Here is a 72,089-nt window from a genome sequence, read left to right on the forward strand (position 1 = left end):
TGACAGTTGATTTTCATTATTTACAGAGCAGGAAATGCCAAAGTGCTTAACATAAATCTCAAATAGATTGAGTTTTGGTTAGGTAAGACTTTATACAACTATCAAAAAGGTTGGAATTCTAAGGTTGGAAGCAAGTTGGCTCTCAAAACTGAACTTCAATCTCTGGCCTGGCAGGCCAAGGCTGCAAATGAATTGATGAAAAATGTAGTGTCTGCCCTTTAAATGGTTCAAAGATTGTTGTGCCTTCAGTACTTGTGCCAGCTAATTGCCACCTTATAAATAACAAATGGCTGCACTGACATTCTGTCTGTAATTTTATTCACTGTACATATTTTTATATTTTACAGCAAATGAAGTTGTTTTTATGTCAACTGGGATGGGGACAATTCTGCATTGCGTATAGTAAGAAGTATATTTGTTACCAAAAAGGCAGAGAGGAGCCTTGTGATAATTCTTTCTTGACCCTGAGGATCAGACTTTAGATAATCTCCATTATGAGATTTACAGAACACATAGAAACTAGGAGCAGGAGTAGGCCATTCAGCCCTTCGAGCCCAATCCGCCATTCAATATGACCATGGCTGATCCTCTATCTTAACGCCATATTCCGGCTTTCTCTCCATACCCCTTGATGCCCTTAATATCCAAAAGTTTATCAATTTCTTTCTTGAATATACTCAGAGAACCGGCCTCCACAGCCTTCTGTGGTAGAGAATTCCACAGGTTGACCACACTCTGAGTGAAGAAAAGTTTCCTCATCTCAGTCCTAAATGGCCTACCCTGTATCCTGAGACTGTGGCCCCTGGTTCTAGACTCCCCAACCCGGGGAAACATCCTCCCTGCATCTAGTCTGTCTAACCCTGTTAGAATTTTATACATTTCAATCAAATCCCCTCTCATTCTTCTAAACTCTAGTGAGTACAGACCCAGTCAAACCAATCTCTCCTCATACGACAGTCCTGCCAACCCCAGTATCAGCCTAGTGAACCTTCACTGCACTCCCTCTATGGCAAGTATATTGTTTCTTAGGAAGGGAGACCAAAATTGCATGCAATACTCCAGGTGTGGTCTTACCAAGGTCCTGTATAACTGCAGTAAGACATCCCTACTTCTGAACTCAAATCCTCTTGCAATGAAGGCCAACATAAAATTTGTCTTCCTAATTGCTTGCTGCACCTGCCTGTTTATTTCCATTGACAAAGACACCCAGATCCCCTTGTACATCCACATTTCCCAATATATCACCACTTAAATAATACTCTGCCTTTCTGTTTTTCACACCAAAGCATATAACATCGCATTTATCCGCATTATACTGCATCTACCATATGTTTGCTCACACACACAACTTGTCTAAATCGCCCTGAAGCCTCCTTACATCTTCCTCACAACCCCACCCAGTTTTGTGTCATCAGCAAATTTGGAAATATTGCATTTGGTTCCTTCATCCAAGTCATTTATATATATCGCGAATAGCTGATCTCTGCGGTACACCACTATTCACAGCCTGCCACCCGGAAAAAGACCCATTTATTCTCACACTGTTTCCAGTCTGTCAACCAATTCTCAGTCCATGCCAGTATATTACCCCCAATCCCATGTGCTTTAATTTTGCCCACTAGCCTCATGTGGGACCTTATCAAAAGCCTTCTTTAATTCCAAATACACCACATCCACTGGTTCTCCCTTATCTATGCTACTAGTTACATCCTCAAAAAACTCCAGTAGTTAAGCATGATTTCCCTTTCTAATCCCGTTAATGCTTTCCAAGTATTCGGTTAACCATGTATTTTATAATACTCTAGCATTTTCCTCACTACTGATGTTAGGCTAACTGGTCCGTTTTTCTCTCCCTCATTTTATAAATAGTGGGTTTACATTTGCCACTCTCGAAGCTGTAGGAACTGCTCCAGAGTCCATAGAATTTTGGAAGATGACCATCAATATTTTCACGGCCAATCCCTTTGGTACTCTGGGATGTAGATTATCAGGCCCTAGGGATTTTTCAGCCTTTAACCTCCATTAATTTCTCTAGCACCATTTTTTTTTTACTAATGCTGATTTTCTTCAACTCCTCCCTCTCAATAGACCATTGGTTCCCTAATATTTCTGGGAAATTATTTGTGTCCTCTTTTGTGAAGACAGAACCAAAATGTGTGTTCAATTCTTCTGCCATTTCTTTGTTCCTCATTATAATTTCCCCTGTTTCTGACTAAAAGGGGCCTACATTTGTCTCTGCTAATCTTTTTCTCTTCACATATTTATAGAAACTTTTACAGTCAGTTTTTATGTTTGTTGCAAGTTTACTCTCATACTCCATTTTCCCCTTCTTGATCAATCTTTTTGCTGAATTCTAAACTTCTCCCAATCCGGGGGCTTGCTGCTTTTTCTGGCAATTTTATATGTCTCCTCTTTGGATCTAATACTATCTCTAATTTCTTTTGTAAGCCACGGTTGAGCCACCTTTCCTGTTTTATTTTTGCGCCAGACAGGAATGAATAATTGTTGTAATTCATGCATTCATTCCTTAAATATTAGCCATTGCCTATCCACTGTCAACCTTTTTAGCAAGGTTCCCCAATCCATCATTGCCAACTCGTGCCTCATACCCTCATAGCTCCTTCGTTTAGATTCAGGACCCTAGTTTCGGATTCAGCCTCTTCACTCTCCATCCTAATGAGCAATTCCATCATTTTATGGTTGCTCTTCCCAAGGGACCCTGCACAACAAGATTTAAGTGACCCATGATTACAGTTGTACCCTTATTGCATGCATCTCTAATTTCCTGCTTAATGCCTTCCCTTACTGTTTGGGGGCCTATAAATAACCCCCACCAATGTTTTCTGCCCATTGGTGTTTCTTATCTGCACCCAAACAGGTACACATCATGATTTTCCAAGCCAATATCCTTCCTCACTATTGAATTGATTTCCTCCTTTACTAACAATGCTACCCCATCTCCTTTTCCTTTTTGTCTAAATATTGAATACCCCTGATGTTCAGTTCTCATTCTTGGTCACCCTGCAGCCACATCTCTGTAATTGCAACTATATCATAACCGTTTACATCTATTTGTGCTGTTAATTCATCTACCTTATTGTGAATGCTCTGCGCATTAAGATACAATGCCTTTAGACTTGTCTTTTTAACCTTGTTAGTCATCTTAGTTTTATTTTGCACTATGACCCCATTTGTTTTACGCCCTTGTTTTTTTCTGCCTTCCACTTCTGCTTCTTACTTTTCTGTCTTTCATTTCTATCATTGTTTCCCCCTCCTCTGTCTCCCTGCCCAGGTTCCTAACCCCCTGCCATTCTAGTTTAAATCCTCTCTAACCGCACTAGCAAGTATCACCCCCTCCCCCACCTCGAGGACATTGGTCCTGGTCCTGCCAGATGCAACCCGTCCTGTCTGTACTGTCCCAGCTTCCCCAGAACTGATCCCAATGTCCCAGGAATCTGAATTCCTCACCCTTACACCATTTCTTCAGCCACATATTCATCTGATATATCCTGTTATTTCTACTCTTGCTGGCATGTGGCACTGGTGGTAATCCTGAGATTACTACCTTTGAGGTCCTACTTTTTAAATTTACATCCTAACTTCCTATATTCAGCTTGTAGGAGCTCATCCCTTTTTTTTTAAACCAATGTCGTTGGTACCACTACGTACCACGACCACTTCAACCTCCCCTTTCAAAGGGGAGCCCTGCAGCCTCTCAAAATCATCCTCGACCCTGGCACCAGGGAGGTAACATACCATCCTGGAGTCTCTTCTGCGGCCGCAGAATCACCTGTCTGTTGCCCTTACTATTGAATCCCCTATCACTTTAGCCCTTCCATTCTTCTTCCTCCTGTCTTGTGCAGCAAAGCCACTCGTGGTGCCATGGACATGGCTCCTGCTGCTTTCCCCTGAGAAGTCAGTTCCCCGCAACAGTATCCAAAATTGAACGGCCACAGGGGACTCCTGTACTACCTGCATTCCTTTACTCTGCCTGGTGGTCACCCATCCCCTTTCTGCCTGATCTGTCTTTACTTGCAGTGTGACCACCTCACTGAATGTGCTGTCCACAATAATCTCAGCATCATGGATGCTTCACAGTGAATCCACCTGTGGCTCCAGCTTGGAAATGCAGTTAGCCAGTAGTTGCGGCTGGACACACTTGCTGCACACACATGGTCACCAGGGACACTGGAAGTGTCCATGACTTTCCGTATAGTGCAGGAGGAGCACAGGTGCGAGCTCTGCTGCCATGACTTCCCTTTAGATTAAGCTCATTAGGAACTCCCTTTAAAGAATACTAATTATGCTAGGGGCCTGATTCCACTCCAAACACTCGCACTACAGTCCAAAGTACTCACCTTTTTTGTTAAAGCTAATGGACTGCAGCAGGTTAATTAGTAGAAAAAGTAGAAGTACTCACCTGACCCTACTTACCAAACAACTGCGTCCCCTGCAACGTGTCACTTTGAATCATGACGTCATTTTGAATTTCACCGCCTGAAGGTCCTGAGGATACATCTCTCCTCTTTGGTCTCGACCACCGTTTATCATGCCCTTTTATACAACTCTCACTGGCCTCTCCTCTCCAGTCAGCTGAGTCTCCCCAGGACTCACACTGCTTACAGCCCCGAGTCTCCCCAGAACTTTCGCTTTGTCCTCGCGCCACTTTCAGCTCAGAGTCCAGCTCCCACTCTTTTTAAATCTCCACCATCAGTTCCTGTTCTCTTTAGATCTGTTTCCGCACACATGGTCACAAGGGACACTGGAAGTGTCCATGACTTCCCACATAGCGCCGGAGGAGTATATCACGGGTGCAAGCTCTGCTGCCATGACTTCCCTTTAGGTTAGGCTCGTTAGTTACCCCTTTTAAAGAATACTAATTACGCTAGGGGCCTTATTCCATTCCAAACACTCCCACTACAGTCCAAAGTATCACCTTATTTTGTTTAAGCTAATGGACTGCAGCAATTTAATTAGTAGAAAAAATGGTAGAAGTACTCACCTGTCCCTACTTACCAATCAGCTGCCTCCCCTACATTGTGTCACTTTTTGAATCATGACATCACTTCAAACTCCACCGCCTGAAGGTCCTGATGACAATCTTTCATATAAATAATAGTAATATTGCCCGTACTACAATTCTTTATTTATTCCATGTGCACATTTAAGTGGTTGGAGGTTAGGAGGAGTAGGAAGAAAGAGAAATTGATTAATTCTTATATGCCCTTTATGGTACAGTACTGCCACCAACAGCAGCATAATTCAAACTAATTGGCACCAATGCTTCCAAGTAGTGGAACTCCAAAGTCCTTTGCATTAATATTGATACAGTTCCAGTTAAGTAAACTTTAGCATTGCACTTGGTTATAAGGAAATACACATGGAAGTTGTTATGCACAGTACCTTTAACTGAATTAAAGCCAGACATCCATCACTTGGCTTTAGATGAAAACTACTGGATGGTGTCAATGTATTCACAAATTTTATGACGTGATCTTAGCAAAGCATTAAGATCACTTACATTGAGAATCGTGAGAGAGAGAGCTAGGACCAAAGGGAATTAATCTGCTCTTTCTTTCATTGCACTTGCCTCAAGGCATTATTGCTCCTTTTTTCTCCTGTTTGTCTTGTCTCTTTCTTCAGTTTAAATAGGAATATACCAGATATGGCCACCTGAAATCTCAGAGGAAAGGAGAACATCTTCAATGTGAGGTGTGCATCAAATACATCTTCAGGGTAACTGGGGAAAAATTGTAGAAATTTACTGAATGGCTCTGGATGGGTAGGGTGTCTGTATTGTGTCGCATTGAGCATCACAACTGTATAGGACAGGCTAATTGAACCAATGTGGGTCTTTTCCTATTGTTTGTGTGTTCTCTGGATGTATGGCATGTCCTCGCAGGTAGATGGTGTGCATTCCTTACTAGCAACAAGTTTTCAGTAGTTTGGCTTGGAGACTTTTAAGCATGGTGATGGACTCTATAGGCAACAGACACCGGCTGACAAAAGTAAGAAAAAAAGCAAAATACTGCAACTACCAGAAATCTGAAATAAGATGTTCTGATGAAAGGTCATCAACCAGAAATGTTAACTCTCTTTCTCTGCCCATTGAAGCTGCCTGACTTACGGAGTATTTCCAACATTTTCTGTTTTTAATTACAAAAATAAATGTTGGGTTTTCCCCTTGCTCCTGTGATATAACTAACAGACTTGCACAGCTGCAACAGACTGAAGCACGTTTTGCCCATGAGCTGGAATGGTTCTTAGCAATTTTCACTTTGATGCACTGAAGAGGCTTACTAATCAAGGGGAAGATTCACAGCCAGAAAATAGGTCACAATTTTGACTTTGAACATGAAACATGTGATAGCTTGACCTTGAGCTAGATCAATCATCTTTTTTCAATGCAATTAATTAGGATTTTTAAAAACTTAATTGTAGAGAATGAACACATTGCTGAGTAATGAAATTATTCATGCCCATTAATATAATGATCCCAAAATTTCATGCAGTGAGTTGCACTCCATTGCCACTAATGCAGAATAAGTTGTGCCTGCAGAGAATCTTCAGGACTATTTAAGAATGTAGAACATAAGAAAGAAAAGAATGTAGGTCATCAGGTCCTGGGATGTGTCAGCTTTTAGTCCTTCAAGTTTCTAGAATACATTTTTTTTTTTTGCTGATATTAATTACTTAAAGTTTCTCATTCTTGTAGCCCCTTGGTTAACTTCTATTTCTGGTTATATAATTTGTGTCTTCTACTCAGAAGATAGTCAAAATATTTTTCAATCTCTCTGCAGTTTCCTCATTCCCCCTGTCTCTGCCACTAAGAGCCCAAGTTTACTTTACCTAGTCTTCTTATACGTGTATAAAACCTGTTGCAATTGTTTTTATATCCCTGGTTAGTTTACTCTTGTATTTTATGTTTTTCATGCTTTATCAACTTTTTGATTATCCTTTGCTGGTTCCTAAAATGCTCCCAGTCCTCAGAATTACTATTTTTTGCAACATTATAAGCCTTTACAGTACTATTAATCTAATGCTATACATGACTTCCCTAGTAAGCCATGGGTGGATTTTTCTCACCAAGTTTTTGTTTTCTAATGGAATATATTTTTGTCGAACCGTTTCTTTACATTTCCCACTGTTTATTTACCACCATACCTTTTAGTCTATTTACTCAATCAATCTTAGCCAGATCTCCCTTCATATCTATGTAATTGGCTTTGTTCATGTTTAAGATTCTTGTTTTGGGCTCAAATATGTCACTTTCAAACTTAATAATGAATTTAATTGTATTATGATCACATTTTCTTAGCTGATCTTTTACTATGATATTACTATTTAACCCTGTCTCATTACACAATGCTCGAACTAAAGTAGTTCTGTGCCTCAGACCATGAACTGTCTCCTCCATCCTCACCCCTTTTTTATCCCTTTTCAATATTCATTTTTATTTTTTCCCCACTTGGTTTTATTTAATTATTTTTAAAACTTATTTTTATTCATTGTTTTATCCCCACCTTTTAGTCTATTTTCGATCTTTTTTCCCACCATCGTCCCCTCCCCCTGCCTACCCCCACTAGAGCCATTTGTCACTTGCTCATGTCATTCTTTCCAGAGCGCTTACCCTTGTCCAGCTATTATCACTTTCTGCTTTAATGTCACCATTAGCACCTCCTTTAACCAGTACCACCACCATCAACACCCCTTTGACCTTTTCTTTATGACATCTTTGGCAATCTCTCCTTTGCCATCACCTATCGCTGGCCTTCTATCCACCTTCACCTGCTCCACCCCGCTTAAACAATATAATTTTCACCACACTTTTACTTCTCTTAGCTCTGAAGTAGTCATACAGACTCAAAACGTTAACTCTGTCTTTCTCTCCACAGATGCTGTCAGACCTGCTGAGTTTTTCCAGCATTTTTTGTTTTTGTTTCAGATTTCCAGCATCTGCAGTATTTTGCCTTTATCTTAGTTCTGTGCCTAGTTGGTGCCACAATGTCTGGTGTTAGAAAGCTGTCGTGAAAGCATTCTACAAACTTACCTTCCAGACTACCTTTGCAAATTTGATTTGTCCAGTTTATATGAGATTAAAATCCCCTACGATTATTATATGGCCTTCGCTACAAGCTCCAATTATTTCCTGCTAAATGCTCTGTCCAATAGTAATAACTACTCTTTTGGTTTTAGGGGGGTGGGGGGGGGGGGTATAAACTGCATCCACCAGTTCTTTCTGACCTTTGTTTATTCCTAATCTCCACCCATACTGATTCTACTTCTTCAACTACTGAGCCAAGACCCTTTATTTCTCTTGGCCTTAAGTCATGCTTTATTACCAGGGCTGCTGCTACTCCTTTTCCAATCTGCCTTTTCAAAATTGTGTACACCCTGGAATATTTATTTCTCAACTTTGGTCACCTTGTAACCATGTCTCTGTGATGCTGATATCAAACCCACTTGCATCAGAATTTCATGGGTCAGCTCTTTTCCATATCTATTGCAGGAGTAATTGGCACTAGTCCCTTGTAAAATGGTAGCAATGTGCTGGTGTACTTGCTAATTAAAAAGTCAGCTCAGGCTGAAAATTGCAGAGTGGCTAGGGGAGCTCCAGGTAAGTAACAAAATACTTGGTTCAATTAATTAACTGAAAATAAGCTTGACTGGGTAGCCTAGAAAGTTCAGGGTCCCTGATGCAACAGACCATGGCAGTTTGTTTTTGTAAAAATTCACAAATACAAAGGAACACAGTAAGTCATTCACCAACTCAAGCCAGTTCTGCTATTCCATTACATCCCAGTTGATCTGTCCATGAATTCATTTTTACTTCATTCCTTTTACTCCACACCCCCTTGATACCTCTGTACATTATTTCCTTTCCTCATGGCAGTGACTCAGAGGATATGGTATTGCTACATTGGGCACTGCCCTCAACCAATTGATTCTAGACATGGCCAACAGGATATTCAGCAGTGGGAGCATCATAACCAGGCACAATCTAATTATTATTTGAATTTTACAAGAGGATTTTTAAGCAGGAGCTGATTGATAACAATCAGGACCAGAAATCATAATTCACTTTTCCTTCCCAGTCCAAAAGCACTTCCGCCAATTCTTGTTATCCTTGCTATCAAGCCTGAGATCAATTGACTCCACTCTGATCAATGACTGAACCAGAGATTGATTTAGGTAACTCAGTACCATGTTGAACAATATATTTACCCTTTAAAGTAATCAAAATTATTGATCTTGCTTTTAAATAATTAATTAGGAGTTGTAATGTTCTAATTGTGCTATTACTTTCTATCTAAAAAAAGCTGTTTAGTTGTTTGCAGTGAGAATAGGTTCATTCAAACAACTGTCAAAATTGATATTCATTTTAAAGGATCTAAGCTGAAAGTTAAATTCTACCGCTAGAGTTTTAAGTAAAGGGGATTTTGGCGGGGAGAAAAGAAGGCAACAAAAATAGGAAATTAAGTTCCAGTTGCACTGAGAAAACACTATGCTGACATGTACAAAAGAATTTACTAAGAAGCAATCACTAAGCAATGAAAAACTAAATTGAAATATGCAATCCACTATTCAAAAATCACACAAAAGATTTATAATGAGGGTTATTCATAGACTAAGTCTCATGTGGTGTCAATAACAAAAGTGGGAGCCAGAAGCAATATGTTATATCAGAGGTCATGACTTATCACAGCAAGTAATAGTGAGAGGGAGCATAATAAGATGTTTACTCAAATGAAAATGAATTCCAGAGTGCAACAATATTCTTTTCCGTGATCTTTGTATTACACTTAAGCTCCATCAAATTTACTACATTTGGTTTCTTGTCTAGTTCCACTCAATACAACACAGATAAGATGGGAACTAAGTGGCGTGGGGACAGCAGTCTGCATCGCTCCACTTTGGTTCTATGTGCTAGTATTCCAATGCTCAACATCTCTGAACATAGCGAATTTTTAAAATTCTATTATGGTTTTAATGAATTGCTGTTTCATTGTTCAATTTGTGGAAAAACACATCAATGCAAAATGTTTCATTCATCATTCAAGCAATATCAGCAACATGAGAAATATCGGAATGTCCAGGTAACATTTCTTTAAGTCCAAATGACAACTTTACACTTGCGAAAAGGGTAAATTTCATGCTGTTTCTACGACATTACAACTTCATACAATTTGGATGCAATGACAGAACATGTATTTATATAATATGCAATGGAATAAAAATTCAGCATCAAAAGGAATTTGAAAATACTTTTAACATTCAGTTTAGATAGAATTGGTATCATCTGACTTGTTTATACAAGTTAAGATTGCCAAAAAATATGAAACAGAAGAGAGTGTGGATACCTAGACTTTTATGGGTGAAAAGAGGCTGTAAATCAAGGACAAGAATCCCTCATGATCGGACATGAAAACAGAGTTCTGTGTCTAAAATGGCAACTTTGATTAGAGGAGTATGCCATAGCCAGAGCAATGATCATCAAAGTCCCTATAATATCCAGATAAGCAGTTAGATTGCCAGTATCTGACAGGTCCACAGGGCAGAAAGGAGAGGAACAAAAAGGCTCGTGGTGGTGGGTGCCTTAAGGTCAAAACTTACGGAGCTAGTAGTGATACACATATATGGAAAATGCCCAAGATTCACATTGTTGCTTTGATCGGAGTTGCTACACTCTATTGCCCCAGGATGATGCCCTCAATTTCAAATAAGGAATTAAAACACTAAGAATTATGCATAAAGGTTTTGTTTTTAATTTGTTTGCATATTTCTTCCAACCTCAGCAAATCTTCTCTCAAGTGACAGAAACTTTTATCTTTGTCATTGAGGAGACAGACTTACAGGATAATGGCCAAAAGGGTTATGGCACCTAATTTATGACAACTTTCATTCAAAATGTATAAAAAGTTTCCATTTAATATTAACATTTAATGTTAAATAACATTAATATTTAATGTTAATAAAATATTAACATTTTTAATAATGTTAAAAATAGAATGATGTAATATGTGTATTTTTAAAGTGTGAATTAACAAGTTAAATAACATTTATTGAAATATTCAAATTGTGAATGATAATCAGAAACACTTGATAAGAGCTACAAGACATTATGTTCTTATGCAATTAAACCCTCCAGATAAAGACACTCAGTGGGGTCACTACTAGCCCCCTAAGCTTTGACCTTAAGGTATCCACCACCACAAGCCTTTTTGTTTCTCTCCTTTCTGCCCTGTGGACCTGTCAGATATTGGCAATCTAACTGCTTATCTGGATATTATAGGGACTTTGGTGATCATTGGTCTGACTGTGGCATACTCCTCTAATCAAAGCTGCCATTTTAGACACAAAACTGTTTTCGTGACCGATCAGGAGACCATAGGCTTCTGACCTTTTCAGAGAAATGGGAAAGTTCTCCCAGGTGAAGGTAGTCTAAATAACTTATTAAATGACTATCTGAAATCAGAAACAATCTAACAGTCTCAGTTTGCATTTGTGTCTGAAATTGCTGTGTATAGCAGTTCTTTCATGTGGAACCTAAACTGTCTCTTAAGATTTTGACATAAAATTCAGCAACATATGTGTATACAATAAGCAGAGTAAATGGATATTTTGTAAATGGTTTCTATTTTATCTGACATACTGATATATATTTGGAGCTATCTTTTCACAGGATTCTTTTGAATAGTAAAGGTTAAGTGCATCTTTATTTTACATTCCAAAATCTAAGTGCCTTAGAGCATGAATACAGGTCCACAGTCCATCAATTGTTTTATTTCAGATTGCAATGCAGACAATAACCTCTCACATTGCTATAGCAAACCATATTTCAGTTAGCTTGATTATTAGAAATGTACTTCCGTAATCTTGTCTATTGCAAACCCATTTCGGCACCAAAAACTGAGTAACATATTGGAGTTAAGGTAGTTCAAACTACCCCACATTCATAATACACATTTACAGGGAACTAATGCCTAATCGTCAGAAATAGTTAGCATGGATGACTTATTAGTACAAGGCATTAGAGCACAAATGCTCAATCCTAAGGAGGAGGAAAATACAGGTTCAATTACTCATTCTGTACCATTCCAAATACGAGTCAAACTGAATGAATTACTTAAGAGGACAAAGTTAATGAATTCATAAAAATTGCATTACTAGCCTTATCCATAGGTTTAACTAGTATAAATACTGTTAATCAAATTTCTTTTTAGATGACGTAACAGAGGATTCATGAGGATAGTATGCTTGATGTGTAATACGAACTTGCAAAGGCTTTTGACAAAGTACCACATAATGGCCTTGTTACCAAAATTAATACACATGGGATTAAAGGGACAGTGGCAGCCTGGATACAAAATTGGTTAAGGAACAGGAAGCTGATTTGTGGTGAACAGCTAATTTTCAGACTGGAGGTCTTTGCAGGCGTTGCCATGAGGACTGCCACTCTTTTCTATGTAAGTTACTGGCCTGGATTTAGGTGTATAGGACAAAGATAGAGTTGCACTTATTTTAACTTTTCATGACCACTGGATGTCTCAAAATGCTTTATAGCCAATGAAGTACTTTTTGAAGTGTAGTCACTGTTGTAATGTAACTCCTACCACTGATGAACAGGAAATGGAAATCAGAAAGTCAGCTCCCACTTTGACCTTCGGCACATGTGCGGTTTCTCCAAGTACTTATGTCATCATTATGTGTCCTAAATGCTGCCAGCTCCCTCCTGCTTCCTTTGTGTCCCCTCACTGCTCCATTACTAATGGCTCATTTCGCCGGTTCCCTCCCACTACCCTCCTGCTCCCCTTACCGTTCCCTTCACCCCTCTCTTTTACTCCCTGTCATGCATTTTAGGGGCTACGGAAGGGAGCCAGGGGTGCAGAAGTGGCAAAGGGAGCGCAGGAGGGTGGTAGGTAATATGACGAGAGGCGAGGTGCTGCGGGTGAAGCAAGGATGTAGCAAGGAACAGCGAGGGGGTGCGAACTGGAGCAACAAGAGGCCCCGGGCGGGGTGGGGACTGCTGGGAGGCAGAACATCATCGTGGTTTCTTTGGTCTTTGTTTGCTTTAATGCAGGCAGCTGCCTGGGACTTCACTTTCAGTAACGTCACAGGCTGTGACATTACATCTGCAAATGTGCAGGGAAGTGCTCCCCCTGGTGTTATGGCACAAATAAATACAGCCAGAAAGAGGATATTTAATGCAGAGAAGCAGGAAATAATACATTTAAATAGGAAAAATGAGAGGTAACATGAATAAAAGGGGCGCAGGAGTACAGACATCTCAGGGTGTATGTCCACAAATCTTTGAAGATAGGACAAGTTGAGAAGGCTGTTATATGGGATTCTGACTTTGTTAATAGAGAAAGAGAGGAAAAAAAAGCAAGGAAGCTATTGTAAACCTTCATGAAACACCTAGTTAGGACTCATCTGGAGTATTGTATGCAATTCTAGGCACCACACTTTAGGAAGGATGTCAAGGCCTTAGAGAGGGAGCAGAAAAGATTGGTATTGGGGTGATGTAGAGACTGGAGATGCTCAAGTTGCACACCTTCAAACAATGAAAATTAAAAAAGATATTTGATAGAGGTGCACAAAATCATGAGTGGCTTTGATAGAATAAATGAGGAGAAACTGTTTCCAATGACAGAAAGGTTGGTAACCAGAGGACACGGATTTATAGAGATTAGCAAATAACCAGAGTCAATATAGAGAAACATTTGTTTACACAGCAAATTGTTGCGATCTAGAACACACTGCCTGAAAGGGAGTGGGAAGCAGATTCAATAGCATCATTCAAAAGAGAATTGAAGGAAAAAGGATCTGGAATTAATTGGATAACTCTATCAAAGAGCCGGTGCAGACACGATATGATGGTCTCCTTCCGTGCTGTGTCATTCTATGACTCCATTAAAATGTTTCTGTTGGATATTGAGTGATTATTAATAAAACTGAATGATTAAGAGATAGCAATAAGTAGACAAACCAAATACATGCAAATGAAAACTTCAACTTAACCGATGCAGCTCGTGTACAAAGAAGAAAATCAAAACCAGTAATATTTTCAAATAAAAAGTACATATTGAAAACATTTTCTTCCCGCTAACATTTAGACTTTTTTTTAAGGAACGAAAGTAACTCCAGAAACCAACAAATATGATTAAAATCAAATAGGTTAAATACAGGTGCAATTAAAAACAACTGAAGATTTGTCTCCAGTTAGCAATTTTTTAAAAAGTATTTGATTTGTCTTTGTGCAAGACATGATTTTTGCGTGAGTGTTGAATCGTGGTCTAATCACAGTTTATAAACTTAATCTACGTAAAGATGATCTTGTCACAGAATATGAAAAGAACACCTTTATACAAGTACCAAAATTAAGAAACTTCTATTGTGCTCCTTTATAGCCTCTTTTTAAAATTGATCTGCGAATAATCAGGCTAAGCAAGTGCATGTTGGAGTAGTTATTAATTAGCACACTCGTACAAGCAACGGAGAAATATGGAAGAAAGGAGCAGGAGGGAAGAAGCAAGATTTCAAAGTGCACAATAACATCGTCACATCACAGTTATATGGTTGTAATATCCCTACAATAAAATAAAACGAAGGAATCTGGCATCTTGCTAAATAAAATCTTATAATCACTGTCCCCTCTTTTTCACTGCCTCATCCAGCAAGAAAGAAAAATATTGCAACTCACTTACATACAAAAAACAGATCATTCAGCCTAACTGATCAATACAGGTGTTTTATACTCTGCACAAGTCTCCTCCTGTCCTATCAGTATATCTTTCTATTTCATTCTCCCTCATGCTCTTAACTATTCATCTACTACTGAAATCCTCATCCATGCCTTTGTAACCTCGATACTTGATTATTTCAACACATCGCAGTCAGCTTCCTACTTTTCTGCTCTCCATAAACTCAAGGTCATATGAAACTCTGGCCCCCATTTCCTAACTTGCACTGAGACCTGTACACCCATCACTCCTGTGTTCACTGTCCTACATTGGCTCCCATATAAGCAACACCTTGATTTTAAAATTCCCACCCTTGTTTCCAAATCCCTCCATGGCCTCATCCCTATCTTTGTAATTTCTTCCAGCTCCACAACCTTCCAAGATTTCCACCCTCCTTCAAATTCTGGCCTCTAGAATTTCCTTGATTTTAATCACTCCGTCATTGGCTGTGCCTTCAGCTGCAAATGTCCTAAGCTCTGGAATTCCCTCCCGAAACTGCTCTCCTCTCTTTCCTCTTTAGATGCACTTAAACCAAGCTATCTGCTGTCCTAATATCTGCTATGTAGCCTGGTGTCAAATTTTGTTTGACAATGCTCCTATGAAGCATTTTGGGATGGTTTACAATGTTAAAGGGCACTATATAAATACAAGTTGGTCATGATTTTGCTGGTGCCCTTAAATGCATGTTTGCTATTTGCATGTGGTAGCATTCTGACTGTAGTCTGGAGTATCTTCTGAATTCCTTACTGGACTTATTAATGACAAATATTTATGTTCTCTAGTTTTGGATTCCTCCGCTAGGGGAATCATCATCTTTATGTCTATCCTATTAAATCCCTTCACAATTTTAATGACTTCTATTAAATCATCTCCAGCCTGTTCAACTGTATTTTTTTTAAATGGTGTTGAATTGCAACAGGCTTCAATGTTTCAAAGAATTTGTTATCATTAACGTCAAACAGGCAGGGAAATTATTGGAGGACAAATGGATATATTTGCGTACAGACCAAATGGCGGCATTTCATTGTATTCTAAAAGGCTGCATATTCATATAAAAACAACCAACACTATCATCTAGCCTTCACCTCAATAAAGGCATTTGTTCCATTGGCCTACATATCTCTGATGGTGTTAAAATGATAAAGTGACCAACATGAATATAATGTCAACTGTTATTTGTAAGGGGACTTTTCAACCTCAAAACTGAAACTCATTTTGGCAAGCCATGAAGACAGCTTTGGTCAAAGTTAATGCTTCTTCCCTACCACCAACCTCCATTCATCTGTAACACAATTTAAGGAAACGAACCCAAAAGAAAATGTATTAAAAGCATTTACACAACTTCATGCTCCAACAAAATACAATATAAGAAGCCATATTAATGCTGCACTCAAGTTCCTAATGAATCAGCCTATCAAAGAAACAATTAAAAAAGATATTTCCAATGTTGCAACATTTACAAAGTGTATCACTAAGAGCCATAACAGCAGATTAATTTCTAAATACACTCAATGAGTTTATCAACTACAAGCCTCTTGAAAACTGAATGTAACTGAAATATAGCACATGTGTTACAACTAATGGAATCTGATAGGAATTTCAGTAACATTCGCCATTTCCACCCGAAGCTAGCTGAACTGAACAGGGTTCACAAAATTTCAAACAGTAGTCCTTAGAATTCCAGACCTTAATAGGATGATACTGTATTTCAAGGATATTTACAAAGATTTTATTCAAACATTTAATTTATTTTCTTTTAGATTATACATCTTGTATACAATAGTTGCTGTTAAGCAGGTTATCAATGTACTCCTCTGAGTTAGTGATGTTGGTGGCTTTTCTCCACTAAGAAATTAAAATAATGAGAAACTTTTGATACATTCATTATTAAGTAATTCAGTTATACTGAAAATGTTGTGTTAAACAATTCTGTAAAACATAAATCATACTTTATTTATTAAAGAGAACTGAACTGTTTTCTTTAGCCATGTGGATTTTGTAATTTAGATTAATTCCTTCAAGAACCTGAGCCAAAGTCCTTGGTTTGTCTAACATCAGCAACATCATTCGGTACTTCCACAGTCATCCCATCCATCCACTTCTTAAGGCAGATCTGGCAGCCCAAACGAGACCTGAAAATCAAATTCAATTATATTTTAAAGCAACACTGAAGAATCTTTAGGTAAGCACTCACATCAGCAATTGATGTAATAAAATATCTTTCTGGCTTATTGCAAAGTGTTATTTTGGGAAATATTCCAAGTAGCTGATTTTTCAAGTGGTGTACTATCATACTAACACTAATGAAATATGCAATGCCTGCCCTTATTGAAAAAAATTCATAATTTCAGCAAACATAAAAATTCACACTTAATCTTTAAACTATTACCAAATGTGTCTTAAAATATGCTAAATGTGTATTTGGACAAATAACTTTGATGTTCAGAACATTCACCAAATTTTCCTTTAAAGTTATTAGATTTTCCAAAAACAGGTCAGTCCCAACCAGCAATAATAAATGCTGCCACAACACAGGCTGACTGGACACGAGTAACAAAACCATCAATGAATAATGTTCAAGTTGAAAGGTTTTATGTCTTGTTTCAGTTATGACTGGGATTTCTTCAAGTATGTTAAGAAAACAGAACTTGCCACAACCTACCCTGATGGATAAGAATGGTCATTCATGAAGCAATCATAATTCATTTAAATTAAACAGTTAATTTCACATACAGACACTTGTCATATGGAATTGTTGGCCTAAACGAATCTCCAATATTTTTCATCTAGGAATAAGCCTTCAATCTTTTAGTGAAAAAGTATTTGAAACTATATAGAAAAAATCTATGAAAACTGATGGAAGGATGGAAGTAGGATGAAAATAATTAAATAGAAATATAAAGCAAAAATGGCAACTGATTAATTAGTTTAGTTCAATATTCAAATATCTTACATAATAATAAAATATACCTCAAAATAAAATTTAGTTTCACTTTTGAGGTTTACGACTGAAATGAGCTCCTGACATATTTTATTCAATTGCTTCAGATTACATACAACATCCCACACGTCAGCTTTCCTCCCAGGGGCTTAATTTTCTGCACTCCCTGCCTTCTAGAGACATGCACCTATCTTCATTAAACTGCTGCTCTGAAATGTCAGCTAAACAGCCAGGAGCAACCTTCTCTCTCGTCTTTTCTCCTCCAACCTCTGGGAAGGCATTAACATCTCCCTGCAACAAAGCAGCTAAGATTGGGAAATCAATCTTTGCCTGAACAAAGCTGCGTTCCATTACACCGTGGCACAGCATCCCAGTGCTCCAAATTGATGGCCAAAATGAAACACCCTACAATTATTTTTTTTTAATCAACTGGAGGGAGTAATCTATGTTTTAGATAGCCTTTGTAAAACCAGCTCTATTACACTTGATTTATGCAATGTTAGTTTTTTTGGTTCTGATTTTAGTTTCTTTGGATCTAATTTGTGGAATAAGGAAGGTGGCATGATAATATCTCATAATTCGCATAAACCCTAGGTCTAATGCTTAATCAGTTTGATTTTTTTGTTAAAATTTTAAAAGATGTAAAAATAAAGGACACTGCAACGATCCAGCAATGGGCATCCTTAGAATGAAGTATGAAAATTGTGAAGCTATTACACATTGCAACAGACATGCTAAACATCAAAGCAGCTGATAAAGCCAAGAGTTAAGTGGTCCCACAATCAAAACACCAGTGCCAAGTTCTCTAGCCTCATAAGATTCAGTTACGAATGGTGCTGGATGACCAGCTAACTGCAGGAGACGGCCCCTTGAATGTCCCATTCTCAACCGTGGTGACGCCCAATGTGTGAGTGGGAGACAAGGTTGAAGTGTTTTCAAACAAAAGTGACAAGAAAAGTATCCCAGTTGGTTTCCTCAATCTTCCCCCTCATAGATGTTATTTTCAGCTATTTTGATTCATCTCATGTGACATTAAGCAGATGATTTCACTGGGCACAGTAAAGGCTATGGGTATTGACAACATCCTAGTGAAGAAGAACTGAGCACCAGGTTGGCCACTCATCCAACTAAGTTGTTCCAGTATAGCTATGTCACGGTCATTTACCTGACAATGTGGAAGATTGCCTAGATAAATCCTATCTCTAAAAGGATACATCTAACCCAGCCAATCAGTGCCCTGTCAGCCCCTTCCCACTCATCAGTAAAATGGGTGAAAAAAGGCATCAGTACTGCCATCAAGGAACACCTACTCAGCTTAAGTTCCACCAGAACTACTGAGCTCCAGATCTTATCACAGTCTGGCTCTAGACACAAATGCTAGAGCACATTGCCAAAAGAGAGCATTCAGCTGACTACGGCATTAAGGTGCCCCAGGAAAACCGAGGTCATTAAGCATTAAAATAAAAAAAAAAATTTCAATGGCTAGAGTTATATCCAAGTCAAAGGAAGATGGTTGTCAAGGTCAGTCATCACAATCCCAGTTGCAGGAGTTCCTCAAGGAAGTGTCCTTAGCCGAAACATCTTCAGTTGCTTCATTAATGACCTTTCCTCTTCCATATATTTACGAGTGTTCAGTTCCAATCAGAATTCCTCTGATAATGAAGCAGTTATTCAACAGGGTCCAGATAACATCTAGGGCTGACATGTGGTAGGTAACATTCATGCCACACAAGTGCTATGTAATGACCGTTTTGAACAGGAGAAATCCCATCCACTTCCCAATGACCTTCGATGGCTCTACCATCACAAAAATCCTCATCAACAACATTTTCGGAGCCAGTACCTACCGAGTCTAAACTGGATCAGCCCCATCAAAACTACAAGAGCAAGGTTTGGTACTGACTCATCTCCAAAGCCCTCAAAGCTCCTCTGCTATTTACAAGGCTAAGTTCCAGAGGGTAATAAAATGCTCACTCAGCTGGATGGATGCAGACACAACATTCAAAGTAGTTCAACACTAGGACAGAACTGTACACTTAATTCATGGGATTGGAATCAATATACATCCCGCTCACCACTGGCGCAATGTGGCTGCGATATGTACATTCTACTGTAAGCCCTTGCCTTAAATTCCCCCACTTAATGCTATTTCATTTTTAAAGTTGTTTATTCTTCAGGGCCTTTTTCCCTAAATTTTCTTCACCGTTTTTGTTTTTATGTCGTTTGCACGCGTCGTTGGCAGAGTTGCACTGTCATCACCATCAGCAGAGCAATGAAACAGTGTTGTCGGAAGGCTTTCTGCAACCTCAGCGGATGGCTTGGCAGATTGATTCCCAGATCAGCCCTGCTCCCGCCCTTCTCCAAAGGACCAAAAGTACTACCGATTCATTATCCAGGTAAAAAAGACTGGGGCAGAAATCTGCTGGGGAGATCAGGGAGGAAGAGATCTGCCAGGGGATCAGGATGGGGAAAGACCCACCATGGGATCGGGGGGTGGGGAGAGACCCACTGGGGGATCGGAGGTGGGGAGGGTGGGAGACCCTCTAGGAGATTGGGTGGTGAGACCTGCTGGGGATCAAGGGAAAAACTCACTGTGTAACTTAATTCTTATGGGAAAATCTGATTTGTTTAACATTATATTGCTTAAAAGTTGCACTTTTAAGGAATACAACTAGGAAATTAAGTGAGGAATTACTGTATAGGATGCAATGCAGCTCACCAAATTCCCTACCTAACCCCATTGTGGGAGTACCATCAGCACAAGGACTGCAGCAATTAATGAAGAAGGACCACCCCATCTTCTCAGGGAAACTGGGAATGGACAATAAATACGTCCCTGCCCCTATGTCCTGCATCCCAAGAAAAGATTTTCAAAAATCAAACGTTAACAAAACGGTTCCATACCTTCTCCACACAAGAAAAAATGAAACTGTCTGAAGGTGTAGTTAACAGGAATCCCTGGGTAGCAGAATGAATCCCACTGCAAGTATATAGTACAACCAACCCTTTCTCAGTATTGGGTGCTCTAATACTTCTGAAGGTCATTCCTAATGAACCAGCAGAATGCAAAAACCTATACAAACAATTTTTTTTACACACACAACTTGTGTTCTGTAATAGACCGAGAAATAACTCAGATATTGAAAAGTTAAATTCATTTTGATATTTATAAACCTAACATAAAACTTTGCAGCAGCAAGTTCAGTCTAAGTCTTCATATTATTCCAGATGTTGAACCCGAGTCTTCTCTTTAATTCATTGTTGACTAATTCTAATTCAGGTAGCAAAAGAGGTGTCCTATTCAACCCTAAGCTGTGCTTTAAACCCTATTTCCTATCACAGAGACTGCTTACTTCCATTTCTGAAACAGTGTCTATCTTTGCCATTGAAACCCTTATACATGCTTTTGTTAACTTCAATCTTAATTATGCCATTTCCCTCTATTCTGGTCTCCCATCTTTCACTGTCCATAAACTCCAGTGTAACCAAAACTCTGCTGCATGTATCTTCTGGCACAATATTAGTCACCCATCCCCGATCTGTCTCACCTACATAGGCTACATTGCCCAAAGAATTAAATTTAAGCTCTTTGTCCCTGTCTATAAATCCCTCCATGTATCAAACCACAGTCTTCTCCAGACCTATAACCCCTCTTTGAGGTTGAAATCTTCTGACTTTTCTTTTCTGTGCATATCCTCCAAACTGTCTCAGTACTACTCTCTGCAACTTCCTCTTCAAGCCTCTCTACCTCTCCCTCTCATTACTTTTAAAGTACTGTTTCAAGACTGATCCCTTTCAACATTACCCAGTCACATTTCCAACTTCCCTGCCTCCTGGCTCAAAATCTATTTTCTTTATGCCAATTTGAAAAACACCTTGGAACTTATCTTGGAGGCAATACATAAATGAAAATTGCTGTTTTTGTAATTTGATTTAAATATATTAATAATATTGGGACTTGTCATGAACGTAAAATAAACAGAATATCTTACCTCTCAGTGAGACCATAGGCCAGGTCCAACATATCCATTTCTTCATCAGTGATGGAATCCAATTTCTTGAAAATGGATTCTTCAAAGATTAGATGACATGTGGAACATGCCAAGGTTCCTTCACATGCACCTATCAGTGAGGCAAATACACTGTCAGCTGTATTTGCTAGCAGTTGCAACTACACTACTGCAGCTACTTTTGGAAAATACTAAATGTTGCTAAACTACAGACAGAAACTGATTTTCTTAACGACAGGTTTAAAAATTGTACCATAACACATTCATTTCAGAAGGATAAGAAAACTTACCAGTACCATAATAGTCCATTACTGAAGGGCAACTAGTGATACTACACTCATATCGACAAGCATTACAGTTCTACATCGTGACTTGTATTTCCTGAAGCTGGACTCCATTGCAGATGTGCAGCAATTTGAGCACTGTTACACTTGTGTATTGGCCCTGCTACTGAACCCAACAGATTTTCCTCACCACTGAACCTAGAAAATTTCCCAGATCAGTTCATTTACATAACAGACTGACTGGCTCCCATTAGAGACCAGCAGGAACTGGACAAGCACCTACTGGGATGGAAACTCTGGTGCTACCACTAAGCTTATGATAGCTTATAGGGAAGAAGTAGTAGCAGGAGCACAGAAGAAATTCAAGAACCATTGATAGCCAGTAGACTATCTGGAAAGAGATTTACTGATACAGAGATGGGGGTAACTTGGGCAGTACTTTTAGGCACATGCGAAAAACCTATCCTGGGCCAGTGAATTTGCAGTGTAAGGAGCTAAATAAAGGAGATGGTGCAACCTCAAATTAGAAACTTGGTGCTGGAAAAAATGTAATATTTGAAGGAAGAAAAACAGGAGCAACAGAGGGCTGGCATGGAAAATCAGTTTGTAACATAAGCAGACTATACCCACCTACTGCCATTCTTCCAAAACCATTTACAGCCCAAGATACAACTAAGCACTAATGATACAAAACAAAAATTCCCTGGCTTCTTCACTGTGAACTGTCATTATAAACCCTCTCAACATCACCCACATTAAAAGCAAGTGCAAACAACTCACGAAACTCTGTCACCAAGATCGAGGCAATCTGATCAGCTGCCTTGGCCATGGCCCTCCCCTTCATTAGCCCAAACTTGCTTCAATGCTCCCCCGTGTCCTAGCCCTGAACTCTCATCTTTTTCTAGTTTCTCATGCCCTCTCTGAACTTTTCTTGTCCGAGACCCATTCCTTCTCCCTCAGTCTTATTCCCACTAAACTGGTCACTATCCAGCTTTCCCATTCATCCTATGTTAGCTGATATTGCTAACAGTTCTTTCTCTTCAGGGGTTGTCCCTCTCTCCTTAAAATCTGTTGTCATCACTCCTCCTCAAAAAATCAAGTCTTGACACCACCATCCTTGCAAAGTAGTGTCCCATTTCCAACCTCCCTTTCCTCTCCAAAGTCCTCGAATGTATTGCCACCTCCCAAATCCGAGTCCCTTTTTCTCAGAACCTTATGTGTGAATCCCTCCAAACATGTTTCTAACCCTGCCATAGTACTGAAACAGCTCTTACACAAGACACGAATGACATCCTGTGACTGTGCCAAAGGCAAACTTTCCCTCTTTTTAAAAAAATCCTTTCTCTCCAAGCCCCTCGCTCCACAGAAACAAGTGACAGAAGACCCTATGTTGTGCTTTCACAGAGCGATGATCCTAGTTCAGCTATTAACACATTCTGCTATCTTACCTAATGCCACTATCAGCACCTGCTTTACTCTTTAACGCTACCATTAACACTCCCTTTGTCCATGACATCTTTGTCAACCTCTCCTTAGCTCCCACCTATCCCTGACCTATTTTGTTCCACCTGCTCCACTCACTCTTAAGCACTATCATATCCATCACATTTCTACTTCTCTTTAGCTCTGAAGAGTCATATCGACTTGAAATATTAACTGTTTCTCTCTCCATAAATGCTGCCAGACCTGAGTTTTTCTATCATATTCTGTTTTTATTTTAAACTTTCCCTCTTCTCAACTTGTCTATAGTCTCTGACATGGTTGACCACACCATTCTCCTCCAACACCTCTCCACTGTCGTTCAGCTGGGTGCGATTACTCTCACACGGTTCCATCCTGATCTTTCTAATCATAGCCAGAGATTCACTTGTCATGGTTTCTCTTCCGGCTCCTGTACTGTTACATCTGCTTCCCCCAAGGATCTATCCTGGGCCACCTGCTATTGTGCATCTACATGCTACCCTTCAGTGACATCAACCGAAAGAACAGCGTTAGCTTTCATACGTACACTGAGGACACCCAGCTCTCTCTCTCTCTCTCTCTCCCCCCCACCTCTCTCAACTCCTCTACTTTTGCTAAATTATCAGATTGCTTAGCTGGCATCCAGTACTGGCTGAGCAGAAATTTCTTCCAATTAATCACTTGACAAGACTGAAAACATTGTTTTCTGTCGCTGTGGCAAGCTCCATTCCCTAAAAAATGATTCTATCCCTCTCCCTGGCAACAGTCTAAGATTAAGCCAGTCTGTTCACAACCTAGGTGTCACATTTAACCCACAGATGAACTTCTAACCTCATATTTGCACCATTGTCAAGACTGCCTATTTTCACTTCCATAACATGGCCCAACTTTGCCCGTCTCAGCTCATCTGCTGAAATCCTCATTCATACCTTTGTTACATCTTGGTTTGATCAATTTAATACACTTTGGTCTCCCACATTCTATCCTCCAAAGACTCAAGGTCATCCAAAACTCTGTTGCTTGTGTCTTAACTTGCCATAAGTTCCATTCCCCTATCACCCCTGTGCTCGCTGACCTACACTGGCTCCCTGTCAAGCTATGACTTGATTTCAAAATTCTCATCCTTGTTTGCAAATTCCTCCATGGTCTCACCCCTCCCTAGCTCTGTAACGTCCCTCTACACCACCGCAAGATATCTGTACTCTAATTCTGGTCTATTGAGCATCCTCGATTTTAATCGCTCCACCACAGGCGGCTGCGCCTTCAGCAGGCTACATCGTAAGTTCTAGAATACCCTTATAGACTCATAGTCATCTATAGCACAGGAGAAGGCCATTTGGCCCATCATGTCCACGCTGGTCAACAAAAATCTGACTACACTAATCCCATTTTCCAGTGCTTGGCCCATAGCCCTGGAGGCAATCGCAACACAAGTGAATATCTAAACGCATGTTAAATGTTATGAGTGTTTCTGACTCAACCACCCTTCCAGGCAGTGAATTCCAGACTCCCACCACCTTCTAGGTGAAAAAAAATTCTCCTCAACTCCCCTCTTAGCCTTTTACCTCTTACCTTAAATCTATGCTCACTGCGTATTGACCCCTCTACTAATGGAAAAGGTGCCTTCCTATCCACCCTATCTATGACCCTCTTAAACCTTATACACCTCTATCAGGTCGCCTCTCAACCTTCAAGGAAAACAACCACAGCCTATCCAATCTTTCCTCATAACTCAGACCCTCCAGCCCAGGCAGCATCCTGGTAAATCTCCTCTGCAGCCACCTCTCCAGTGTAATCACATTCTTCCTATAATGTGGTGGCCAGAACTACACCCAGTACTCCAGCATTTTATACAGTTCCAGCATAACCTCTCTGCTCTTGTATTCTATGCCTCAGCTAATAAAGGCAAGTATCCCATATGCCTTCTTAACCACCTTATCGACCTGCTCTGCTTCCTTCAGGGATCTATGGATATGCACACCAAGGTCCCTCTGATCTTCAGTACTTTCCAGGGTCCTACCATTCATAGTGTAATCCCTTGCCTTGTTAGCCCTCCCCAAGTGCATTACCTCACACTTTCCCGGGTTGAATTCCATTCGCCACTGCTCTGCCCACCTGACCAGTGCATTGATATCCTCCTGCAGTTTATGGCTATCCTCCCTCCCTATTTAACACCCCACCGATTTTCATGTCATCCGCAAACTTCTTGAACATACCCCCTACAGTTAAGTCCAAATCATTTATGTACATCACAAACAGCAAGGGCCCCAGCACTTAGCCCTGCAGAACCCCACTGGAAACAGATTTCTAGTCACAGAAACATTCCTCTACTTCCTGCCTCTCAGCCAATTTTGGGTCCAACATGCCACTTTGCCTTGGATCCCATGGGCTTTTACTTTCTTGATCAGTCTGCCACCTTCTGACACCTTGTCATCTCTCTCAATCTCACTTTCCTCCTTTCAGACACTCCTTATAACCTCTGGCCAAGCTATTGGTCATCTGACCTAATATTTCCTTACGTGGCTCGATGTGATAATTTGTATTATAATACTCCTGTGAAGTGTCTCGGGACACTTTATTATGTTAAAGGTGCAATATAAATATAAGTTACTGCTCAATATCAAAAAAGACAATAGATTCATCTATTCTAACTTCATTCTGCCACTGAAATTATTACCAATGTTTTGAGATACATGCTCAATTTGACTTTGAAGAAATCAAACTATAAGCCTTTAAATTAGTGATTTGAACCCCATACAATTGCAGTGTGCATATTTCCACAAACTTCCACAAAAAGCATATGATTAATTTTAAGGGAAAATAGCTCTATAACAACGGGCAGCATGAGGACAGAATTGCACGAAACGTACATAAAGGTAACTAATTAAAGTTATTACCTGAGATTCAATGATTTTTATTCCATCAACCACCTGAGTTCTGGATATGTGCAAGAGCCAACCAGCATGCAATGCTGTGGCAACTTGCATCTTCAAAACCTGTCAATATTCCTCTCTTTACCCAAATATTTATTTAATGTTATATAAGTGATCATTCTTAGCCATTCACTTTATTTTAAATGCCCTCACACTCCATTTCACCATTTTTGTTTTGGAATTTGATCAGAAGATTCTGCAGCCTAAATAGGGTGATTTGTGTTCATGGGATCAGATATGAGCTGTTGAAACGCATATCTGATTAAGGTAGGTTACTCTGGCCAATTGCCAGCATTTAAGGCTATAGTTTGCTTCCTGCTTGTGTCCAAAAGGTTGCTGTGATACAGCTAGTGTGGCTAAAGAGAATTAGCATGCTTCCCATTTTTTGTGTGCTAGTTTGCTTCTAATTTTCAGATACGGCTGGCTAGCAGCAATGAGAAAGCGAGAGCTAAATACGTAAATCTCTTCCTGTCAGTACACAGCATTTCCATTGGCAAGTCCTCTGCTGTACCTCCTTGTGATGACTCACGGATTGGATTTCTGCAATGGATGGAAAAGCCACCTTGACCTGTGTTAATATTTCAAATTGCTCAACTTTAAAGGGAGGAGAGGAGCTCATACCATTAAGCACACACCATTTTGTTGCAGTGCTACAGCTTTCACTATTGAAATGCAACATTGCATTTCGAAAGCTTATAAACGTCACCACTATATTAGTTCAGTAGTCATGAGTTATCGAAGTACCACTGTCTACATGTCAGAAATCTATGTATAAGAATACATTGCATTATATTTTTCAATGGTGAATTATTCGTTTAAAAATAGAATCAACAAAATAGTCTTATTTATATATGTTGCAATCATATACTTCTCAGTAAAGCTGCTTATTTTGAGGCTGGCCCACATAATTTGCTCAGATATTTAAGCAAGCAAACAATACGAGTCAGTACATATTCAAAACAAATAATCACACAAAATTACACACATATTGCGTGTGTATAACCTTCCTGTATGTTTCATTCTGCTTTACTCTTAGTTAAGAACTTACACCAAGTTTCTTTTGAACCTAGCCCTCAATAGGAAGTTACAAGTAATTCCAAACACTTGTGTGCAATATGAATAAAATTCAGAAGTAAAATTGAAACTGTTAAGAGTACTATTTTAGTTTATGACTTACTTTTGGGCACATAATAGCTAAAAGCTTTTGCACCAAAACCTTGAAATAAATCAGTAGGCAAGAGAAATGTCAGAGAGCTAACACAATACTAAAGTCATGGTATCATTATGGCACAGAAAGTCATTCGCCCCATCGAGTCCATGCCAGCTCTCTGTGGAGCAATCCAATCAGCCTTTTCTCTGCTCTATCCCTGTGGCCCTGCACATTTATTTCCTTCAATCTCCTTTTGAAATCATTGATAGTCTCTGCTGCCCCTACACGCGTAGGCTGCAAGTTCCAGGTCAATGCCACTCCCTGCATAAAATAGTTCTTCCTCACATCCCCCCACTGCATCTCTTGCCCAAAACCTTAACCTGAGCCCCCAATCCTTGTACCATCAGCTAATGGGAACAGCTTTACTTGGTCCACCTCATCTAAACCTGTCATAATCTTGTACACCTCTATCAACTCTCTCCTCAATCTCCTTTGCTCCAAGTAGAATAACCCCAGCTTCTCCAACCTAATCTTGTAACTAAGATCGCTCATCCCTGAAAGCATTCCGTTTAATCCCCTCTGCACCCTCTTAAGGACCCTAACAACCTTCCCAAAGTGCAGTGACCAGGACTGGACATAGGCCAGAGTTTTATAAAGGTTCAGCATAACTTCCCTGCTTTTGCACTCAATTTATGAAGTTCAAGATTCCATATGCTTTGCTAATTACTCTCTCCATACATCCTTCAAATGAGCTTCTAGTTTCTTCTGTTCCTGCGTACTCTTTAAAACTGTGCCATTAATTCTATATTTCCTCGCCCTATTTCTTCTGCCAAAATGCATTACCTCATACCTCTGAATTAAATTCCATGTGTCACTTGTCTGCCCAATATGCTAGACTGCATTTTCTTGCAGTCAATTAGTATCATCCTTGCTGTTTGCCACACCTCCAAATTTGGTATCATTGGCAAATATTGGGGAACACCACTGTCTACCATCCTCCAGTCTACAAAGAAGCCATCTACCATGATTCACCGTTTTTGGCCCTTAAGCCAGTTTTTTAATCCCAGCTGACACTGGCCCTCCTAGGCCATAAGCCTCGATTTTGTTAACTAGCCTTTTATGTGGTACTTTGTCAAACACATTTTTAAAATCCATTTGGGCAACATCCATTGGATTTCCTGCATGAACTTTCTCTGTTACTTCATGAAAAAAATCAATTTGATTAGTCAAACATGACATGACTTTTATAAATCTGTGCTGGATCTTCTCAAGTAACTCAGACCTCTCCCAAGTGCCTGTTGACTTTTTTCTGCTTATTGTTTCTAAAACTGTCTGGCTTCTAGTTGGAATGATCTTCTATCTTTTCTTGAATAAAGGTGTCAAATATGCCAATTTCCAAACCTCTGACACCTCCAGGAAAATTGGAAGATTATGGCAAGCTATCTCCACCCCCCCACTTCCTTTGACAATCTGGGATGCAAGTCATACTGACCAGGCAATTTATCCACTCTAAGCATAGCCATCATGTCCAGTATCTCCTGCCTATCAACTTGTATCCCAACTATTACTACCTCTATCATCTCCATTTATCCATCTATCAACCATTTGTCAGCATCCTCTTCTTTACTAAACACCAATATAAAATACGCAATAAGTACTCTAGCCTTACTCGACACCTCTAAACTTATATTATCCTCTTTGTGCCTAATAGGACCCACTCTGCTTCTTAATACCTGCTTACTATTTACATGTTGGTAGAAGATTTCTGGGTTCCCTTTTATGTTAAATGTCATACTATTCTCATATTCTCTCTTTGCCAGTCTGATTTTCATCTTCACTAACTCTCTCAACTTATTAGCTAGGATCTCCTCGCCAATGGTGAAGCTGTGGCTTATGCCACTGACTACTTCTTAAATTGTGTTCTTACCCTTTTCGGCAGCAGCAGTGGGAACTTCCTCTCCCAGCTGCAGTGTGGATCGACGGCTTAGGAGCGTACAATCTAAGAAATTCTAATCCTCCCTGATACTTCTCAGTGACTCCAGCTTTTGCTCAAGCTTCTAAATCCTGAACTCGGGCTTAAGCAGCTGGAGACACTTCCTACACATGAAGTGTCCTTAAGTTCCCACATAGCTCAGTAATTACAAACAACAAGCCTTAGGTGCCCATCCATGATCTAAAAAAATCCCAATTCCTTCTCTTAGAACTAGTTAGCCTCTTGTTTAAACTATTAATTTTAATCAACGCTTCTAGATGTGCATTGTGCTAATACTCATTTTTCTTTCATAGGATTAGTGTTGCTGGCAAAGCCAACACTTATTGTCCATCTCTAATTTCCTTTGAGAAGATGGTGGTGTGTTGCCTTCTTAAACTGCTGCAGTCCATCTAATGTAGGTTAATTCAGTGCTGTTAGGGAGTTCCAGGATTTTAACCTTAGCCATGTCCTCTGCCTCCAAAAAGTGAGTGCCAACAGTTCTCCAAGTTTTCAGTTCTCCCTTGTATTTTTTGCATTCAACTTGCTATTTATCATGAGCTTCTTTATCCGGTTTCATTTGAATCTTGATATCTTTAATCGATAGCACTTTTGCCTCTGATGTCAGAAGATTGTGGGTTCGAGTCCCACTCCAGGACTTGAGCACAACAATCTAAACTGACACTCAGCGCAATACTAAGGAAGTGCTGCACTGTCAAAGGTGCCATCTTCCAGATGGGACATTTAATCAAGATCCCTTTTGCTCCCTCAGGGCAATGTTTAAGATGCCATAGCACTATTCTGAAGAGGAGCTTGGGAGTTATCCCCAGTGTCCTGGCCAATATTTATCCCTCAATCAACAACATGAAAAAAAATTATCTGGTCATTATCTCACAGCTGTTAGTGGGGGATTGCCTTGTGGAAATTAACTACTGTGTTTCTTATATAACAAAAAAGTGACTACAGTTCAAATGTACTTCATTAGGTGCAAAATGCTTTGGGATGTCCAATGATCATGGAAGGCACAATACAAATGCAAGTCCTTTTTCTTTCTAATTGGCCCCACCCTACTCTTCCTTATATTTTTATAAAAGACTTTTAGGTTTCTTTTACTTTACTTGCTAAACTATTTTCATACACTCCTTTTGCCTCTCCTATTTCCTTTTTCAATTCTCCCCTGTACTTGTTGCATTCAGTTTGCTATTTATCATGAGCTTCCTTTTTCAGTTTCATTTTTTTTATCTTTTAGTCATCTAGGGAGCTCCCTTTTTGGATGTCCTTTGCTTCCTCCTCGTGGGAATATGTCTAGATTCTGCCTGGACTATCTCCTCTTTTCTCATTTAGTGTTGTACTTGCCAATACACCTAGGCCAGATCTCTTTTTAACTCTCTTTTATTTGAATGGTTCCACATCTGATGTTGCATTGTCCTTTTCCATAATGACACTTTTCTGATCCATGTTTCCCAAATGCTCTATCAGTGAAACATGCCCCACTTTATTCCCCAGGACTAGGTTCAGTTTCTTTCCTTGGTGGGCTGGAAACAAAGTTCAGGGAAGTTCTCTTGTGTACATTTCAGGAATTTCACCTCTGTTTTTCCCTTTACACCGAATACCACCATGCCAAATGGGATAGATTTCAAACAGATCTAGCAACTCAAGATTGGGCATCCATGAGACGCCAGGCCATCAGCAGCAGCAAAATTGTATTCAACCACAATCTGTAACCTCATGGTGCAGCATATCCCCCACTCTACCATTACCCACCAAGCCAGGGGTCAACCCTGGTTCAATGAAGGGTGCAGGAGGGCATGCCAGGAGCAGCACCCGACATACCTAAAAATGAGATGTCAACCTGGTGAAGCTATAACACAGGACTACTTGCATGCCAAACAGCATAAGCAGCATACAATAGACAGAGCTAAGCAACCCCACAACCAACGAATCAGACCTAAGCTCTACAATCGTGCCACATCCAGTTGTGGATAATTAAACAACTCACTGGAGGAGGAGGGGGGCTGCACAAACATCCCCACCCTCAATGATGGGGGAGTCCAGTACATCAGTACAAAAGATAAGGCGGAAGTATCTGCTATAATCTTAGCCAGAAGTGCTGAGTGGATCCATCTTGTCCTCCTCCGGAAGTCCCCAGATGCCAGTCTTCAGCCAACTTGATTCAATCCACGTGATATCAAGAAACGGCTAAAGGCACTGGATAGTGCAAAGGTTATGAGCCCTGACAATATCCCAGTAATAGTACTGAAGACTTGTGCTCCAGAACTTGCCACATCCCTAGCCAAGCTGTTCCAATACAGCTACAACACCGGCATCTACCCAGCAATGTGGAAAATTGCCGAGATATGTCCTGTACACAAAAAGGACAGATCCAACCCGGGCAACAATTGCCCCATCAGTCTACTCTTGATCATCAGTACAGTGATGGTAGGGGTCATCAACAGCGCCATCAAGCGGTAGTTGCTTTGCAATAACTTGCTCACTGACCTCAGTTTGGGTTCTGCCAGGGCCACTCAGCTCCTAACCTCATCGCAGCCCTAGTTCAAACATGGACAAAAGAGCTGAACTCCAGAGATAAGGTGAGACATCAAAGCAGCATTTGAATGAGTGTGGTATCAAGGGGCTCTAGCAAAAAAAATGGAGCCAATGGGAATCAGTGGGAAAACTCTCCACAGGTTGGAGTCATACCTAGCACAAAGGATGATGGTTGTGGTTGTCGGAGATCAATCATCTCAGTTCCAGGACATCACTGCAGGAGTTTCTCAGGGTAGTGTCCTAGGCCTAACCATCTCCAGCTGCTTCATCAAAGATCTTCCTTTCATCATGTCAGAAGTGGTGACGTTTGTACAATGTTCAGCACCATTCGCGACTCCTCATATACTGAGGCAGGCCATGTCCAAATACAGCAAGACCTGGATGTCAGCCCAAGTCTGGATGTTAAGTGGCAAGTAACATTTGCACCACATAAGTGCCTGGCAAGACCATCTCCAACAAGAGGGTATACAACCATTGACCCTTGACATTCAATTGCATTACCATTGCTGAATCCCCCCACTAGCAAAATCCTGGTGGTTATTATTGACCAGAAACTGAACTGGACTAGTCACATAAATACTGTGGCTACAACAGCAGGTCAGAGGCTAAGAATCCTGCAGCAATTAACTCACCTCCTGATGCCCTAAAGCCTGTCCACCATCTACAAGGCACAAGTCAGTAGTATGATGGAATAACCTCTACTCATCTAGATGGGTGCAGCTCCAACAAAACTCAAGAAGCTTCTAGGACATCTAGGACAAAGCAACTCGCTGGATTGCCACCCCATCCACAAACATTCACTCCCTCTACCTCCAATGCACAGTGGTAGCAGTGTGTACCATCTACAGGAAGCACAGCAGGAACTCAGCAAGGCTCCTTAGACAATACCTTCCAAACCTATGACCATCTAGAAGGACAAGGGTGGCAGACACATGGGAACACCATCACCTGGAAGTTCCCCTCCAAGCCACTCACCTACCTGATTTGGAGATGTTCCTTTACTGTTACTGGGTCAAAATCCTGGAACTCCCTCCCTAACCGTACTGTGGGTGTATCTACATCACATGGATTGCAGCAGTTCAAGAAGGCAGTTCACCACCATCTTCTCAAGGGCAATTAGGGGTGGGCAATAAATGCTGGCCTAGTCAACAATGACCACATCCCATAAATAATGAATGAAAAACAAAATTCTCAGTCCACATCAGGATAATTGAAGTCCATTATCTCTAATCTAAAGTTGTTGCATCTTTCTGCAATTTACTTCTCTGTCTTCTTCCTGTGGTGGCCAAAAGGTGGGAAAGAATTTTAAACATGTGGATGATTTGCTGTAAGTAAGGTAATTTGATTAGAAAAGCTGGGCTAAGGTTGAAAGGAGAATGAGAGGGCATCTGAAAATCGCAGAACACTTAATTTATAGGAAAAGTGAACTACAGATTTCAGGAAGCACTTCTTTAAATAAAGTTTGCCTGAAGCAAACACGAGTACATACATCTTCAATAATTAGTTATATGGAGTAATATCAAAGCGTTACACCATTATATGTCACAAAAAGCAGGGAAATCCCATTTAAACGAACATGCGCACTATAAATGGTGGGGACTGTCAGGGATTAAAGCAGTGCATCACTTGCTGCAACCTGGTGGGAGGATTTCTGAAAAAGGTTTCCCCAGTAGGAACTTGTATTATTTCAGTACATATGTAGCAATATATAGATGTTATAACTTGGGAAAAGCCATTCAGCCCAGTCTATGTCAGTGGTAATCTTAATTACCTTTACCTGCCCTATTCCCATATTTTTCATCCCTTTTTCCTTCATCCATTTCTCCAACCTAATTATGAATGTTGTCTCAACCACTGACCTTGGAAGTGAATGCTACAGGCTCAAATTCTCCATGAAAAGTTCTCCTGCTCTCTGTTCTATGTCTTTTACATTTAATCTTGTATTTAAGTCTCCCCTTTCTAGATACTGGAAACAGTTGCTTCCATGCAATCCCATCCTTATATAATTTTAAACACTTCTATCATATTGTCCCTTAATCTGTGTTGTCCAATTTTTCAATTCTTTCTTTGTACTTTCTCATATCCAGCACAATCCTAGGGAATATGTATTCACATTAAAATGACAGAAACATTGTTTAAGGTTTCATGCTATTTATATTCAGAGCTGGAGGGTAAGCTTATGACAGTAATAGAAATTTTAAACAATGCTTCTATCACTAAATTCTTGGAGAACAGATGAGGTTTTGAAGCTCCAATTCTTTCATAACATTAACCAAAACCAACAGCAAATAAAGCTTAGTCAGCTGGACAGCAACTAATTGGTAGCAGTGTGTGTTATTATAGCAGCACCTGGTGGCAAATAGTAAAATAAAACCAAAAAGCTAAAATTTTATAGCTGAACAGGACTGCTCACCCCAACCTCGGAAGTCCTTTGTTATCATCAGATCTTCCAGCAGTGCAAGCTAAAGGTCACATTTCCCTGGAATCCAAGAAAAAAACTCAGCAGTTTCAATTTCTTTTGCCTCAGCTGATATTCAAACAATTTAGGTTTAATTCTACCTTGTGCTTATAATAACTTCCCTATATCTTAGATTTAAAATTGGGGATGAAGAGATTTGGTATTCATGTATTTACATCTCAGTCACTATCTTAAATTATGGCGTTGACTGAATAGGGTGAGATTTTTAAAAATCTGACGATCTAGTTGAGAACAGTTAAATCTCCACAAAAGATCCTAAGTTGTCAGTCATGCAACACGGTACTTTTATCATCTTTCCACTTTCTCCTTCTAAAGGCACAGTCTTGAACTAGGAACAGTTTCACAGTGCAAGCTGCCTTGTTCCACTTCATCCAAACGGTATCTCACCTAAGTGGTTACTGTTCATGAGTAAGCCTGGGCGGCATGGGTTGACAGGCTGTTCAACAGTGGAAAAGCATCAGAATCTATGTTCTCTTAATGTCTACAGACATGCAAGATGTCTAAATTAAGCAGGAACATATTAGACACCTATGCTTCCAAAAAAGGTTTTCATTTTAAAAAATATATTTTACACATTACATGATTACATTAACAGGGTATAACTGGACACAAAAACAAAGGACAAAAATCTCTCACATTTGCCCCCAATACTTCTTGCTTGCAGCACAAGATGACTTAGAGAAGGTTAACTAAATGCTAAAAAGTCAAATTTCTCACAGCTGAATGCATGCTCCAACAGCCTTAGTTCAACTCTGTTGCGGAACATCTGCACAATAAACAGTATCCTATTATCTGGGAAAGTTTGAAGCTAAAGAAGTCATAAAGCTTCACCACTGTTGACACTGTATCAACATAAAATAATGTAATGCAGATGCAGCAGCTATGACTTGAGCACAAATAGCACACCATGCTGTTGCAGTCAATGTTGTGCAGCCAGGCTTTGGAATGGAGCAGTTCATTCTTGTCTCGTTGCCTACATAACTTCAAACATACGAAGTCCAGGTTGTCTCTGAACCCTGCCAAAAAGAACTATTATAATCTACATCTTATCAGATACAGGTTTTGACAGTGGAAACTATTCTTGGGATCCATGGCAGAAGGAAGCAATTTCCTGAGGTAGGGATTATTCCAAAACAAACTTAAGCATGAGGCACTATGATTGTTTTAGCTTGAAATCAGGTGAAGTAAGGAACACCATGACATGTATTTTTTTGGCTTTAATAGCAGGTATGGGTCAATGTTCCAGAACAAAATGTTCTCAGGCACCCTGTGCTAAGATTGCCTATACAGTAAAAAAGTGCTACTAGGTCAATGGCTCACACAGCTCATGGACTTAAAACATTGATTTCCCATCGTTTCCTGATGCCAGGGACAGCAGTGGCCTAAAGTATGCAAACCTAAAGTAAATTTAAGGCCTGAGTCTTCACACAAGATGGAGAAGCTCTCGCACAAAAATGGTGGCAGAGGCCCAAATCAGGAAGTCCAGTCCCCGAACCCAACTGCTGCCATTTGAGGCGCCAGAGGGCGAGGGGGAGGAGTGGTTACAGGGCAGGTAATACATCACACATCCTTGGTTCACAGAGGCAGCGGCCCATATAAATCAGCAGCTGCCTCTGCTCATGTGATTTTGGTGAAATGTGTATCTGAAATCCAAAGTGTTCACGTTAGACCTGGCAGGAGCAGGTCTGAACCTTGTGGATTTGTTTGGATAGTCAGGGTACCCTTTTGGAGAGAAACGGTACCTCTTCAGAACAGATAAGGCCCCCTTTAGGGTAGGTCAGGTGCCATTTGAGATTTTTTAAAGTAGACACAATTGTGCATTTACTCACTGGAACTATCAAAGCTGTCACAGAACTGCCAAAACTCATTGGAACTGGTGGGTAGAAGGAATAGGGTGGTATAGGAGGCATGGATGAAGCATAGTGAATGTGTGTGTGGGAGGAGGAGGGTTCAGAGCTAGAGGAATGTTTTCTGTTTTAATTTTTTAAAAATAAATTCAAAGTGCCAGAGCACAGAGACAGGCCTTTCACCCAGCCCAGCTCCGCACTAATCCAGCCCGCCTCCCCCCAGAACAAAAATCTGACTTTCTGGGCCTCTCTCAGGTTGGCTTGGCAAAGCTGGGGAACGTCCCATCTCTCCCGACCCAGGAGCGATAATCTGGGCCAGGAGCGATAATCTGAGCCTAAGTTTAAACTAGCATTCTGTATCTGACAGGGACCAATATTTATTTGTACATAAGATAAAGTAAGTAATGCTTTCAAAAATTCTGATAAATTTGAATACAACAAATTCAAGACAATGTGTGCGTTTTATAAACGAGTGTATTCTTATCCAGAAATAGGAAGTAATCTTGGTGCTGCATACCCTAGCCAATAAAGCACTTCGGTACTTTCTCAGATAATAGCAGATTTGGAAGCTACTGCAGTCTGGACCACAGTAGAGATGAACAAGGCCTCTAAACTAGTTCTCCTTGGTCAGAAACAAAAATTGCTGGAAAAACTCAGCAGGTACGACAGCATCTGTGGAGAGATAGACAGAGTTAATGTTTCGAGTCCGTATGACTCTTCCACTTTAGATCTGAAGAAATGTGGTGAAATATATATTGTTTAAGGGGGCTAAGCTGGATAGAAGGCCAGTGATACGTGGAGGCAAAGGAGAGATTGCAAAAGATGTCATAAACAAAAGGTCGAAGGGGTGTTGATGGTGGTAGTACTGGCTAAAGGTGATGCTTTAGGACCTCCTTTAGCCAGTACTACCACCAACAAACCCGTTCGAGCTTTTGTTTATGACATCTTTTGCAATCTCTCCTTTGCCTCCACCTATCACTGGCCTTCTATCCAGCTTAACACCTTTAAACAGTATATATTTCACCACATTTCTTCAGAACTAAAGAGAAGTAGAAGAGTCATACAGACTCGAAACGTTAACTCTGTCTTTCTCTCCACAGATGCTGTCAGACCTGCTGAGTTTTTCCAGCAATTTTTGTTTTTGTTTCAGATTTGCTTTTATATTAGTTCTCCTTGGTGTTTCTCCTAATTTTCAGTTATCAAAAAGGACCAAATAAAGACTAGGCACAGTGCCACAGGATGGGCGAGTCAACCCGGAACACTCTCAGTCTGCTGCTTACATCACTTTTTTTTTACTGGGTTTAGGGTAGATGTGCCTTTTTGCAGTAGTGCATAAAATCGAAGTGGGGAGGGGGGTGAGGGTAGAGATCTGAAAGAGAGAGAAATGGGATAAAAATTAAACTATTCATTAAATAAAATATTTTTACATCAAACTGTGCAAATGTTTTACCATAACTAAAATGTCATAAGTGCTGTTGATCAGAGTTATTTGTTTAACTCCTGGAAAAAGTGAGTAAATGGAAGCATTCATAATACAGAAAATATTAATCGGCAGAAAATGTATGTGACAGGTTGACAGCTGCTTTGCAAACCCCAATACTTCTTAGTTTGTGGTCTGCCAAACAAATTATAATCACCTACTCACTTATCACGAAGACACTTACATTTTCTGTTTTTGGTAAATTCAAGCCTTTTTTTATATATGTAAATGGTTTAAGGGGTAAACTAGGCCGTTGAATAACTAAATAATACATGTAATGTAGTTTTTACACTTGAAAAATTCAGAGTTCTATAGGTACAATGTCTCAAAACTGACACACTTGGAACCGAGTCAGTGCCTGATTTCAGATCTTGCCAGTTTCCAGAGAATAAAATTGGAATCTTAATTCAATTAACAGGAGACACACGAAATCAAGTAAATTAGTTTATTTTTATTATAGTTTGCACGCAAGAATACATAATATTGAAAATAAATGTTTGAAAAAATTAAGTAATATGGTAAGTAAGACTGACTCGAAGGCTGTGCTGGATTCAAATATGGGTGTGCTAGTGAAGCTGCCAGAGAACTGCAGGACGGGTAAGGTCAAGAATCGCTTAGGCTACTCAGAGCGCGGGAAAAGATTGGCACGCAAAGCTGATAACTAGTCCAGCACACTGCCACACCAATGCAGCACCTAGCCAAACTGTCCCACTAAGTTATTTCATTAATTTAGTAACAATTAAAAATTGATGCATGGTAACTTATAAAAATGTCCCGTTTTCAGTCAATTCCAGTTTCTGGATAGCTGGATTTAACATATTGTACTTGTACTATAATTTTTCATCATACTGTCGATGGAAATGTAAATATACTAACTGATCAATTTTTAAAAATTTAACAACAATGATTACAATTCAAAAGCACTTCATTAGTTGTAAAACACTTTGGAACATCCTGAGATTGCACAAGGTGCTATCCTAGAAACTCAAGCCAGGCTATATTACAGAATATCACAAAACCAATCCAGACATCCGAGAAGCATTCTCAGAATTCCAACTGTTTTCTCAGATGTCTTTGACAGAAGAATTAACCCATATAATAATGCTCAGCTGGTTCTCTGAGAAGGCACACAGATGTCATCAGCATTGGCTGTTAAGGGCAGTCTTGATCTTCCAGCACTCAGGTACTTGTTTTTTTTTTATTTGAAAGAGTGTGAGAACAATGGAATCACTTAAGATTAAAATTTGATGCGAAGCTGATTACAAACAAGCTGGACATTAGGCAAGTTGATGAAATTAAGACAGACAGCAAATATAACAACAAGAATACAATCTGTCACCTTGGACTTTGGGAATCCTACTACTTCGTAAAAATGTAGGGTTCTATGGTTAGCCATGGATAAAATTATAAATTGGCTTCCTCAAACAAAGCAGTGCATAGCTGGGTGATTCATTTTACTGATGTTCCCACAGATAGCTTAATGACTTCCTAGAATAAAAATTCAGGATTGTGGCAACCTTCAAAAGCACTGGCAGCAAAAAGTAGTGCTCGTTGGGCTGCAGTACTCAAGGAACACTTTCCACGCAGCAGAATATAATGCTGGTAACATATCGTCTGTCAAATGCCAACTTAACCAATGTATAAAGATGGCACAATTTATTTAAGATAATAGAGAACATGGGAAATGTATTCATTGACTTTGGTTAATACTCATACAAATCATTATTCCCTGTTATGCACCATATTTATATCATACATTCAGGTACCAATACTAGTGTTCCTCAGATAGAAACAGAGATTTCTGGAATTACTCAGCAAGTCAGGTATCATCTATGGAGAGATAATCAAGAGTTAATGTTTCAGCTTGGTGACCTTTTTCTAGAACTGGAAAATGTTAGAGATGTGCAAGAGATATGCAAGTACAGCGCAAAGAGAGGGGAGAACAAAATTGAAGGGCTGTGATAGGATTTAAGACAGGACAAATTAAACAAAAGGAATGATGCTATAAGGCAAAAGGAGATGGTAATTGGACAACTAGGAACAAAAGATGGGTTTAGAGGAAGTGTACATGGGAATAGAAGAATCATCACTAATAGCTGGCATATAGAAAAATTGAGGCAGAGGTTACAGTTTGAAATTGTTGAACTCAGTGTTGAATCTGGAAACCTGTAAAGCACAAGTACTATTGCTGAAATTGTATTAATCTATTTGTGTGAACACCATTTGGTAGCACATGTATATACCAAGTTATAGTGCTTATACACTGGGAAAAATAAAAAAAATTGTGCAAGAAAAATAAGCAAGCAGAAAGCTAACATTTGTATGACACACAGCAGAGAACAAAAATCACTTTGCAACAGGCAGCAATTTTTTTTTCATTCCAACAGTTAAAATTGTAGTCAAGTATTTTTTCCTACTGAAGAAGCTGGTTGTAGTTACAAAAATAGTTGTAACACAAATAATACTCTTTCATTCATGTAGTGCACAGTGTCTGAAGTTGAATAAATCAGAACAAATAAAATTAGGATATTGTGTTTGATTATAAAAATAATTAAAATATTGAAAGAGAAAATGAATCACCTTGAATTAATTTCAAGCTAGATACAAACTATTGTATAGTGGTTATAAATTCACCTTTGGCAGGAATGTTTTGTCTAGAGGATATACTGTTTAAAATATGCTTTCTAACAAAAGGCACATTTAGTTCTCAACACAATGTTGCAATCTTTTTACAGGAAGATATTTCTTCAATGTGAATGGAAAATTGTGATTAAACACAAGTCATTGAGTATGAACTATAACTATGTTTTTCAAACCATAATTGAATAATATGGTTGAATAAAAAACAGAACTTACCAAAGCCATCGATATCCAAGTTATTATCAATGACAACATCTAAAAGAGAATCGCCTAAATTTCCCAATGCTCTAAGTTTCTCTCCATCACGATTAATAAAATCGACTGTTACTTTATCTGTTGAACTGCAAAATAAGAACAAGTACAAGATAGGCAGTTTGTTTTGCCGGCTGAAGTTGAATGATAACTTACTTTTCACTAGCACCAAGTGAAAAGATGTTGACATATATCAACTGAAAGATATGTGTGTAATATAGAAGAGGTTTTAATGATTAAAGAGCATTAAGCCAATATGATTTTGAAGATAAAATTCCTCAAGATAGTTTTTGCAGAATTTCAACTTATTACCTTGGAGTTTTAGCAAAAACAGTAGCGTTACTGAATAGATGAATAAAACTAATGAAAGAGTTTCACATTACTGAATGCTACCCATAACAGGAAAGAGAGAAAAGGGGCTTCTCACTCTTGATGATCCAGCAATCCATGTGGGAAGAACATGTACAGGTGTTAAATGGGGAAAGAAAGGATCGGGCTTTGCTGAGATACCCTGCGCAAAATTAGTATTCGGATACTCATTGTCAATGCGCACACAGATAATAACCACTTGAATAAAACACCAGACATCAAACACTGGATCTATACATTAAAAAAAATGACCCAAAGCTTTCAGGAAAGCAGTAGAGGGGAGAAAAGTTGACAAATCTTTCCAGGATTATGACCAGGTTGTGTTCTCCCAAGGAATAAAGATCATAACAACATTAACTCCATTCATTCGATGTGATCAGGGGGCAGCAGCTTGAAAATTGAAAGGGTGTACTTACCAACCTGTTCCCACTGTTGCTAATTTGGTTGAGATTTCTGAAAGGGTCATACAGGCACCCATTTGTTTCATAGTGGAGGATAATTCTAATATCCTAGCTAGTGTTCTAAAACATGCTGTCATGCCCATAAGACATGAGATCATAAACTATTTAAATCAGACCTGACTTTCTGCTTATTTAAATAAATGGACCCATTACAATCAACAGAACAAAGGAGCAGCAGAAGGTCGGTCTCGCCAGCCTGAACCTGTAACAAAATGGCAGCCAATGAAACTTGTTATACTTGCGGAGGCACTAATAGACACCATCTACCTCCAGATGATACAATGGATTTTGACCAGAGACATAGAAACTGATTATTGTCAGTTTCAGGTAAACAATGGGTAACATCACACAATCTAAGCTCCTCTGGCCTTTGGAAAGTTTTAATATTACATTCCTGGACTCTCAGGGCAGTCCGCTGTTAAACATTCAGCCTGTCAACACCAAAGCCAGACTCCAGGCTTACGGCAAAGTCTGCCTCAAGTATAAACCTCCTCAAAGCCTGGTCCGCTGGAAGATTCCTGCAATCACCTGTAGAATGGACCAAGTCTCTGGGTACCAATCTCATCTTGCTGTGTCATTACCAACTTTAAAAGAAATTTTGCAACTCCTGTTTTCAGCTAACTGAACCCACCTGAACTTTAACTCTTACATGATGAACCCTCACTGGACTCTGACATTCACATGAACTAATACCCATACCTTTTGGCTTATTTTCTTTTTAAGTTATTGCTAGTTGTAAAACTCTTTTCTTTCCTATTTCCTTCTTCTGTGCTTGTGTGCTTGTATGTAGTTGTGATGACCATGCCCTGGATTTGAGTGTATGAATCAATACCTCTGATTGAACCCTAAAGAGAGTTTACTGCAAGTCACTTTAAAACTGACTTCACAAAGTTGAAGAGGGTTTGGGGAAACATGCCCCAGCTTATTTCAAAAATTAAAATACCTTTGCTTACAATCCATAAAGGGACAGCTGCAGGCTGCTTCTGAAGTTATTTTTATTAAATTTGTGCAACCAGGAGGAGCAGTTTTGCTGGCCCATCCATGAGCTCTCAGATAAAATTTCCAGCTGAACTCTGTGTCAGAGCTAACAGAAATCCCACCTCCAAACTGTCTGCCTGCTAATTAGAAAATAGAAATGAGGCTTGGGTGTCTCAGAATACAGCACCTGCGCAATGTATATAAAAATTAACATAGATGCATCCTATTCCAACAATGGTGGTTGATTTATTGGCAAATTGTAAATGTGGAGAGGAGCTGAAAGGATCAAATGACAGGTGCCAGTTGCTGTGTATTAAGCATGAGTGGCGACAAGAACTGGACACATTCTTAATAACATATCCAAGTGAAAAGTATAGAGATACAAAAACAGCAAATCGAGATAGTTAGGATGAGGTCTGTGGACTGCAGAAATCCTCATGATGTGGTGCCCCTAGACTTCCTAAATATTGACGAAGGGGCTACTTCCTGATCTCAGAATGGTGGTTATTCAAGGTATACTTTGGGAATGGATAAAAAGTTGGCTGAAGACTAAATGGCACCAAGCTGAGGAGAATTGCTTAGATGAACGCAACATCAACTGCTGTTGACACCAATGCTGTCATTAATTTACACTAAGTGGAATTCTGAAACTTTAAGGGATATGCTGATAGAGTTAAATAAAGTAAGATAGGAAGAAGCTTGAAAAGCATAAACACTGACAGACCAGTTGGGCTGAAAGTCCTGTTTCTGTGGTATAAATTCTATTTAATTCTATGATCCTATAATGGCTGTAAGTGTACATAAAGATATTCTTTATGATTTTGTTATAAATAGTAAACATTAAAATTTTCACCTTTAGGGTTTGATGTTGAACAGCAGATATCAGGGAAAGAATTATAAAAATAACTTTTCTAGGAAAGTGGAAATAATACCAGTGTTGAGATTGAATTGTATCAAATAGGTAAGATGAAACAAACAAGAGCACCCTATAGGTTGCAGTGCAATTTACCTAATAATTACCATTTGCTATACATCAGTAGGAATTACTACCAATGGTTGTTTTGAATTTATAAAAAAAACTAATTCCAGCATTAACACTTCCTGTTTCGATTTAAATACACAAACATGGACTACATCTTTAAAGAATACAGAAATACAATCCCTATCTGTAGAATTCTGTCCTCAGATTATTTGAAAATTACTAGCCCCTTTCAAATTAAATCCCATAGACATGTAACTCTATACAAGAGCAACCATGTACATAATTAGCAAAGGGATCAGATTTTAAAATTTTGCATCTTCATAGCAAGTTCATTTTCAGATGACAAAAACGAAGATGCACAGTCAGGAATTTGAAATGTATTTTCATTGTTCGCTAACTCTGTATATGTTGGACATTATATTTTCTTCCTTTTTATTATGTTATATTTTCTCATTTTCTTTCGACAATAAGAAGCACTATGATTACTTTGCCAAACTCCTGAATGAGATCTCGAACATGAATGTGCATTACATAAGAACATAAGAAAAAGGAACAGGAGGCCATTTGGAGCCTGTTCTGCCACTCAATAAGATCACAGTTGATGACTTTGTATTTCGATTTCCACATTCCCATCTACACCCTTGATTCCCTTGCCTAACAAGCATTTATCTACCTTTGCCTTAAAAATATTCAATGACCTCCACCTCCACCAGCTTCTGAGGCAGAGAGTTCCAAAGTCTCACAACCCTCAGAAAAAATTTCTCCTCGTCTCTGTCCTAAAAGGGCAATCCCTAATTTTAAAACAGTATCCCCTAGTTCTGGACTCATCTACAAGAAGAAACATCATTTCAACATCCACCTTGTCAAGGCCGTTCAGGATCTTGTATACTTTAATCAAATCGCCCCTCACTCTTCTAAACTCCAGTGGAAACAAGCCCAGTCTGTCCAACCTTTCTTCATAAGACAACCCACTTATTCCAGATATCAATCTAGTAAACCTCCTCTGAACCACCTCCAATGCATTTACATCCTTCCTTAAGTAAGGAGGCCAAAACTACACGTAATATTTGAGGATAAAAGCAAAATACTGTGGATGCTGGAAATCTGAAACAAAAAACAGAAAATGCTGGAAAAACTCTGAAGAAGAGTCATATGGGCTCGAAAGGTTAACTCTGTTTTTCTCTCCACAGATGCTGTTAGACCTGAGTTTTTTCAGCATTTTCTGTTTTTGTTACAATATTCAAGGTGGAGTCTCACCAATGCCCTGTATAAGCATAACATCCTTACTTTTATGTTAAATCCCTCTCATAATAAAGGATAGCATTCCATTAGTCTTAATTACTTGCTGTACCCGTCCTTGTAAAGTTGTGATAGCATTTAATAAAGCTGACTAAGCTTTCCTCTCCTCTATCAAAAAAAGTAGCCTCATTTCAACCGGCGCAAAGCACACCACAGGCAGTAGCTTTTTCTCCTGCACCATCAATTATGATGTTCCCTAATGACCTATCTTTGGACTCCTTCTCCTCATGCATCTATATACTTCCCCTGGGGCAACAGAGGCTGGGAGCATGGGGTTAGGTTCCACAAGCATACTGATGGCACCCAACTCCACCAATCCTCACTAACCTCAAACCTAAAATCACCTCTGAAGTATCAGGTTGCCTGTCTAACATTAAATCATAGATAAATTAAAATTAGTTCCAAATAAACAAATCAGGAAGATCAAAATTAGCTTTTGCCCCGCATAAGTACGGCTCCCTGTTACTAACCTTATTGTGTCAAAATCCTGGAACTCCTTTCCTAACAGTATTGTGGGTGTACCTACACCACACAGGCTGCAGCAATTCAAGAAGATGGCTCACTATTACCTTTTCAAGGGCAATTAGGGATGGGTAATGAATGCTGGCCTTGCCAGAGATGCGCTCATCCTGCGAACAAATAGTAAAAAAACTCTATCCCCCCCCCCCCAGTCACTTGCTCAGGCTGAATTAGACCATTAAAAAAAATGGCATCCTGTTCAACCCAGAAATAAGCTACAAACCACATGCCTTACTGGTCACCAAGGACATCTATCCTTGCAACACTGCTCATCTCCAACTCCACCTCAACTTCACTGTCACTTATCCATATTTGTCACCTGTAGATTCTAATGTCTTCATTGCTGACCCATCATTTCCATATCATAGAATTATCAATGATACAGTACAGAAGGAAGCCATTCAATCCATTGTGCCTGCTCTTTACCCCCATGTTAATTATTTCCCTTCATGTATTAATTCAATGTTGAACCTGCTTCCATCATCCTTTCAAGCAGTGCATTCCAGATCATCATAACTGCGTGAAAAAATGTTTGAAGGTGTCACTTCTGGTTCTTTTGTCAATCACCTTAAACATGTATCCTCTGATTACTGATTCTTCTGCCACTGGAAATCATTTCTCCTTATTTATTCTACCAAAACCATTCGTGATTTTGAACACTTCTATCAAATTTCCTTTTAACCTTCTCTGTTGTAAGAAGAAAATCCACAGCTTCTCGAGTCTCTCCACATAACTGACATACATCATCTCTGTAGCATTCTAATAAATCTCTTCGGCACCCTCTCTAAAACCTTGGCATCCTTCCTAAAGTGCCCAAAATTGAGCACAATACTCCAGCTGAGGCCTAACCAGTCATTTATAAAGGTTTAGACCCAGAATCCTGCTTAATAGGGTATTCTGGTTGGTAGAGCGTTGGATAACAGAAATTTTTATTGCAAATGACCAGATAACCTGCTGTTTGGAGGATAATGATGGCCAGCATACAAGGAGAACAGCCCCACTCTTCTTCAATCAGAATTATTATATCTTTAACTGCCATCCATCTGATAGGTTTTTCTTTCCTTTATTACTTCATCGGATGTGGGCATCACTGGCAAAGCCAGCATTTGTTGCTTATCCCTAATTGCTCTTGAACCGAGTGGCTTGCTAGACCATTTCAGAGGACCATTAAGAGTCAACCACATTGCTGTAAGGATGGTAGATTTCCTTCCCTAAAGGACATTATCGATGATAGTTTCATGGTCACCATTACTGAGACTAGCTTTATATTCCAGATTTATTAATTGAATTTAAATTCCACCAGCTGCCAGGTTGGGACTTGAACCCATGTCCCAGAGCATTAGCCTGGGCTTTTGGATTATTAGTCCCATGACACTGATACCAAGCTGTCTAATAGGTATAACATTTCATTGCAAAAACATTACATCCAACAATGCAGCACCCCTTCAGTACTCCATAGAAGTGCCAGCCAATATTACCCACTCAAATCTCTGGATTGAAACAATGATTTTCTGACTTAAGAGGCAATAGTGCAACCACTAAACCAAGCCTAATTCTTTTCAATTCCTTTACAATGGTAAGGGATTAATATCGAATCAACAAAAATACAGGAGCAGAAATAGCAATGGTGGATGTACTAGACACACAACAGACTTAAGAGTTGAAAGCTGTGGCTACACACGCATGTAAGGTAGACAAAAACAAGTAAAGGGATAAAGCATTGCCCTGCAATGAAATATGCCAGCACCACAAAGAATTGTGCCTGCTTTCTTTCACTGGTTAGCAACTGGCATTCATCTACAAAGGATTAAAAAGGATTTGTAAACAATTTGAAAAAATAATTACTTATTGGGAGAATGTTTGGGGGGGGGGGGGAAGAAAACCTTTTGTTTAAACTCATTCATGGGACGTGGGCACCGCTAGTGAAGTTACATTTATTGCTCATCCCTAATTGTCCTTGAGAAGGTGGTGGTGAGCTGCCTTCTTGAACAGCTGCGGTCCATGTGGTGTAGGTACACACACAGTGCTGTTAAGGAGGGGGATTGAGGATTTTGATCCAGTGACAATGAAGGAACAATGATTTAGTTCCAAGCCAGATGTTGTGCAACTTGGGAGGGGGGGCTTGCAGGTGGTGGTGTCCCTTGTATCTGTTGTCCCCGTCTTTCTAGCGACCAAGGTCACTGGTTTGGAAAGTGCTGTCAAAGGAGCCTTGGTGAGTTGCTGCAATGCATCCTGTATATGGTACACACTGCTGCCACTGTGTGCCAGCGGTGGAGGAAGTGAATGTTTAAAGTTGCGTTTTGTCACAAACAGGCTTCTTTGTCCTGGATGGTGTCGAACCTTTTGAGTGTTGTTGGAGCTGCACTCACCCTGACTAAGTGCAGAGTATTGCATCACACTCCTGGTTGATGGTGCACGGGCCTTGAGAAGTCAGGAGGCAAGTTACTCACAGCAGAATTCCCAGCCTCTGACCAACTATTCTAGCCACACTATGGCTGGTCTAGTTCAATTTCTGGTCAATGATGATCCCCTGTTGTTGGTGGGGGATTGAGCGACTGTAGTGGGCCTGAGCAAGCTTGGTTTCTCAATTTAGGAAGATCGGTTCTCTTTTATTGCAGATGGTCTGATGCTTGTGTGGCCAGATTGCTACCTGCCACATATCAGCCCAAACCTGCATGTTATCCAGGTCTTGCTGCATGCAACTGCTTCAGGATGTGAAGAGTACAAAAGGTACTGAACACTTTGCATATTACCAGGTAGATGCTAGTGTTGGAGCTGCATTGGAACAGCTTGGCTAAGGGACTGGTTAGTTATGAAGCACAAGTTTTCATTACTCTGGCTGGAATGTTGTCAGGGTCCATAGCCTTAATCATTTCCAGTGTGTTCAGCCATTTCTTGAAATGGAGTGAATTAAATTGGGTGAAGACTGGCATCTGCAATGCTGGAGACCTCAGGAGGTGACCGAGATGGGTCATCCACTCAGCAATTCTGGCCAAAGATGGCTGCAAATGCTTCAGCCTTATCTTTTGCACTGATGTGCCGGGCTCTGCCATAATTTAGAATGGAGATCTTTACAGCACCTCCTCCTCAAGTTGATGGTTTTATTGTCCATCGCCATTCAAAACTGGATGTGGCTGGAGCGCAGGGCTTTGATCTGGTCTGTTAATTGTGGGATCACTTTCCTTGGTCTATAGTTTGTTGCCACCACTGTTTGACATGCAACCTCATTGTAGTTTTACCAGCCTGGCATCTCAACCTTTAGCTATAATTGCTCCTGGTGTGCTCTCCTGCAGTCCTCATTGATCCAGCAGTTGCCCCCTCTGCCCCCACCCCCACATCCCCCTATGCTCAATTTTGAGCTGTTGGATCTGTTCTGAATCTACCCTTTTCCTTTCTATCCAATCACACAATTTTGCAAGCGAAACAAGAACATTTTGAAGCTAATTATTGATGAAAATAGACATGTTGTTGAATCTTCAACTTTCACTTATCAGGGTAAATGCAAGAATGCCAAACTTCAAACAATCACAACAATTTATGCTATTGGTTGAGGCACTGACATGAAGAAAGCAAAGGGGAACAATGGACTCCCCAAACTCCCAGGCAATTAGAAAAAAGCCTTGAACATATTCCTTTGTTTGCAGAGAATGGATCCCTGCATATGAATGTATCTTGCTTCTAGCAAATGTAAAATGAGCCACGTTGCAAACTCGACTCAGTCATAGAGAGTTTTATATCACGGAAAAAGAGGCCCTTTGGCCCACTGTGTCCATGCTGGTCATCAAGCCCCTATCTACTCTAAATTATCTAAATTAACTAATTATCTGAAGCAAGTCAATGCCTCAACCAATGTGGTCAATCAATCAGCACCCTTTTTTCCTAAAGTAAAAGCTGTTGCGATTATTTGAAATTTGGCATTCTTGTGGTTGCCCGCTTGGCCTAAATAGCCAAGTGGTTATGGCACTGGGTTTGTAACCCCAAGATCAAAAGTTCAAATCTCACAATGGCAAACTATGAAAAACAATGTAACTTCATCTGAATAGGAACAGATGGAAACGTGTTTGTACTTGAAAGAGTTACATCTTCTCAACCCCCAGATTTTGGACTGGGGTGTTTTGTTGACCCCTTTAATCACATTTTGATTTAAAGTTTGTAAGGTTCCTTTAAATTTTTGTCCTTGGTTTTACAGCTGACCTGAATTAGGGGCTGTGCCTGATTTATCCCAATTTTGTTGATTTGGTTTTCATTTAAAAGATTATCAAGAGTTCAAATCTCACAATGGCAAACTATGAAAAACAATGAAAAGCTTCAGCAACAGGCATCTCCTTTCAGCAATATTCAAGTTCTGTACCACCAACCAACAACTTAATTATTCTAAATTACAGATAACTGCACTATGCCCACTCAACAATTTAAACCTCTTCAAATCCTAATATAATCTTCAAATGCATTCCCCTATGCCAGCTCCCAGTATAGTTGACGAAAATATACTTGTATTACAGGAAATCCAAGTGGGAGTGTCTATCTCAATTCTAATCGAAAATAAATCATAATTACACAGTGCCTGTCATGCATGACCTCTGATCGTCCCAAAAGACTTGACAGCCAATGAACCACTACTTTTTTGAAAACAAAAACAGAATTACCTGGAAAAACTCAGCAGGTCTGGCAGCATCGACGTCAACTCTTTTCTTCTCCGCCGATGCTGCCAGACCTGCTGAGTTTTTCCAGGTAATTCTGTTTTTGTTTTGGATTTCCAGCATCCGCAGTTTTTTGTTTTTATCTCTGTACTTTTTTGAAATGCTGTTTATTCTTGTAATATGGAGACCGGTGTCAGCCAACGGGCAATGGGATCAAAAGCCACAATCTGTTTTAATCCTTGTTAAATGATAAGTCTATACTGGGGATATCCCTTGCTGTTCGAATAGTGCCATAGGATTTTTACGTCCAACTCAAGAGGAAAAAGCACGGCCTCTGTTTAACATCTGAGTTTTATATACGATGTCAATGTCCCTGGTAACTTTTTTCACGTAATAATATTCCTTCTCCTCTTATGGAACCTCCAGCTCACCAGAGCAACCTGATATGTGATCTGTCAATAATCAATAGGTTAATGTTCCTTTCTTGCACATTACACAATAATCTCCACAGTTACCATCAGACATTACCCCGGCGACTCACCTCTGTAATCGGGCGGCCGTGCTCAGTAAATGTCGGCCCCACACCTCGCTGCTGCTTGAACCCACTCTGCCGCATAAAAACACCCCGTTCGCTCCTCGGCTTCCGCTCCGGGAACACCTCGGGCCCCAGTACGTAGAACAGTCATGATGTTGCAGCCGCTTGAACACCGCATTTTGGGAAGAAGTCAACAAAAATCGCCTGCTGACCATGGCCGCCATGTCAGCATCAGTCACTTTCACTAAGTTTGAAACCTGTTTCCGCTGACCCCTCGCGCCCACCCCCCTGCGCTGACGTCACCCTGTAGCGTGAGCCGGCGCCAGAGGGGGCGGGGCCGCGGGAGGGGCGGGTCTGTGGGAGGGGCGAGGTTGGAGGAGAGGGCAGGACTAGAGAAATATTACAATATAGTCAAGAGCCCCACATTGGGATGCACACTCATTGCTGCTTCTGTAGTCTAGTTTATCAGCCGAAAGGTCGCTGTCTAAGACACGGTTTTCCACCCACGGTCGTTGACAGGGCCCTCAACCATGTCTGGCCCATCTCCCGCGCATCCGCCCTCACGCCTTCTCCTCCCTCCCAGAAACATGATAGGGTCCCCCTTGTCCTCACTTATCACCCCACCAGCCTCTGCATTCAAAGGATCATCCTCCGCCATTTCCGCCAACTCCAGCATGATGCCACCAACAAACACATCTTCCCTTCACCCCCACTGTCGGCATTCCGTAGGGATCGTTCCCTCCGGGACACCCTGGTCCACTCCTCCATCACCCCCTACTCCCCAACACCCACCTATGGCGCCACCCATGCCCAAGCAAAAGATGTAACACCTGCCCCTTCACTTCCTCTCTCCTCACCGTCCAAGGGCCCAAACACTCCTTTCAAGTGAAGCAACATTTCACTTGCATTTCCCCCAACTTAGTCTACTGCATTCGTTGCTCCCAATGCGGTCTCCTCTACATTGGAGAGACCAAACGTAAACTGGGCGACCACTTTGCAGAACACATACGGTCTGTCCGCAAGAATGACCCAAACCTCCCTGTCGTTTGCCATTTCAACACACCACCCTGCTCTCTTGCCCACATGTCTGTCCTTGGCTTGCTGCATTGTTCCAGTGAAGCCCAACGCAAACTGGAGGAACAGCACCTCATCTTCCAACTAGGCACTTTACAGCCTTCTGGACTGAATATTGAATTCAACAACTTTAGGTCTTGACCCCCCTCCTCCATCCCCACCCCCTTCTGTTTCTTCCCCCTTCCTTTTGTTTTTTTTCCAATAAATTATATAGATTTTTCTTTTTCCCTCCTATTTCCATTATTTTTAAATATTTTTAAATCTTTTAAGCTCCCCCCACCCCCATTAGAGCTATACATTGAGTGCCCTACCATCCATTCTTAATTAGCACATTCGTTTAGATAATATCACCAACTTCGACACCTATGTGTTCTTTTGTTCTGCCGTCTGTGACATCTTTTGATGATCTGCTTCTATCACTGCTTTTGCCTACAACCACACCACCCCCCTCCACTTCTCTCCCCCCACCCAACACCACCCCCCCCCCCCCCCCCCCCACCTTAAACCAGCTTATATTTCAACCCTTCCTGGGATTCACCTAGTTCTGTCGAAGGGTCACGAGGACACGAAACGTCAACTATTTTCTTCTCCGGCGATGCTGCCAGACCTGCTGAGTTTTTCCAGGTAATTCTGTTTTTGTTTCAGCTCAAAATGAATGTCTGCAAATGATTGTAATATTCATTTATTGTATTGATGTATTTCGTGATACATGGTGTAGAAGTTGAACCTGATTGTACTTTTGCGATGGGGACTTTGAAATGGTTTGGAATGTTCTTGAAGAGATTTTATGAATAAAGTATATTTTTGCAAAATATACTTCCTGAGAGGCTGGGAATTGTATAGATCCCTCAGGCTGTACGACTCTCAAAGAATGTATATAGTTAAAACTAAATGTATCTTAATTGTATTGAAGCACCTCTAAGTGCAACATGATCTACGTTGATAACTTGAATACCATTGCACTGTCTGACTGTCTGTAATGACCCCCTTATTGAAATGCCTGTGATGTTCATTGATTGTGTTGAAGCACCTCATGATCTATGTGGAAAAGTTGAATATGATTGCACTTTTTGTGATGGTCATTTAGAAATGTTTTGTAATGTTCTTTCAGGTATTTTATGAATAAAGTATATTTTCCCAAACAAAACTAGTATTTCACTGTAGAAATTCATTATTCGCAACCATTTGGATAGAACATGTGAGAGTAATGTCTATAATTGAGCCTCCTTCCTGATGGATTGGTGGTGGTATACATTCCACTAAGGAGTCCAAATTGCTGTAGCAGCATGAACATTTACATGCATACTGTAGTCTGAAGATATGGATAGTTAAGGCAAGAGGCTCCAAAATTACTTCCATCATGTGGCTGACCATGGCTCTCCTGTTCTTACTGCTTGCCATTGACTTGTGTTGGAAGGATTTGCAGGTTGAGACTTATTGTGTTATAATTATAAAATATCTTGGGCTGATTTTTTGTGCAAGACGCAAGGCACCAATTGCTCATGAAAGATTTGATAAAACATTGTGGGTTCATTTATTAAGCCCAGACACATGGAAACAGTTATACATGGGTATAAAGCTTGAAGACATCAGAGCTATGTACATATTCTGCTCAAAGCAAAAGTGAAACTAAAACTGGATCACATGACACATTTCCCTTACAGGCATATTACACCATCCCCCTTTCTTTTTAAAATACTTCCCTCTTTCCAAAGAAGTATAACTATTTCCAACACGTTCACATTTAGTGACCATTACATAAGTGCATAGAGCCGATGGATCTATGATTCTCAGTATAAAGGTAATCTGCTGATACGCCCAGATCTTGTGATGGTAACCTTGTCTGGAGGTTTCTTTAATTGCTCACAGTGATCTATGGGATTGTCATTCTTGGATGTGTTTACTGCATTTGGGATCTTGTCCTAGTTGCAAAAGGACTGTGTGGTGTTTGAGGAGCTGGAAGGGATCTGATTTGTCCCCGGTTATAGTTCTCCACTGTGCCTTTGTGTGTAATGACTTCACAGGACCTTGGTTCTGAACAAATCTTTGTCACCTTAGCTGGTTGCCACGTACCTTCTGTGGGATCCTGGATGCAAGCTTGTTGTCACAACTGTAAACTTGGTATTGGTGGTCTTCATGCCACAGGAAAGTCACATCCTTTCTCAACAATTCCCTTAGCTATGGAGATTTTTGAGTGAAATTAGGAATGTCTGGAGACAAAAAGTTAAAAAGACCTAGAAATTTTTGTAGATTGTCCTTATGTTGAGGAGTTGGCATGGCCTTAATGTCCTCTATTTTATTTGAATCAGGACATATACTAGCACTGGAATAAATAGAACTGCAGAAATTGATCTGCTGCACATTGATGTCACATTTCAGACTGTTGAATGCCAATCCTTCATTAAGTGCCGCTTGCATTATAAAATCAGATTATGGTCATGTTCTTGCTTTTTCCTTCCCACAACAGCTGTATCATCTGTGATACAGATGCATCCAAGTACAGTGCATGTAGTGCAGTCCATGTGAGCTTGAAAGAGATCCTGGCTAACAGATAACCCAGAAGGAAGATGTTGAAAACAGTGTCACCTGAATGGGTTAGGAAATGTAATAAGCTCTTGGGACTTCTCCAGGAAATGTACTGACCAATAACAGTGTTGGCATCAAGCTTTGGGAACAATTTTGCACATGCAAATCTTGGATTTAATTCTTCTAATATGGGTTTTATGTAAGGACAACATTTCAAAGCTGCATTTAAACATCGTAGATCGAGGCATATTCTAAACGATCCATCCTTCTTTATGATGCATGTGATTGAGCTGCAACAGTCTGTGCACTCTTATACTCTTCTAATGATTCTGTCTTTCTCCATTTTGTCTAGTTCAACCTTCAATTTGTCTTGTATGTGGAAGCTGCAGCTATATGGTGGATCAACTGACAGATTTCCATTCTCCTGCAAGTGTAATGTTGCAGCTCCCTTGAAACTTTCAATTTTGTCAAAACATTCTGCATATTTCGATGTTAGGTTACGAAGTGAGGTGATAGGAGTAGTTTCTAAGGTTGATTTGCTTTTTCAGATGTCTGACTGACTCCATGGATTGCTATGAGTGTGAGGTCCTGACATGCTGGTAGACGTGCATTTGCTGGGCCTTTAGTTTTCACGATGTAGAACATCTATGACACCCAATGGGATTGATTGTCCTTGCACTCAAGGATAATGGATCCTGCACATGAAATTAGTGAACAGTTGTATGCTGAAAGATTCACAGCAGTAAGTTTCACCATGGCCATCCACATCTGTGGATACATGCCTTTTAAAATTCGAAGGGGTAGTATGTTGGCACTTGACCCATGTCAATCTTAGCCAATAATGAGTAGTTGCCAACTTTCTTAGGACAGAGCATTTGAATCTTGGCAAACACTTCAGATGGTGTTTCAGCATCTATGTTTTCCACAAGACTGGCAGTGTGAAACATGTGTTCATTGCTCTTTGTCCAGTTGTGCATATCATTGTCATTTTCTGGTTTGTCAGTTACCTCATGTACATGTTTCTGATGTGATACTGGATGGTATTCTTATTGCTTGAAGGTTCTCGTTGTGTACGGTCTGTTTAGACCAGTGCACAGCTCTTTGTAGCTGCATCAGCCTTTGCTCTAGTGCGCTGCCGCTGCCAATAACATTTTCAGCCACATACCTTCCAGAATTGATGGAAAGCTGGGAATTTCCTTGGTGCATGCAGAAGGCCACACCTTCTACATGGCTTGCTAGGTTTAGGTGTTCCAGTAAATGCTTCAACAATTGGGGTTGCACTTAGGACCCGCAAACTTTGTTGACCTGTGAGGATCTCTTCGCACTTACATCCATCCTTGATTAGCTCTTCGTTGCTATATATTTTGGGCTTGTTCAGCAGATCTTTCTGAAATTCTTCCATGGGAATGGATGCGATCACCAACTCAACAACCTATCTGCTAGCTCTGCGTTTGAAAAATCACAGTACACATCCTTTTCTCAGCATTTGCTGATGAGGTGGTCTATGGATTCAGTAAGCTGTTATTGAAATGACATGAACTCTAGTTGATGAATACAGAAATTTAACCTGATTCTGAATTAGTCTTCCAACATAGTCCATATCTTTTAGGAGTTCTCTACCTCTTCGTCCTGACGTGTTCAGCCTGTGTGACCCTTCATTCCCAATTGCTAGGTGAATTTATAAGCTTTGCTTGTCTGGTTCAGACACACCTGAGTCAAGAAACCATAGCTCTGTATGCGGTTTAAAGATTTTGAATTCGGAATGGCTGCATTCTAATTCAAACTGGAAGATTTTGTGGACATTCTGACAATATCTCTTTGAACTTCCTTCTTCTGGATACCTAGGATGAGTGTCTCTGTACTGCTTTTGCACGCTTTTCCGAAGAACCACCCAGGAAGATGAGTTGTGGCAGGAATGTACCACAGAGTAATGGTGTCTTTGCTTTCTATTCAATTTATTGTTCAGCAACTCCTGAAGCCACCCATTAAAACCACAATCTTCTCTGGCCCAATTCTTATGACAGTATTTTTGGGGCTCTTTTGTTTAACCCTCCTTTGCTCGCTATAAATCCGGACCACACCCCGGTCACTCGCTTTTCCTGACCGAACTAACCCAGTGCTGGTCCACTCAACGTACTGTCCCACTCATGGAGCTGGCAGGCTATGTGCTGCAATTTCACCATGAGGGATCTGTCTGCTTACCAGACTTTACTTGAGCACTGGCTCAGTGCTGTGTCTCCAAAGCATTTCTTTGCAGTCGGCATGCTGCGTTTTCAACACTCTGCAATGCTACAACTTCATTGCAGTCTCACCAAAACATCAAAGGTCTTCTCATGCCATGCAGCACAATCTAAGGCTGTTCACCATGTCGTACATGTACTTTATCTTGCTGCCCTTTGTCTTACCACTGCTGATCACCATCTTGTGTTATTATAATGATATAATACCTTGGGCTTATTTACTGTACAAAACATAAGGCACCAATTGCTCCTAAGGAATTTGGTAAATATATTATGGGTTCATTCATTAAGGTTAGGCACGTGGGAACAGTTATACATAAGTACAAAGCTTGAAAGCATCAGAGCTTGAGTGTGCTCTGCTCAAAGCAAAAGTGAAACCAAGACTGGATCACATGACACATTTCCCTTCTAGTGATGTCATGCTGATATCCTTTAAAGGCATATTACAACAATACTCAATCTGTTTGGGTGTTTATGAATGCACCTTCCTTAGCTATCAAGTCCTTGGGTAGGACCCGAATTCTGAGCTTCTGGCTCAGAGGCAGGGCGCTATGCACTGCACCACAAGATTTCCTCGATTAGTTAGTGCATTTTCAGAATTAGTGTGAAATCTGATCAAACTGTTTGCCCTCAATAGATTTTAACTTCAATTTGTCCACACCCATGGAAGCAAATGTACTGGGCTTTCAAATGACTATATCAATGTTGGATTATTGGTCTTACTATCATAAAGATGTGGAATTTGTTTACCGATCTGATATCTTTTAAATCAAAGCTAGGAAATTAAACCCTATGAGAATTATTATTGTGGTAGTTCTGTTTCTTGAGAGCCCTGATGTTGCGTTTCCAGCAACTTTATTTATATAGGGATAGGGGCTATGCCCCATTTCACATCACAAGACAGCATAGCTGTGAAATTGGATAAGGCCTGAAAAGGAGCCCAGAGATTGCCATGCATGATTCATCAGCCCCTATTGATTCTGATGCAGGAAGCACACAAAATTTATGCTGCCTCCTCATTTACATGATTGAAGCCTGCATCCATCATTAAATATGCCGTTGATTGGCTGGGATGTAAAATCATAAGAAAACTAATCAAAGCCAGCCTGCACATCATAAAGGGGAGGTGCATTTTGGTAGGACCAGGTGCTGAAAGTAATTGTAAAAATGAGTTTGACCTGAAAAAGACAGAAGAATGGCAAAACATGACAAAGGGTAAGCTCCAAGATTTGCGGCACTGCACTAGAGGCCTTGGTGCAAGAGGTGGAGAGCAAGAGTCAGTAACAAATGGTGGGGGTATGGGGTGCAGGGGACCCTCCATCCAAACTTTAAGATGGCATTGGAACCAGATAGCCATGGCAATCAATGCCAGGAGTCTAGCTCCAAGGAGGCAGTGCTGTAAGAAGTTCAATAACCTCACACAAATGATCAACTTTAGTGAATGTACTTTCAAATGTCATATCCCACAAATTGCACCACTAACCTCACACGCTGCTAAATACACCACACCCCCATCACCCACCTACTAACAATCTCTATCAATGAGGACTGATATCCATATGCTTCGCCTCACCCTCACACATTTAACATTGCTTCAAACCTCACATCCACATCTCACAGCTTGCACACACTACAACTATTCAACCATGATAGTACAGCACCCAAACTCATTGCACCACACTCATTGACACACATCCTTCTCTCTTGCAGGGCAAAGTGATGTATAACCATAGGTAGCATCACTTGACCATCGAGAAACAGGAATGGCTGCATGTTCTTACACTCATGGAGGAGACATGTTCATTGGAGGTAGGGAATGGTTCCCTGAATGCCCTGTGCAGATATGGCTTCCTGCTGAATGCCCTTCTTCCCCCTCCTCTACCTCCCATATCCAGTAGTTTGTTCTGTTGTGTGTCACCTCTGTCCATTCTCCCTGTCATGCTGTAGTTCAAGGGGGATGCAAACTACTGCAAACATGTCTGGGAACAAATGTCTTGTGCAGAATCCTTGAAGTCAGGACAAAGTGTTTCACACCACTCCCTGTAGACTTCAGCAACTTTAAACAACTCTGGAAACCACCAAACACATCTACAATCACAGTAGCAGCCAGTTAAAATCAATCAGCGACTAACCTGATTATAGTTAGTGATCCCTTTAAATAGTATTGGTGCAGGGTCCCTCCTGCTGCTGAATGTGTGTTCAGCTGTGCATGTGATTAGCTGGAACAATGAACTCCAAAATGGCAGCGCAATGTTACACACTGATAGATGTTACAATCTAAATAAAAACAAAAAAACTGCGGATGCTGGAAATCCAAAACAAAAACAAAGACAGAATTACCTGGAAAAACTCAGCAGGTCTGGCAGAATCGGCGGAGAAGAAAAGAGTTGACATTTCGAGTCCTCATGACCCTTCGACAGAACTTGAGTTCGAGTCCAAGAAAGAGTTGAAATATAAGCTGGTTTAAGGTGTGTGTGTGTGGGGGGCGGAGAGAGAGAGAGAGAGGTGGAGTGGGGGTGTGGTTGTAGGGACAAACAAGCAGTGATAGAAGCAGAAGAAGATGATCTGCTTCTATCACTGCTTGTTTGTCCCTACAACCACACTCCCACTCCACCTCTCTCTCTCTCTCTCTCTCCGACCCCGACACACACACCTTAAACCAGCTTATATTTCAACTCTTTCTTGGACTCGAACTCAAGTTCTGTCGAAGGGTCATGAGGACTCGAAACGTCAACTCTTTTCTTCTCCGCCGATTCTGCCAGACCTGCTGAGTTTTTCCAGGTAATTCTGTCTTTGTTTTTGTTTTAGATGTTACAATCTGACTACTCTGCAGATGGTCCCTGCATGCCTACTGTAGTTATGGCCTTGAAACTTAATTCCTTTTTGTAGAAGACAGATGATAAAGCTCTTTTTGGTTGTGAATAAAAGTAACCTTTTGGATAGTGGGTTGGAAATAGTGAAATCCAGTTGATTTTCAAGATAAATACAAGAACAATGTTAATATGCATGAGCTTCCATGTTAGGATATCATGGAACACAGAAGGACTCCTCCAAGAGATGAAGCATTTCTCTCACAGAAAATGAGATAAAAGCAAAGAGCCCTCTAAGCTATTTCAAGTACCTCCCAGCAGCTAGTTACAATGTATAATTGGATGCCTGGAAGCAGATCTTTTGACCTCTCCTCACTCACAGAAAAGCAGTGCAACAGTGTTTTAGTTGAACAAATTTGCATGATTTCTTAAAATAAGATCACATCATAAGAAATAGGAACAGGAGTAGGTCATTTGGCCCCTTGAGTCTGCTCTGCCATTCAATAAGTACATGGCTAATCTGTCTGAGGCTTTAACTCCATATTTCTGCCTGTTCCCCATAATCCTTTACTCCATTGTCAATCGATGATTACTTCGGTGCTGCTTCATGCTGCATTGTTCCAGTGAAGCCCAACACAAACTGGAGGAACAGCACCTCATCTTCCGACTAGGCACTTTACAGCCTTCCGGACTGAATATTGAATTCAATATTAGGTCTTGAACTCCCTCCTCCATCCCCACCCCCTTTCTGTTTCTTCCCCCTTCCTTTTGTTTTTTCCAATAAATTATATAGATTTTTCTTTTCCCACCTATTTCCATTATTTTTAAATATTTTTAAATCTTTTATGCTCCCCCACCCCCACTAGAGCTACACCTTGAGTGCCCTACCATCCATTCTTAATTAGCACATTTGTTTAGATAATATCACCAACTTCAACACCTATGTAATAAAAACAAAAAAACTGCGGATGCTGGAAATCCAAAACAAAAACAGAATTACCTGGAAAAACTCAGCAGGTCTGGCAGCATCGGCGGAGAAGAAAAGAGTTGACGTTTCGAGTCCTCATGACCCTTCTACAGAACTGTTCTGTCGAAGGGTCATGAGGACTCGAAACGTCAACTCTTTTCTTCTCCGCCGATGCTGCCAGACCTGCTGAGTTTTTCCAGGTAATTCTGTTTTTGTTTTCAACACCTATGTGTTCTTTTGTTCTTTTGTCTGTGACATCTTTTGATGATCTGCTTCCATCACTGCTTGCTTGTCCCTACAACCACACCACCCCCCTCCACTTCTCTCCCCCAACCCAACGCCCCTCCCACACACACACACACACACACACACACACATACCTTAAACCAGCTTATATTTCACCCCTTCCTCGGATTCACCTAGTTCTGTTGAAGGGTCATGAGGACTCGAAACGTCAACTCTTTTCTTCTCTGCTGATGCTGCCAGGCCTGCTGAGTTTTTCCAGGTAATTCTGTTTTTGTTTGGATTTCCAGCATCTGCAGTTTTTTGTTTTTATCTCAGCCTTGAATATATTCAATGACCCAGCCTCCACTGTTCTGGGGAAGAGAATTTCAAAGTATAACAACTTTCTAGGAGAAGGCTAAAATCTCCCATGATTATTGCGTACCTTTTCTACAAGCATCCATTATTTCTTGATTTATACTCTGTCCTACAAGATAGCTACTGTCAGGGGGCTATAAACCACTTCCACCAGTGACTGCTTTCCTTTGCTATTTCTTATTTCCACCCAGACTGATCCTACATTTTGATCCTCCGAAACAAGATCATTTCTCAGTACTGATTTCATCCTTAGTTAACAGAGCTACCACACCTCCTTTTCCTTTCTTCCTGTCCTACTGAAATGTCAAATATCCTCAAATGTTCAGGTCCCAAACGTGGTCAATTTGCAATCATGTTTCTGTAATGGCTATCATAGCACACTGTTTCCATTTGTGATATTGATTGATCCATCCTATTACAAATGCTGCGTGTATTCGGATAAAGAGCCTTCAATTTTGTCTTTTTACTATTTTTTCTCATTCTGACCTTATTTACTGGTGCACTATACTTGTATGCTCTGTCCCTTCCTGCCACACTCTAGTTATCATTACTCGCATTGCTACCTTGCGCTATTGACTTGTCCTTTCTCTTTAAAGCCTAGCCCTAATGCAAATCTCCCATCACATGAGCCCTCCCCGTCCCACTGTTTAATTTAAAGATCCCCCTTCAGTCCTATTTTTTTGGCTCGCTAGTACACTGGTCTCAGTGCAGTTCAGGTGAAGGCCGTTCCAATGTTGCAACTCCGTCTTTCCTCCAGTACAGATGCCAGTGTCCCATGAACAAAACCCATTTCTCCACACCAATCTTTTGAGTCACACATTCAACTCTGATCTTATTTACCCAATGCCAATTTGCTCGTGGCTCAGGTAGTATTCCAGAAATTATTACTTGTGGTTCTGCTTTTTAATTTTGTCCCTAGTTGCTCATACTCCAGCAATGGTTGCATTGTGCTTTGAAGTATCAGCATGCCACAAATAGAGTGGGAAGACCGTCAATTCTCCACATGCTGAGTTCCTAATCTCATTTCTGGTGCAACGTGGGTGTACCAAGTTGAGGCCAGGTGCTTCCCCAGAGGTAGTAAGGGAATATTAAATCTTACTCATGTCAATTTCAGAGAAATTTTAACACAAATCTGGCAGCAAGTCACGCAGCTACTTTTTGATAATTAACGATTGGTGTTGAAAATCAAGGAAAAGCTTGGGGAGGAAAGGCCTTCTTTAAGGGTGCATTGGTATTTGAGTTATGGCTGTTGGTGAAAACATTCATTAATGTATTGCTGTTGATTAGTGATGAATGAGTAAAGTTGATAATAAGTTCTATGTTAATGACTAACATTTGTTTTTTTAAAGTCAAGTTTTACGGTTTCAAAATTAAAGCCTACAACATTCCATTTAATAATACTTGCATAATGTCATACCATTAGGAATAAAAATAATTTTTCAATAAGGTGTTGACTCCTTACTAAGTTATAATTCAACATCTTCCAGCTTTGCCAAACTGACTTTCTTTCAAGTAGAAGCTCAGATATCTGCAGGCTATTCGATATTGTGGGGCTGGGTGGGTGGAATTACAATCAAGTCTGATCCTGTCCTCACCCAATGTCCATATATGCACATTTCCAGCTGGGCTGGTTGGATAAAGATCAGGAATGGAAACCAATGCTAATTTTCTTCTCTTTAACTCGGGGTCATTGGGACCAGTTGCAGAAACCCCACCTGCAGGCACAGCTGAGATCAGCTGATTTAGCACACGTTATAGGGATTTGAACCCCGGACTTTGCTGGTTTAGATAGCTCAGCTCTTTACTACCTTAGGCAGCTTGAGCCATTAGCAAATGTCCACATATTTTTTTATAATCAAAGCAGGTCAGTTCCAGCTTTATTAGTTTATCATTATATCCATGGAAATTGTTTTGTTACCACAGCACACAATATGCAGTATCAAGACTAATCCCTCTTCTTCACTGATGCTAGCGCTGATCCTGTCATGCATCCTTAATCTTATGGTTGAGTTTCCACCATTGTGTGACTATCCTTGTCAGCATTTTGCCTGGGAGACGTAAAACAAATATTTCTAAGTGCTCGGCTCGCACATCGTGCCCGTGAGCACGTGCAGTTTCAGACACTGCTGACGTCACTGGCGAGGGCTCAGCTGGTGCCGCCGTAACCCTGTCAAATTTAAATCAATCTGACCTGAATGTTCCTAATCGGTTCACTGCCTACACCATAGGACAGTTTTTATCATTAGTCGTTCCTATAATGCCATAATTTAAAAACGAAACCAGTGCTGTCATTAAACCGAAACAAAGGAAAGCCACTCATTTTATTCTACGTTTTAAAATAAGGAGAATCTAAAATCCGAATAAAAATGTATAACTGTACATAACAACACAAAGTTTGGAATGGAAGGAGAGCTCCGGTAGGAAGTGGACTCTGCTCCATGTTCCTTTACTGCTTAATGATTGATCCTATCCAGGAAGGATGCATACAGTGGAGGTGTTGTAAGGGTGACTGAGCTGCTACTATTGTTCATAGAGTTGATCTGCAGATACTTCTTGGGTGGAAACACTAAGTTTATTTACAATAGTTCTTTTTGAAAAATATACTTTATTCATAAAATATCTAGAAGAACATTACAAGCCATTTCTAAATCGCCATAACAAAAAGTACAATCAGATTCAACTTTTGCACATGGATCAGGAGGTGCTTCAGTACAATCAATGAATATTACAATCATTTCAATATGGTCATTACAAACAGTCAGACAGTGCAACGGTATTGGAGTTATCAACATACATCATGTTGCACTCTGAGGTGCTTCAATACAATTATAATACGATTAGTATTCAATGCATACATTCATTGTGAGCCATACAGCCCGAGGGGTCTATCTATACCTTTCCCAGCCCCTCGGTGCACTATGGCTGAAAGATCTTAGACAGCAAGCTTTCCCCATTGCACCTTTGCGGTGGCTGCCCCAAACTTTATACTCAGCAGCAACTACATGTATGCTTTCAACTCCAACTCTATCTCCACACTGACTGCTGAGGTAGCCCATGCTCTCCTTTTAGTTATTACAGATCATGTGACTCTCCTTAACAAGTATTATTCTTAGTGGTACATTACACACTAAATAAAACCATAATTACTACACGAGGTAATGTGTTTTCCCACTGGACAAAAAGATGAGCAGACTCTTGGGATTCCTAATAGTAGCTTGGAAGCAGACAACGCTCCCTTTCCTAACAATCAATGCGGAGGAAAGCACAATAGAGAACAGCACAATCTAAAACATTTAATACTCATGAAATGGAATAATTATTGGGCCTGATTTTAAACCATTCAAAACCCACCCACTTGCACAGAATTAAAATTGGGCCCATAGGCTGGAATCTTCCATTCTGGAGTCTAAGTTTGGTGATGGGAGCAGAAGTGAGAGTGATTCCTGTTGGGGGGTGCAGGACAGTTGGCCCCGTGTGATCTTGCACTGTTTGGCTCATTACATTTGCATCTGTGAGGAGCACAATGAATCTCACAGTGGGGGCAGGCAGAAAGTCCCATCCCTTCATTACCTCATGGGTTCTAAGGTCCAGGCACCATATTTAAAGGGCACCCAGACAGCTATTCACTCACTATAGGCCTAGAGCTCCAGGTTGTGCCGCCACTAGGATGTCATAGACAAGACAATATGTGGCCCCATAGTTCAGTGGAATTTCCCTGCAGATTCTCCTCGGGGCCATTCAGGAAAGGTGGGAGGTGCTGTTTCCCAGGGATGGCAGCAGGCAGCCCTCCCATCTAACCATGACAGACTGAACAGAGGTCACAGTAAATGTTAGTGCCATGGGGCCCACAGGAGAACTGCCTAGCAGTACTGGAAAAGGATGAGCGATCTGCTGCGCTCCACCAGGATAAGGTGGTGCTGTCCACTCACTGCAAAGCAACACTCTTAAGGGTGTCAGGCAGTGTAAGTGTGCGAGTGCACAGGGATGTCAGACAGGAGTTAGGGTTGCAAGACTCAGCAGCAGATGGGACATATGGACTGAATGTGTGCCAGCCACTTGAGCTCTCAATGTTGCAGGAAATCCTGCTTGTTATCTTTTGTTGTGGAGGCCTCAGGAGCTGGCATAGGCATGCATGCTTCTAAACTGCTCATGCATCCACAGGGATGACAAGCAACCCTTTTTGCTGTCTGCAGGACAAGAACTCGCACAACAGGACGGAGTGGACCAAGACCAGAGGTGGCCTGCCCGATATTTGAATCCTGACCCTATTTGAGGAGGATGCCACAGAACTAGCCAGGGAGGAGCAGGACCATGCCTGCATTGAAGGTGAAATAGGACTCTTCCAGTGAGAATCTTTCCAGTCTGCAGTTGCCAACTTGCACCCATTGAATAAGACATTGCTTTAATAAGGAAGTCTGCTTAGGCATCCGCTAAATCTTTCCTTTCTCCATTCCAGGTACCAGCAAGAAAAGCAGGTGGCCCACAAGGGAGACTAGCCCAAATCCCACCTCTAAGGCTGGTGCCTCAGAGGATGCACTGTCACTGCATCCACCTGCACAGAGACATTCACTTCAGTGGGTACACTTTCTAGAGTAGACTTGGGGTCACAGACTGGTGAGCACATCACTGACAAGGATCCACAGCTGCCAGACAGCCAATGTCTCTGACACTTGGAGGACTGCTGGAGACCAAGCCCCTGCTCAGCTCTGGACTCAGTTATAAGAGATAGGCAGCAGAACTTCAGGCAAAGATGCCAGAGGCCATGTGCAGACTGGACTGAAGGCTTGAGGAGTCCGTACATGTTTTGTCTGCTGTCGTGGTTCTGGCATGTGAGCGCTTGGTTGCCTCTGTGGAAAGGGTGGCGGCTGCCTTGGAGACCTAGATTCAGCAGAACACACAATGGTTGCCAGATATGTGCTTGGACCTACACTCCATTGCTCTAGCTCTAGAGGAGGGTGAGACACCTTGAGCCTACTTCCAGGTGCCCCTTCTCCCTAAGGAGTAAGGGAGGTGCCATTGGGCACCGAAAGGGAGGAAGAGAGTCAGCCAAGCACCCTGTAGGCTTCATCCTAGGACACTCCCAGGGGGCCCTGCCACTCTACTTCTCCTCTGCCTGTGACCCCATCACCTTCAGCAGGTCAGGCTAAGGAGGGTGCACCTGGACCTGACCAGGAGACCCTTAGCAGGCCAGGGCTCTCTAGGCCTCCACCCACCAGAGGGTGCCCTCCAAAGTAATCACAGTCAACAGGGCATAGCAATCAGCTTTGGATGTTGGGACTGCACCTAGACGTAGTAACAGGAAAAGAACGATAAAGAAGTTTTGAAGACATACAGGTAGCTCAGGTGTACAACCATTGTATACACTTTTGGCACTTGTAAATATATGGTCACTTGCACAGTTTGGAAGAATCTTGGATTCCATTTTGCTAATAATTGCTTCAATGATTGCAGGCATTTAAGGGTGTGGAACTTGGGGTCCCCATTAGAGTTCGCTAATGAACTCTTATGGATTCACATCTCTCACATTATCAACATAGTGATTAGTAAAGAATCCCACATTTGCACGATAAAGTATTGGGCCATCATTTATGAGTGTTCGGCCTGGGCACGCATCATGCAACCCATTACTTGCAGCTCACCAGGATCCAAGTTCTGAAAATGTCTGTGTAGAGTGTTCAGCGAGGTCAATGCATCTCCTGCTTTTGTTGCCCTGATGTGACTTGTGGGTGGATGCAAAGAGTACTTCAAGGGGAGTTAAACATGCTATGTGGGAGGCAAGGAACACTGCAGTTTCAGGGTTGAATGAGTGAAGCTCTACAGTGTCCTTAGGAGATACAATGGCCTTGCTGAACACTCTGCACAAACATTTTCAGAACTCAGAACCTGGTGAGCTGCAAGCAATGGCTTGCATGATGCGTGCCCAAGCCACACAATCATAAATGGTGGCCCAGTACTTAATCATGCAAATATGGGATTATTGACTAATCGCTATGTTGATAATGTAAGAGAAGTGAATCTTTAGGAGTAGAAAACCAGAGGCTTCCCTATGTGTTCAGAGAAAGCTGTGGTGGGCATGTCCAATTGTTACTGGTTGTCTTTGGTGATTTGTCATTTTGAGCTAACTTTCAGGAGAAGGAGGCAATGGGCAAATTAGCCTTGACTGTAAAATGGATTGAGTGTAGGATTAAAGAGGTCTGTGTGTGCAGCTGCAGCTGACTGAAGCCTTTGTGCAAACTCACATGGAGATTTGTTTGGCCATCTCGTCTCCTTATCAATGATTACATAAAGGGTTTGCAACCAAAGTTCACTGAGCTCATTGAAGGACCAGGGTCCAAAATCCATGAAATGTGAGGGAAAGTAGAATTGGCCTGTGTGCTAGGCCATGCCAAGGACTATGAGGCTATACATGCGAAGTATCAGCAGTTCTAATAGGGCTCTGCAGGGTCCACACCAGAAATATGTTTACCTTGGCTGGAGTGTCCACAATGACGGATCACAGTTTCGCATTAATACTAATGCAATCCAGGACTTGTTGGAGTCTCTGCAATTGGAAGGTCTAGAGTGTTCTTACTCAACAATCCTTAGTGCAGGTGAGACACTCTCAGTGAGTGGACTCCAACCTTGAAATTATTTGGCATGGCAAGTGATTTTCCTATGGAAGGGTCTAATCTCTGGCAGGATATATCAGCATTTTGTGCAGATTGACTGCAATCATGTCAATGAAATACTGATATTCTGGACACATGATGCTTTGCTGTATAACTGTGATCATCTGAGATCATCGATGCCTCTGGCTATTGTCTCTGACCATGCTCCCTTTGTAGTTCTGAGATTCCTTCATGTACAACAGAATTGAAACAGGGATTAGATATTTGCTTTTTTTCAAAATAGAAATTAGAGCAGTTTAGATGATCATAAATAGACAAGTATGAAAAATGTCTCTTGTTGAAAACCAATGATGTGAAAAGGCACTTAAAGGAAGTAAACTTGCATAGCTGCAGGGATAGGGTGGGGGGATGGATCTGACTAGATTGCTCTATGAAGAGATGGCATAGATTCAATGGACCAAATGGCCTCATCCTGTGCCATAATAATGACTAATAGTGAGCCACATGAAAAGATAAAGATGTCAGAGGATAAAAGCAAAATACTGCAGATGCTGGAAATCTGAAAAAAAAACAGAAAATACGGGAAAAACTCAGCAGGTCTGACAGCATCTGTGGAGAGAGAAACAGAGTTAACATTTTGAGTCCGTATAATCTTTCTTCAGAGTTAAAAAGAAGTAAAAATAGGACAAAATTTATACTGTTTAGAGGGGGGGTGGAGCAGGTGAAGCTGGATAGAAGGCCAGCGATAGGTAGGGGCTAACGGGAGATTGACAAAGATGTCATGGACAAAAAAGATTAAGGGGGTGTTAATGGTAGTGGTAAGGGCTAAAGAAGGTGCTGATAGTGGCATAAAGGTAAGAAAGCAGAATGTGATGTCAGAGGATATGGGTTTACTATGGGTGAGTGGCGATGAGGGGGCAGGAACATGATTTTTCCTGATCAATCTGCATAGAGGAGTGGCCTCAAAAGGCCAAATGGTGTACTCATGCTGCTCCTCCCTGTGCACCCATATATCTGGTTCCACCTGAAAGAGCTCTCTACAAGGTTTGCCCTCCATAGGGAGTGAGTGTGAGTGTGACATGAGTGCAGCCCTACCGAGATAAAATTTCATGTTGCATCCAAGTTGCCATGCACACTGACTTTGTGAGGGTGTGGAAAAAAATCTCGTTTCGACTTACAGGTGCCTGAGGTCGCAGGAGAATGCAAAACTTCGCAGGTTTTAATTAGCACATTTAGTGCCAGGGCTCTTTATATCAGCACAGCATGCAAAGGGTCAAACCTCCAGCAGGGCTGATGTTAAGTAGTGTAATTGTGGTGTCATAAATCAAGGAACATTAGAGAAAACTATAACATCTGTGACCAAAAAGGACCTGTGGCCTGCCAGCCAGCAGAGGATAGAAATTCAAATAGTAAGGGAAATTCCTCAGCAGCTCACTCTGCCTTGAAATCTGTTAGCATTCAGATTGTCATGGGCCTCTCTGTTGCATTGTATCCCTGCAATGGCCTCTGCATGAGCCCCCAAACATCCTGGCCCTTGTCATCACCATCCCTTTCACAGTCTACGTCGTAAGAACAGACATCTCGAACCTCCATGTCTTTCTCAGCCAAGACACCCCCTCCTTTGTAGTGTGGGGTTGTACAGGGCACAACAGACGATGTTGATCTGGGACACTCTCTGTGGTGAGTATTGGAGACTCTCACCTAAGCAGTTCAAACATCTGAACCTCATCTTTAGGAGGCCTATCGTCTGTTCAATTGTGGACCTGTAGAGGCATATGTGGCATTGTAGCTCTACTCAGCAGCACTCTGCGGATAATGAAATGATGTAATCAGCCAGGTCTTCTGGGGGTACCCCTTGTCTCCAAAGAAACCAGCGCCCTACGGTCGTCAAGGTCGTTCAAAAACTTGTGGCACTTGGTTCAGAACGTAGGTATCATGAGAACTCCCCGGGAACCGAGCACAAACATCTAGGATTTGTCTTCTGTGATCACATATCAACTGCGTGTTCAAAGAATGGAGACCTTTCCTGTTGATGAATGTGACTGGCTGTTGTCAGGGAGCTCTCAAGGCCACATGTGTGCAGTCAATAGCCCCTTGCACTTTCAGGAAACCTACGATTGCTGCAAAGCCCAATGCTCTGGCAGCCTGGATTTTGGGATCCAGGCAGAATTGGACAAATTAGTGCGCTTTTCTGAATGGGTCATCTGCCACCTCCCGGATGCACTTGTGTATCACTGACTGGGAGATGCCCCACAGGTCCCCAGTGGAGTCCTGAAAGAAGTTTAGGATGGTGGCGACCTTTAATGGCACTGGCTTGCAATTGCTTCCAAGTCCTTATAGCCGCAGGTCCTTGTGGAGAAGCTGGCAGATGTGAGCAACCACACTCCAGGATAACCTAAGGCACCACCATCATTGCCTTTTGCTCATCTGTCGATAGGTGTACCGCCTGCAATATACCCATGATCGGGCCAATGCTCACTGTCGCATTAGCCTCTGGTTATCAGCATTCTGACCTTCTTGAGGCCCCATGGCCTCTTGCTGCTCAGGCTGTGGCTCCACCTGGCCCTGTGCCAAGCTGCACCAGTTCCTCCTCCTCCTCATCTGGACAAGAACCAGTAGCAAGGTGGCGTTGCCTGGAGCCTGCATCATCTAGGCTTCAGTGGATTTGTGGATGAATTGCAGTAATCAATCTAGTGAGCATTTTCTTTTCAGATTTGCCTCCATCTTAAAGCCACCAAGCCAGTGCTAAGCCCTGTTTCTGGCTTCTGTACATACATAGAATACCCACCTACCCCTTCCAGGTGATGGACATCCTGATAAAACAGAGATAGTGTTCCTCCCATTTATACATGACTGTGCATGTTGACATTGCTCTTTAACTGGGGTGATGACAGCCATGTGTGAGAATCCTCCCTCAGACACTATTCAGCTTGCCTCCATTACCTTCAAGACCATTGCCTGAGCAGCATGGAAAGATTTACCACATGAGTCCTCATCAGCCATGACTATTCACCTGGGAGGATAGAGGTTTGGAGTCGTGGGTTTGCTGCCGTCCACCAGCCGTGCCCCTTGGAAGCATCCACCTCCCTCCCTCCCTTCATCCCTCCCTCCGACAGCAGCAGATGACAAGTTGCACAGATTGAACTGTAACTCCAGATCTTGAAGATTTCTCACTGGAATGTGAGCCATTTCCCATGGAGCAATGCTGGTTCATTGGGCTTCCGAACCTCGAGAGCAGAACTCAGCTGAGCCTGGTTCTTCATGGAGTGAACTAATAGTTAATAGGGTGGCCTTCCACTTGGCCAAAAAAGGGAGACATTAATTCCTCCTATTCTTTCGGAAACCCCTCCCATCTTGAATGCCTGAGAGGTTTTACAAACTGCGCAACAAACTTGAGAGCTTCAGTATGGTATGTGTCAGGTTTTCCACCCCATCAAACACCTTCTACCCTCCCCCTGTTACCACCAAGCTCCCCCCATCTTCCTCCACAATTACTGCCTTGTGACTCCTCTCCCTCTTATAATCATTCAGCCTCTCTCTGTTATCCTGGCCACAATTATTATTTATGTTGACATTACTGCTCTCCCCTCCACCCTATTCCCTTCAATGTTGATGTGCCTATGCCTCTCCTGACCCCTCCCGTTCTTGAAGCCAGCTATACCCTGACTTTCTGAGAACGCCTCCCATGAGACCACCCATGAGCCTGGCGCTTCCACCTTACCTAATTCAACTCCCTCCTCTAACTGTGACCGTACCCTCTGAGTCCCAGTGTGCTCCTTCAAATCCCTAGGATCAAATTCTTGAACTTATGGACCACGCCCTTTAGACACCTCGCTCTACGACACTCACTGCCCAGGGAGGCTTTCCATTGCCCTATGCCTGACATGCTTACCCTTTCACCATGCCCAGGACAATCTGGCTTCCTTCCTCAGATAGCCTCCTGTCCTTCCCCACTGGTCTTCCCTCCCATGTCCAGCCTCCATCCTACCTCCCCTCCCCCCCCGCCACCCCTGTTATCCTGCCTCCCATGTCCAGCCCTCGTGCAACTTTTGTTTTGAAAAAATATATACTTTATTCATAAGATATCTGAAAGAACATTACAAAACATTTCTAAATGGCCAAGACAAAAAATACAATCATATTCAAGTTTTCCCCATAGATCATGAGGTGCTTCAATACAATCAATGAACATTAAGGATATTTCAACATGGTCATTACAGACAGTCAGACAGTGCAATGGTATTTAAGTTATCTACTTAGATCAGGTTGCACTCTGAGTTGCTTCAATGCAATTGTGATACATTTAATACAGTCATTGTGAGTTATACAGCCCAAAGTGTCTATACAATTCCCAGCCCCTCAGTGCACTATGGCTAAATGGTCTTAGACAGTGACCTTTCCCCACTGCGCCTGCTGCCCCAAGCTTTAGCGCATCCCTCAGCAGGTAGTCCTGGACCATCGAATGTGTCAGTCAGCAACACTCAGTCGGGGACAACTCTTTGCACTGGAAGACCAACAAGTTTCGGGCAGACCAAAGAGCGCCTTTCACCAAGTTGATGATCCTCCAGCTGCAGTTGTTGTTTGTCTCAGTGTGTGTCCCTGGGAACAGTCCGTAGAGCACAGAGTCCTGTGTCACAGCACTGCTCGGGATGAACCTCGACAAACACCACTACATCTCTCTCCAGACCTTCTTTGCAAAGGCACATTCCATAAGGAGGTGAACAACTGTCTCTTCCCCACCACA

The 72,089-nt window shown here is 41.1% G+C and overlaps 1 protein-coding gene across 1 annotated transcript; it reads right to left on the minus strand.

Annotated features, from left to right (window-relative positions):
• Positions 1 to 16,471: 16,471 nt before the first annotated feature.
• Positions 16,472 to 50,830, minus strand: LOC121284195 (adrenodoxin-like). The gene is made up of 4 exons (XM_041199444.1): positions 50,527 to 50,830; positions 40,702 to 40,826; positions 21,678 to 21,807; positions 16,472 to 16,876 (listed from the first exon to the last, which is right to left on the minus strand). Exons 1-4 carry the CDS (start codon positions 50,742 to 50,744, stop codon positions 16,762 to 16,764), a joined length of 588 nt encoding a protein of 195 aa, XP_041055378.1. The 5' UTR covers positions 50,745 to 50,830; the 3' UTR covers positions 16,472 to 16,761.
• Between the last annotated feature and the right edge of the window lie 21,259 nt (positions 50,831 to 72,089).

The sequence above is a fragment of the Carcharodon carcharias genome, chromosome 11 (genome assembly GCF_017639515.1).
Source record: "Carcharodon carcharias isolate sCarCar2 chromosome 11, sCarCar2.pri, whole genome shotgun sequence".
Classification (NCBI taxonomy): Eukaryota; Metazoa; Chordata; class Chondrichthyes; order Lamniformes; family Lamnidae; genus Carcharodon; species Carcharodon carcharias.

Coding starts and splice junctions, on each gene's coding strand:
- LOC121284195 (XM_041199444.1), bottom strand. CDS start 50,744: ATGGCGGCCATGGTCAGCAGGCGATTTTTGTTGACTTCTTCCCAAAAT. Junction 21,808..40,701: donor CTTGGATATCGATGGCTTTG/GTAAGTTCTGTT, acceptor CCTCACTGATAG/GTGCATGTGAAGGAACCTTG. Junction 16,877..21,677: donor GCCTATGGTCTCACTGAGAG/GTAAGATATTCT, acceptor TTTGATTTTCAG/GTCTCGTTTGGGCTGCCAGA.